This window comes from Anastrepha obliqua, chromosome 3 (assembly GCF_027943255.1).
Source record: "Anastrepha obliqua isolate idAnaObli1 chromosome 3, idAnaObli1_1.0, whole genome shotgun sequence".
In the NCBI taxonomy this organism is placed as follows: domain Eukaryota; kingdom Metazoa; phylum Arthropoda; class Insecta; order Diptera; family Tephritidae; genus Anastrepha; species Anastrepha obliqua.
The window spans coordinates 42,682,484-42,754,572 of record NC_072894.1 but is presented as its reverse complement, the minus strand read 5'-3'; the positions used below and the strand labels follow the sequence as shown (position 1 = coordinate 42,754,572).

At 36.1% G+C, this 72,089-nt stretch overlaps 1 protein-coding gene and 1 long non-coding RNA gene across 2 annotated transcripts; one reads left to right on the top strand and one right to left on the bottom strand.

The window, feature by feature from the left end:
• The first annotated feature begins 26,659 nt into the window (after nucleotides 1–26,659).
• On the top strand, nucleotides 26,660–55,003 carry LOC129241410 (titin-like). Its single transcript, XM_054877706.1, has 10 exons — nucleotides 26,660–26,758; nucleotides 31,262–31,413; nucleotides 31,483–31,758; nucleotides 31,826–32,075; nucleotides 32,136–32,787; nucleotides 32,846–33,030; nucleotides 37,363–37,580; nucleotides 44,573–44,611; nucleotides 54,447–54,680; nucleotides 54,765–55,003. The coding sequence occupies exons 1-9, from the start codon at nucleotides 26,660–26,662 to the stop codon at nucleotides 54,613–54,615; spliced, it is 2,040 nt and encodes a 679-aa protein (XP_054733681.1). The 3' UTR covers nucleotides 54,616–54,680; nucleotides 54,765–55,003.
• On the bottom strand, nucleotides 40,314–45,007 carry LOC129241412 (uncharacterized). The gene is made up of 3 exons (XR_008582136.1): nucleotides 44,708–45,007; nucleotides 44,505–44,599; nucleotides 40,314–40,448 (listed from the first exon to the last, which is right to left on the bottom strand). It is a non-coding gene; the product is annotated as an uncharacterized LOC129241412 (long non-coding RNA).
• Nucleotides 55,004–72,089: the final 17,086 nt, after the last annotated feature.

The following is a 72,089-nucleotide window of genomic DNA, read 5'->3' as shown; positions in this document are numbered from 1 at the left end:
TTTATTTTTTTATTTGTTTGAGTGGGAAAGTACAACAGATGTACACATATTTAACGTCATTAGAGAGCTCACTGAACACTTAATAGTCAAGAAGGACCATCGGAAGAAAACTTTAATCAGAGATTAATAAAACAGGGTCCCCACGTCTACAGTTTTTTTTCCTAATTTAGCAGCATGTCTTCAAATAAAAGTTTTACATGCAGCGTTTATTTAACGCATAAAAGCAAAATAGCCAGCATTCCCATTGATCTTGCGACTCTTGCGATGAAAGTCTTTAATGAAGGAATAGCAAAAATATTTTTTTCTATAAAGAATTCATTTATTTTCATTAAATGACATTTATAAATCTGTATAAGGTGAACTGATATAATTCAAAATCAATTAAACAAATTGTAAGCTGTAACTTTGTCATAACATTGGAACCCATGGCCCTTTTTTTAATATGAACTTTCCTCACTTTCTGGGTGAATGTAAGCAAGCATTTAACTGCTTTGCAAGAGATACTTTCATATAAAGAGTAGCTAGCCTTGAAACATACTTGTCCTTGTTTAGATAAAAAATATCTTCAGTTTGGCACGGTTGGCAAAAAATTGTCATTGTTGGGTTTTGCAACCAGAGCACTTTAATCTCTTCAAATCTTCCTTCAGCAAGAATAAAACGAATGCCCAAAACTCCGTGTGAAATTTCTTCGTACTCTTTCTGTACTCCGGTGTGTCAATTTAAGTATATTTTTGTACCCAAACTCGTAATTATCGGCAATTAGTGTAAGACAGACTATTTTCGTATGCTGGAAGATTGTCATCATGAGATAAAAAAAATAGCAAACAATTTCGGATGACCACTGAAACTATTTCATTGACGAACTACATCGCGCTACAAAAACTCGGCTTTAATGTTGTCAGTATCACTCGTCAAAATACTTATAACCGCCAAAAGTAATAATCTTATACCGATTGTCATACTCCAGTTTGTATGTTGAATATTGTGCCAATACGAGTACAAATTTGGTTTTTGATATTGTATTCCGAACTTTTCCCAATATTAAGAGCTTTCTGTGGCATTTGGTTTTCCCATGAACGGCCGGGCGCATCATCTGAAGAATCGGAGCTTCAAAGCTTCTTCCTTGCATGGCCTCCTAAAAGCCGGTTATTGTTGACGCAATTGTAAATATACCGGCTCGTGATTAATTGGTTAAAATTGGACCAAGTTTGTTTAGTTATTATAATTTGCCATTTTTGTCAACGGCCGGTTTCTGGAATAGCGAGAAGATCTCTCTTTTGCCCACGCCTTGGGGATAGCCTATTGCTAACGCTATAGATTCGTTGTAGGATGCCCCCAGTCTTGCCAGTTCATCAGCTTTCTCGTTTCCTTCTATGTTCCTATGATACCCAGATGAGAGTAATGTCTGTCGTGCGCGCTAGACGATTAAGTTCTTCTTTGCATTGCCTGACATTTTGGCAATTGGTAATAGATGACTTTAAAGCTAAGATGGCTGCTTGACTATCTGCAAACAATACATACTTCCGATAGTTGTAGTGGATGGTTTTAAATTGTCCTGCATTCGTCCCTTATCGGGAAAACCCCTGCTCGAAAAATTATATTCCAATCCTCCAGTCGAAAAAACTTGGAAGTTTCGAAGGCTTTCGAATATACAGTTCGTAAGTGCAGTTGTATTATCGTTAACCCATTAAATCCCAACCTTATATAAAACAATTTGTTTTTAAATGCGTTTATAAAACGTTTATTGAAATAGTGTAATTAAGCTCCTTAAAAAAGAAAAACACGAAAAAAAATCAAAGAAATGCATTTTTTGGGCTGTACCCAATCGAGTACAATGGGATAATATGTATATACATTGCCTGTATATGAAAATATGGAGTATTAAATAAAAAGACTCTTTCAAAGACTTCCTTGGTTATTAGTTCGGTTAACAGTATGGAAGTTTTTGAAACATTCTCTCTCCACGCAAAGGGCTACATTGCATAACTCGCAAATCCATCGAATTCTTTGGTGACACTCCCTGCACCTCAGCTGATTCGATATCCTTTTGGGAAAATTGTTATTTGAGGAACCATCTATTGATGCCGTTGTCGAAGATATGTCCCGGATATTATAATTGCGTAAATAAAATCGCACAATTTCACGTTGGTATTGCAACAAGTCGCATTGACTCTTACTTGCCATTTTATAAAGCTTCCATGCGTTTACTACGCACGAGCTTATCATTGTGGTGAAAAGAGGCCACCATCATTTCTTTCCTCTAAACTTTATATAGTAAGTATTCAAAGCTTGGTCGTGGAGGTCAACTCCTCCCATTCCTGAGTTGTATTCCGCTATCAACTTCGGCTGATGGGCATTCACCTTGCGCCTCTCTTGTGTTGACCATCGTTTGACGGTATGTAAAGGTTCAATTCTATCAAAGTTTGTTCCCACTGTCACAACGCTATTGTCATTCCACTTCACAAAAAGTATTCCTGAGTCAGAACACCTACAAAATTTGATACAAAACAACTATTCAAATAAATCATTATGATAAACTTACATAAAATCAAACTCCCCCGTTGCTTCTTTTGTAGTTCTTTGTTCGTTTTCAGAGGACATTTTTTGGAACGCCGTTCACGAACAGTCCCAGTAGCCTTAAATCCTTGTTCTTTCAAAATTCTAAGAATGTCATATGACGTAAAGAAGTTGTCGAAAAATACGATGTGATCGGTCGGATGTGGAATGTTTGCCAAAAGATCAAGGACGACCCTTGAACCTAAGAGACCCTGGGAGACTTTCTTTCTGATCCTCTTAAGATCCTCCTCATTGAAACAAAAATCACGCTTGTTATGCTGCAAGGCATATATGTATTTTCGTTTGATCGATTATTAATTTTACCACCTCATCGTCAAAAACAGTTTCAAAAATTTCAACTGGGTTCTTAGTTACCAATAAAGAACAGGCTTCAAGTTGGGATTGTTCGTAAAAATGCGTTTCTGGAATTTCCGTACATGTTATTCTCTTTCTCCATTTTGGATTTAGATCTTTTGACAACTTTTGCCTTTTTTCTAAGCTTGCAAGTGGAATATCATCATCACTGTCACTGCTCAAAAATAAGTCAACTTTGCCCGGAACATCCCTTGGAATATCATCACGCAATATATTATCCTCTTCAATGTCCTCCTCATCTGTGTCCCAGTGGGTATTTGGCGGTATAATAGCGAAGTCGCTTGAGTCAATATAGTCGGTGGCCGCAGAAAGGTTGTGAAACCTCTTTCCGTAAAATTTTTTTACATGAATTACCAAATCTACATGAAATATGCACACAAAATATATATTAATGTTCCCACTGTACCCATGCGAGTAAACTAGAATTTAAACCTACCGAAATGCACTTTTCCACAACTTTTTTCGTATTTTTGTTATAAAGTATACAAATTATATGTGTTATGAATATTTCAACACTGAACTTTTTCCGTGATAACTTAGATTTTATCAAACAGAGAGCTTATTGCAAACTAAACCATGAAAAGAAGAAAAATAGCAAAGGTGCACGCAAAGACAAGTGAATAACGGATAACTGGACTCAAAAAAAAGAAGGAGAAACATGTGTATTCCTTTTCGACATTGCTCTGTATTATAAAGTGGCGAGTACATTTAAAAATTTGTAAGCATTGGCTTTTGACGTCGTTTCGAAAAAGATGCTTTTTCTGTACTCAAGCGGGTACAATGGGGTCGAATGGGTTAATTACTCAATTCAAATCTCAAAGGCATATTTCAGAAACATTTTTTATGCAGACTCGATTCTATTGATAGCTTGCGCACTCCATAGAGAAACTTGATGGCATAAGGATCATTTTCCTGCTGGAAATCTTGACAGAAAATCAGCAAACATTTCTTTGCGTAACGACTTGAATGGCTTTCCGCTTGAGTAAAGTAGAGAAATATTGCAAACTTATTTCAAAGTCAATGCTGCGTATCCCAAACAGTAATTCACATCACTAGTTTAGCCTTTTCCTACCGGATAATTTACTCGTATATGTCCTTTGCTTGTTGTTTTTGCGTATGTTAGTATTAGTGTCACACAATCCTAATGATAATTCATTCGCACTATGAGCTTATACGAGCACTCGTACATTCACAATCCAGCTTAGTTATGTTTGCTGTGTTCTTTTACGTTTCTTGGCAAATGATTGCGAAATAAAAATTTATAGCTTAGTATATTTATATTCTACACCGTTATAACAGTTCATTTAATTTGAAGTTTGTTCCATGTCGCAATGTGCTGAAACTCTGCTGTTGGAATATAGAACATACATATGTGTGGGCTTAGTTGCCGACTATAAAACTGCTTATTTATCTAAGTACATAACAGTATGTATATATTGTACATATATACACATAAATATATGTAAGTGCACACCTGTTCGGATTTTACTTGACAATCGTAATGATTTAAACAAGATTACAACATTCCTAAAAAGACTATAAAATATTTAGTATTACATGTTGGCCGATTTAATAGATATAAAATAAAAAAATTTATGTTCAAACTGTAACGAACTAATGGCTGCATATAGTAAATATGTAGAATATTATTTATATAATTGGCCCGTACACCCTTTTTGGGTGTTTGGCCGAGCTCCTCCTCCTATTTGTGGCGTGCGGAATCGGGATTACCGATGGTTATTGGACAGATGGTTATTACGCGGCTTAGTGAACAGCTGATTTACTTATTGGATATTTTTCTGAGTAAAAGACGACAAATGCAGGTATCCGCTGCCCTGATACTAAAAAAAATATTTCCATTAAAAAATTGGAATTTCTCAAACTACTCCGAAATATCAAAACATTTAATGCAAATAATTTGCGCGTGCTCCACATTTGGTTATGAGCGCCTGCTCGTTCCTCTCCGCCCAGGTTGAACGTTTCTTTCTACTTGCTATCCAAAATTGGAAAAACGCATTTTTAAACTTATAAATAAAACGAAAATGTCTTTCTTGTTCTTATCTTTAAAAGTTTAATTATTTTTCATTCACAATAGATATTAACTGTCACTTTTCAGCAATGTTGCCATTCCCTAATCCCATTAAATAATGAGTATTAAGTTTAGTTGTAAATCCACATTATTTGCACTTAATTCCAGAGCAAATTCCGAATTCAGTCGTTAATCCGTATTAACATCACGGTCTGTCTAGACTATAAGCAATTTGGAATGTTTAGATAAGCTCATATAATTACGAAAAACCTTCAAAAATTTAGTCTGCAATTAGCGTTGTCAGATGGGCGACGGTATTTCATCGCGTCATTTTGGCGATTTTTTTCTTCGGTAGCGATTAGATGGTAGTTCTCATCCGAGGCTTTGTAAGTATTTTCATCGGAAGCGATCCAGAGGATGCGTGGGCTAATCCCGGACATTGTGAGCTGCTTGAACCATATGCAGAAGAATCGTTCTGGCCACTGCCAAGTGAATGGGGAGAGTACTCCCCAACAAACCGGCATGCACGAGCAATGGAGCAACATTTCTCGTTCCCTACGTACCGCCGCCGAGGAAGAATCCGGATTCTGGATTCATGCTGCCGCCGAAAGAAAAGATGCTGCGATCGGGCGCAACGCAAGCCATGTGGGATCTCTACAGAGAGCTAAGAAAGGAAGAGAGACGTATTATCCGACAGAAGAAACGAGAGACCGAAATACGTGAGTGCGAGGAGCTTGAGATGCTAGCCAATAGGAACACCGCCCGAAAATTCTACCAGAAAGTTCGGTGGCTTGCAGAAGGTTTCAAAGCCGGGGCGTTTTCCTGTAAGAACAAAGACGGCGATCTGGTGACTGACGTCCAGAGCATGCTTAAATTATGGAGGGAACACTTCTCTAACCTATTAAACAGTGACAACTGCGCATGTCACCTAGAAAGTGAAGATCCCGATACCCCAATCGTTGACGACGGAATTGTCGTTCTGCTACCCGATCATGACGAGGTGAGAATAGCGATAACGCGGCTAAAGAACAACAAAGCCGCGGGCGCCGACGGACTGCCGGCTAAGCTATTCAAACATGGTGGCGAGGAGCTGGTAAGGTGCATGCATCAGCTTCTATGCAAAATATGGTCGGATGAAAGCATGCCTGCCGATTGGAATTTAAGTGTGCTCTGCCCAATCCATAAGAAGAGTGATCCTGCAATCTCTGCTAACTACCGCAAAATTAGTCATCTAAATATCGCCTATAAGGTTCAAGATAGCGTATTGTGTGAAAGGCTGAAGCCCACCATCAACCAACTGATTGGACCTTATCAGCGTGGCTTTAGACCTGGAAAGTCTACCATCGACCAAATATTTACAATACGCCAAATCTTGGAAAAGACCCACGAAAGGAGAATTGACACATATCATCTGTTCGTCGATTTCAAAGCTGCGTTCGACAGTACAAAAAGGAGTCATCTGTATGCCGCGATGTCTGAATTTGGTATCCCCACAAAACTAATACGGCTTTCCCACATGACGTTGCTCAACACTAGCAGCGCCGTCAGAATTGGGAGGACCTCGCAGAAGCTTGGACGATAACAACATCCGATGAAGCGACGCTTGGAGTGTTTGAGAGAAAGATTCTGCGTAAGATTTTTGGACCTTTGCACGTTGGCAACGGCGAATATCGCAGGCGATGGAACGATGAGCTGTATGAGCTTTACGACGACATAGACATAGCGCAGCGAATAAAGATCCAGCGGCTACGTTGGCTGGGTCATGTCGTCCGAATGCATCCAAACTCTCCGGCTCGGAAAGTATTCGATGCTGTACCAGAGGAAGAGGAAGGCCACCTTTGCGTTGGAAAGATCAGGTGGAGAAGAGAATACCACTTATTACTTTACGCGCCTTCATAACTGTATTCAATGCTACATCAATATTTAAGTATAATTTCTATATAATTTTTGTAGGTTGGAGCGCTTCAACTTAATCACTTGATATCACGCGACATATTGAATGAAAGTTCTCAAAATAAAGAGTGTTGTGATTGCATTTATTCTGTAGGAAGCTGAATTGTTTTTTGTGTAGACAAGACGGTTATCTTAGGTTCAAAATTTCATTTATTTCTGCTATAAATAAGCGACGGATAAATATTTTTTAAAGTATTCCTTTGTATTAGGACTATGGTGCAAACTGAGAGGAACTGCGTCATATAATAAAATAGAAGTATTTATGTGGATATTTTTTGTACCTTAGATCTTTATGTAACTAATTTTGAGGGCGTCAGAGCACTCATTAAGCAATTTTTTTGTTTTTAATTTTTACAGGGGCATATTTAGTTTTCTATTTTAAAGGGTCTTTCAAAACTCTGCCAAACAGTCGATGCATGAATGTCTAATTGTTAAGAACGTCGAGTTATCAATGTTGAAGGTTGTTCAGCAACACTTTGCGCTACGGCAGCAATATTCTGAACATAACGTCAAATTTTTGGTCTACCAGTTCTTTTTCTATCCTCGACAGAATTAGGCTCTTGAAATTTTTTCACCAAAGCTAGAATTATCGACTCATTCAGATGATTATTTCTACCAAACAACTCACGAGTTTTGCAATATTTTGTTCTTAAGGATCGACTAATTCCATAGTAAGTTTCAAAAACTTCAACGCGTTGCTCTATTGTGTGAAATTGTACATCTGTCAACTTGACGTGAATATTTTGACACTTTCAAAAGCCGCAATACATTTCTGGTGTATCGTAAACATTTGCGCATATCACTTTCCCTCCGCTTTTCGAAATTTTAATATAATTTTGTTAATAAATATTTATTTTATTAATAATAATATTTAAACTTTTCTCGAACTCTTCCAAAAACAGCAACTGTGATAATTTTGGTGTATAAAACAGTATTTTTGGTTGGACGGAATGACAATCCCTAATTAGTATGCATTGAAATTATTGCAAATACATCGAAATCAATAATTGTGCATTCCAAAAGACAATTAACCACAAATTGTAGTATATTTCATTTAAATTGAATAAAAGGAATACGCTTAAGTGGGAGCTTAATTGTTTGGGAGTGGCGTATGTATGTGCTGGTAAATAAATTTACATAAAACTATTAGAAATGTAAATGCGAAATTTTAATTGATACTTGTATGTAAAGTACCAACCAAACAATTCCGGAAACCCCCACACACAAGTGCAGGCACGTTTTAAATTAAATGCATACGCATGGGTACTGTACTCCTATATGCCGTATGCTTAGTTCCGTAAACGATTTAAGTGAGCTTACATAAATGAATATACAGGATGTTGGAGAGAGCGCGTAAAATATTTAAGGAGATAGTACTTGTAGTATGGACGAAAAGTAGCAAAAAATTTTTCATTTTTTGGCATTTTTCTTTAGATAATTTGGATGAGCAGATGCTGCTTTCCTAAACTTTCTGTGGAATGCAGTGGTTAATATGTAAATTGGATTACAGCCTTTTGGACCAAAGACATCATATATAGTTCTGGCTGCAGCTAATTTTTCGATTGCCTTTAGAGAGCTTTTACAACAAACTTTTCCACGTAGATGGGTGGGAAGAGTCGAACCTGAATTAGAGATTGATTTAAACACTCTTGGTTTCCTGTTTTTGTATATTTAAATACTTTAGGATATGCTTATCCTGTCAATAGTCTTAAAGAAATGTACCTACCCATTAATTTTGCTTAAAAATGAAACGAGGGCTTTTTGTAACTTTTTTTTGGTTTAGGGTATTGGAACAAAATTGTTTCAAAAAAGAAAAATTGCCATACCTTCAAAACCGTTAGTTTCTGATCACATGTTTACTAAGAGTTTTTTTTTATCCCTTGCTGCTACCTACATTCTGTTTTAACGCCCTGTATCTACAATACATAAGTGTGTGATTGTGTGTGCTTAGCTTCAAAGGCTGCCACAAAATTCGACAGCCCAAATGCAAGGTAACTTCATTCCCCGAACATTCCGGTTAGTCATGTTGCAAAGCCATAACTATAACGTCAATCGTAACAACCACTTGAATAACCACTACAAGTACTCTTACCATCAGCTCTGCCATAACTGGACTTTGTGTGCAACGAAGTGGGTTTAACACAACTTGGCAGCTGATATGAAATGAAACACAATTTAAGTTTTCGTAACTGTTTGTAAATGCATAGAATAAACCAGCTTTGGCCAAAAATAGTGAACAACTTTATTGTTTTCGCATTCGTATGCATATGTAAGCAATAGCACACATACGCACCCACACAAAAACTATTATATAATAGTACCCTGTTGACAGAGCCTGAACTATTAGTGAAACAAAATACTAGTTTAGAACTAATGAGATAATCGTCCCTTTGGCATACAGAATACTTGTACAGAAGTTAAGAGCTCGATGAGTTTCAGGTTTCTGACGGCATATAGCTTTTAGAACTGTAGGTATTCTTATACTATATAAAGAGGGTCATCTGCAAATTTAAAGTTTCGGTTTTCGACCATTAGAATTTCTTGCATTCATTACTTTTAAATAATTGGAACTTTCAAATAACTGGAACTTTCAATTTATTCCCTGGAGTATTTTTGGTAAACAAAATTTTAGTCCCTCTCATTTGTTTTATTATTACTCCGCCTGCGCCTGAAAGTATTTTGTAAAAATTACAATGTTGATGTTAGATTCCATGCACAAGTTCGAATCTGGGCGCATCTAACATTAAATTATATAAAAACTTTTTTGTAATAAACCCTTCAAGAGCAATAACAAAACATTCGAACGTTTTGCTGCCATGAAAAAGCTCTTCATAAAAAACCATTTGTCGTTTGGAGTCGGCTGAAAACTGTGCAAGACTAGAATAAACACAAGAAATGTTGTATAGTTTTCTCGCAAGCGTCCAAACAACAGCTGTGTCCAGTTTTATTATAGGGAAAGAGCATCCAGGTTCCACTGCTACATATTGCATTCCTATTTACCACTTTGAACCAATCCGTGTGCTCTCTCATTCCCGATAATACTTGTATGACCGGAAATCATTGAGCTAATTTCATTTGCAATATAATTGACTACCGATATAAAGTCCTGCAATGCTTCTACTCCTAGTCCCAATTCTTTTGCTCTTAAATTGCGCGACCAGTATCCCAGCCATAACACAAAATCTCTTAGAATAAGGACCTCATAGGTAAAGAGCAAAATTAATCAATTCTGAATGAAATAATAAATGAAAAAAAATGTTTTGAGTAACGAAAAAAATTATTTTGGCTACCAATCAATCGTTTATGAATGACTTTTCACTAAATGAAGATACAAGGTGGTGCAAAATTAATCATTTCTGAATGGTTTTATACTAAATGAAAAAAAAAATGTTTTGAGTAATAGAAATATTGACTTCCAAGCGCTTCATTGCTTATCTGTTTGTATTACACTGCAGCTGTCTTGACATACGCTGACGTCACAAAATGTATAAATCTTCCGATAAGATGGTTCATTTTGCACTGCCTTACATATTGAAACCTTGAGTTTCGAGCGGTAATATCAAAATCCGTATAAAGAAAGCTGTGGCATTTGGCTCTCTGCAAGCAATTTGGAACGCATCACACATTTCATGGCGAATTTTCAATTCCAATGCAAAGTCGACTTTACTTTATGGTGGGGAAACGTGGAATGCGACACCAGCTGACACAAGCACATTACAAGTTTTTGTAAAAAGAGACCTTAGAAAAATTCTCAAAATATTCTGGCCAAATATTATCTAGAATGCTGACGTATTTTCCAAAACATAGCAGAATCCAATACGATTGGTGATCCGAAAGAGAAAATGGGGCTGGATTGGCCATGTTCTAAGCAGAGGAATTGATGACTTAACAATGAAGGAAGCCCCAGATGTGAAAGACCAGCGAATACCTGAAGACGCCTGCTGGAGTCGAAAACACGCGCGACACAGCTTAGCTGGAATGACGTTAAGAGATTGGCGCAAAACAGACCCGAATGGAAGAAATTAGTTGTCGATTTTTCGCACTGGAACTCTAGGAATTTATGATGATGACTATTGAAACCTGATGTTGACGACGATTAAAATCTAAAACAGTTATTATTTAGACTGAGGCCATTTTTCCTCTCAATATATTATGAACGAGCGATCCACGGTGCTCTACTTCTTTATTCATGTGAATGTAGATGAATATTAGTCACCAAGTGTTGCCACGAGGTGGCTTTGTTGGGCAAGATCTTATTGCAATGATCATAGCGATCATACTGGACGTAATTGCTATATACGTCTGCTGTACTTTAGGTGCTTTGTTCACAAATTTACATAAAAATAGGGGATGTATTGGCCAGATATTTTTTCTTAAAAAAAATTTAGCTATTGTATTTTATTTATTTTCGTACCTGCTGTGATGACTCTATATTAAATATTCACTTTTAATTATGATATGTCCATTTCAAGGGAAAGGGGAACAATTTTAAGTAGACTGTGTTTCCTACTATTTCCTAACAGTACTCTTTCATAGTTAGCGATGGAAATGAGGAGGACATCAAATTGACTTTTACTATAGATGCTTTCCATTTCAATTCAACCGGGCTATTCGGGTCATGTTCTTCGATTTCGATGTAAGTGAAATATGTTACTCTCTGGTCAAAATAATGAGACACGTATTTTTTTGTTCGCCCGAAAAAATTTTTTTTCAAGAGTTATCGGCAATTTTGTTTTTCGGCTCAAACTCGATTTTTTTTAATTATATAAGAAAAAAATTTTTTTAAATGCCCATAACTTAGTCAAAAATGAACCGATTTTAATAACTCTGGTTTCAAAATGATCGTAATTACTTACACGACTTCAGAAAATTTTGTTTAATTACTCATAACTTAGTCAAAAATAAGCCGATTTGAATGATTCTGGGTTCAAAATAATCGTAATTACTTACACGAGCGACTTCATGCAGAAACAATTTCAAAAAAGAAGTTGAAAATGTTTTATTTTGCAAAAAACAAAAAGTGCGAAACAGGGTTTTTACTCAAAAATTCATTACTCAAAAACAACTCATTTTAGCTACTGGGCAATCAGCTTGATTGAAGTTTAAGGTGTCTTCTTGATTTGTAAAAAGTTATAAAAAAAAAAAATACACTTTTTGAAATATTGAATTTCGAAAAAATTTCAATTTTTTTTCTTTTTTGCTAAATAAAAAAATTTCAACTACTTTTTTGCAATTGTTTCTACATGAAGTCGCTCGTGTAAGTAATTACGATCATTTTGAAACCAGAGTTATTAAAATCGGTTCATTTTTGACTAAGTTATGGGCATTTAAAAAAATTGTTTTCTTATATAATTAAAAAAAATCGAGTTTGAGCCGAAAAACAAAATTGCCGATAACTCTTGAAAAAAAATTTTTTCGGGCGAACAAAAAAATACGTGTCTCATTATTTTGACCAGGGAGCAACATATTTCAGTTACATCGAAATCGAAGAACATGACCCGAATAGCCCGGTTGAATTGAAATGGAAAGCATCTATAAACATTGCGCAGATACTCAGAAATCGACCAGCAACTATTTTTTAAGTGCCGAAACCTCAGAATTGGACACAAGGTGCAGCTGATCAGTTCGGTAGCAACAGAAATAGTGGAAATTGCAGCTGTTAAAGTTCAGTAGGAATTAAATATAATTATTTCCTTGCCAACTTTGTCATTTTGTGTGTTAAAAAATGATAATTCTACAAACATCCCAAAACAAAAAACAAAAAGGGAAATTATAATTCGTGTTGCCATAATGCAACTCTGCCATGACGCTACTGAACTATCACGCTTTCAAGTGTTACAAAATGTTCAGTTGACCTCGTGGTATAGTATTACCATGTTTTTCAGGAAGCAACAGTTGCCTTGTCTCGCTCATAGAATGAATGCTAATCAGGCGGACGATAAGCGCAGAATTAGGCGAAACATCAATTAATCCCCTTCTGTGAAATCTGACCCTCAATATTCTTCTTCAGGAACTTGAAAGGATGGGAGGTAAGATGATATTGTAATAGTAATCTCCGGTAAATACCTTCCAAAGATCTCTCATCAGAGTTTCACTTTGGTACAAAAGTCGAGGACTAGAAGTAAATCCAAAAAACCCGGAACTGATATTTTTCAGCAGGGAACATAAACTGCTCTTAAACAATTATTCCTAAGGAGAAAACCTCTTAGAGTAACAGGAAGAGCTAAATAGCTCGGGCTTGTACTGGGTACGAAGCTAAATCGCGGGCTGACAGTCGCAGATAAAGTACGTAAAGTTACGACGGCGTTGTACTCCTGCGGAAGGCTGATTGGGAAAAAATGGGGGTTGAAACCCAGACTGATGCACTGGCCAATTCTGTATTATGGTATTGCAATACGGTGGAATGTTCTAAGGACAAGGACATTAAAAGAGTTGGCAAGGTGAAAAACTTGCATCTGTTATAAGAAGGTCAACCAACCAAGGTCAACCACTCCAGGTTGTGTACTGTATGCGACATTGAACTTCCTTCCGGTAGACCTGCAGGCAAGATAAATTGCGCGTAGTGCGGCAATAAGGCTGAGCCCTCTGAGTAAGGGGTCAAACACAGACTAGAGCTAAGGTAAACTCCTGGATGGCAAGGTGGAGCTTCCCGGACAGGTGGACTATGCAGTCCTTTTCCGAGGGAAGAGTGGGAACGAGACGAGGTAAGGCAGAACGAGTCTATCCATGTATACACAGATGGCTCAAAGCTCGAGGTCAGGGTGTTCGGTGGTGTATATTTCGAGCATCTGGGGATCTCCTTCAGTTTTCCGCTTCCCGACTACTATAGTGTCTTTCAGGCTGAACTTATAGCAATAATGAAAGCCGTGTCACTGATACAGTGTAATGCGATGCCTAAAAATGATATCTACATTTTCACTGATAGTCAAGTGGCGATAAATCCCTCATAAATCAGTTGACAGCCTCCAAGGTAGTCATGAAATGCCGCACATCTCTTAACGAGATGGCTGAGTCATTTCATCTAATGATAGCATGGGTTCCTGGCCATTGCGAGATTGAGAGTAACTGCAGAGCAGATGAACTAGAAAAAATCGGCACCAAATTGACCGATGAATACATAGACAATGATAATAGGCGTACCCCTGCAAGCATGTAAACTGCTTATCTTTGAGGAAATTGTAAGAGTAGAGTCAAACCACGTCAAGTGGGCCCCGAATTTTCCATCAAATTCCCGATTTTAAAATCAAATGCATTTTTGGATAGAGAATTTGTCACATAATAATTGCTGTGAATAGTTTTTTTTTTTATTTCGCTTTTTGTTTATGTTATTAACAATTGAATTTTTTTGCATGATATTCTTGTAAAATCAATATCTCAGAAACTACAATTGATAATTTGATGAAATTTATTTCGGTTACCGAAAAATGTTTACTCTACCGATTTAACGTCCAAAGACTGTGTATTTGTTAAAACAATAATTTTTAACAATAATTTTTAACAATAATTTTTATGAAAAAATCGCAATTATTTTTGCGTTCTTCACGCTCTAAATGGACAATATTACAGTCAGATTAAGCGCACAATGGTCACCTTTAGTAATCTGTAAAAAAAACTTTGTTCATCCAATCCGTTCTGAAGATATAGAATTTTTTATCAAACTATGTAAAGTTTTGATGCGCAGTATAGTCTGGTGCAACGCGCCGCGCTTCGCAGATGGTCTTGCATTGTCCCATGGGATCATACGCTAAAACGTGTAGCACTTAAAAATGACATACAAAAGGATTAAGGATTCAAAAATGAGGGGTTTCATTACTTGAATTTTTATTACATGCATACATCCATATCTACATAAAAACATACAAAATTTAATTAGTAATAATAGTCTCGAAACAAGATGTGTCCTCGGAGAAGATTTTACTTCGAATCTTTTTGTTACTTGCAGGTTCGAAGTGATAAAATTTCCGCGTTTTTTTATAGCTATTGCCTCATTGAAGCGTTTGGAAATTTTTTTTTCATGTGCATCATGATCTTTTTGCGAACAAAAAACAAAATCTATCGATTTAAACGCACCTTTTTTTTCGTTGATGATTTCTGCTATTATCTCTTTGACATTCATATCACTTAATTTTGAAAAACGTCGTTTTTTTACTGGCGGTTCACCGAGTTCCTGTAAAATATTGTTCACCTTTCCTAAATTTAGGTCATTCTGAATTTCCTGGTTTTCAAAATTAGCTTCACTATCCGAACATTCTTCTGCATCAGAAGAAACTTCAGACTCATCGTTTTCTGCTCCTTGGTCAGCACTAGAATAAATTAATCAAAATTTTCTGTCACAAATTTTGAAAACTAATTGACTTTATTTGCCGAAATAATAACTATTCAATGCACTTGGACGTATATACGCTGCACTTTCAGTAACACTTCCATCTCTATATATCTTCATACGACATGATTTGCACACGTATTTACCGATATATTGTTTGAATTTTACATCCCAGTGAGCGGTTATTTGGAATAAATTATGACGTACGCAATTATGAACTTTTTTCCCCAACGGACTGCAACACTCATCAGGTCGAACCATTTTCATAACAATACATAATCATTTTTTTCTAACCTGAAAGCATTTGTCTATGCTAGGAATCACTGCACACTGACACTAGAAGTTGCGGCGACTGTATGACTCTGCAAAGCCATGTTCATGCAAGTTCGTTTTCGTGCGTAGTGCCTCGACTGACGAAAAATTCGATATATTCAGAACGGATTGGATGAACAAAGTTTTTTTTACAGATTACTAAAGGTGAGCATTGTACGCTTAATCTGACTGTAATATTGTCCATTTAGAGCGTGAAGAACGCAAAAATAATTGCGATTTTTCATAAAAATTATTGTTAAAAATTATTGTTTCAACAAATACACAGTCTTTGGACGTTAAATCGGTAGAGTAAACATTTTTCGGTAACCGAAATAAATTTCATCAAATTATCAATTGTAGTTTCTGAGATATTGATTTTACAAGAACATCATGCAAAAAAATTCAATTGTTAATAACATAAACAAAAAGCGAAATAAAAAAAAAAACTATTCACAGCAATTATTATGTGACAGATTCTCTACCCAAAAATGCATTTGATTTTAAAATCGGGAATTTGATGGAAAATTCGGGGCCCACTTGAAGTGGTTTGACTCAGTAGCGAATGAAAGATGGCGTAATGAAACCACTTGTAGTATCATACGACAGCGGTGACCGACCATCAATGCTAAACGCACGGAACTTCTGGTAAGACGAGATAAGCACAGTCTAGCACACTGATTTTAGTTATAATGGTACACTGCCTAATCGGCAGCCGCGATCAGACGGCAGATGCAAAAATTGTCTGGAGGAAGAGATGGTCCCGCAACTTTTGTGTCATTGCCCTGCTCTATCTAGACGTAGACGGACCATATTAGGTAGACAATTCGTTAGTGAATTGGAAGGTCTTCATTCTGTCGAAATCATGGATCTTCAAACATTTTTCTAAAGAGTACACTGGTTTTGGGAGAGAAAGGGGCTGGTTCCCCATGCGGCATTACACTGGGCTAATAGCCCGAGTGTGTCCCATAGTGGACAACCGCTTCAGCCTAAACTAACCTAACAACGCCACAGAATTTTGAAATTTAAAAAATTTCAATAAAATTGTATGCTAATTTTCATTTTCTAATTCAGAATCTTTACAGAACTTCTAGATATGTAGTTTTGCTGCTCATTCAATTTTAATGTAATTTGATACTGTTTTTTTTTGTTTTTGCATGCGGTGTAACATATCAATGAAAATGTTCAAGCAGAAAAGTGAAAAACAAACTTTATATTGTGTAAAGAGAATTGCACACGAAACACGTCCGGTTATATGAGTGTATATGAGAGTATGTGTGTGTTCATTTTGATACACTTAATTTATAAGCCATGGCATACATTAATTATTTAAGTAAATAATTGCGTAAAAGTCTCTAACTTTCAGCAACAATGTACGTAATTGAAAAATTGTGATAGCAGCCGTAAAACACATACTTTGTCGTTGTCGTTTCGCATGACAAAATAATCCAACTGCACATCGATGGCAAAGTATGAATTCTCTTCCATATATATAATACATACATACATGTGTACAACAGATGCAGAAATAAGAATTATTAAAAATTATGCAGACGCAAATTGCCAACGCTTAGATTTTTTTTGTATTACATACCACCATCTAAAAAGTTTCCGGAATATATTCAGCAAGTTCAAAATACACGTTTATTCCTCAAAAGTGATATTATCGCTTTCAAAGTATTGCCCATCAAATGCAATACACTTATGCCAGCGTTTGATCCAGCTCTCGAAACATTTCTGGAGCTCTTTTCGGTATAGCCATTTGAACCGTTTTCCATTTTTCCATTACTTCTCCTCGGCTGTTAACGCGCGCTCCCATAGTAGTTTTTTGACTCGATCAAACGAAGTGGTTCTATGGTCTTGGTACATTCGGAGCTCTCCACTTACTCGCCTGAGGTCTGGATTGCATGTCGTACTTATAAACTCACCTCAAGTAATGTTGCTTTTGATGAATCTTGTGTCGCCTTGGAAATAATGTCTTCAGCGATATTAACGCGGTATCTTTTTTGCTTGAAATTTAGGTCCTTTGGTACCGACGACCAACTTTACAGCAATTCGGCACAAACCCAAATCATTAGCTACAATGACCTGAACGGATCCATAACCAATATTCAAGCCCTCTGCCAGCTCTCTCATGGTTAATTTGCGGTTATTGATCAACTTTTTTGTTTATGTTTTAATTAGTTGTCGATGTTGACGGTTTGCCACTACGTTCGTCATCCTCGATGGGCTCAAGATATCTTATGAAGCGTTCATGCCACTCGTAAATAGTTGCCTTCTTTAGAGTATCAATTTAATACAATCTTGTTCTTGCAACATCAAATCCATTTTCAAAATTGTAAAAAATCGAAATCACGTGCAGAGGTAGATTTACTCAAGACAACGTAACTTTAACAAATCCCAAGCAGTGAACGTTAAATGATGATTTTTCACAGATAACAAAAAAAACTCATTTCAGTTGACTTAGAACATCACTTGGCAGTTGTTCCGTGAGCTTTATGGTATGCCAAATGAACTCGAGGCATTCTTTCGCACTCGAAAAGAAGAGGGAAATGTTCAAGTAAAGGAGATATAGTTTTCTGTCAGCATTCGAAACGATTATATTAATGATAAGTTCTCATTTTTGCAGGTTCAGAAGTAGTTATCATTCGTTACTGCTAACCATTGGATACAAAATTTGAAAAATGCCCAATTTCATAACGTACTTTCACATTTCAGAAATATAATAACCGAAACCGCAACAATGCTTACACAAACTTTTCGAGCGTAAAAGCGAGATCAATATTTTCTAGTGTAAAATGGAGGAAAAAAAAAGCGAATGGCTCAAAAATAATTTCGTGTTTGAATTGTACACTGCTTCTTAATGTGGAAAAATCCGTCCAATGCCGCCGCGAAGCAATGGCTTGAAAATTGTTATGGGGGCTTACCTCCATAATAAAACAACAATAAAACAATGGCTTGACGTGACGTCCTCGTAGAGACACCGATGATGCACAACGCAGTGGACGTCCAAATGAGGCGGTAACACCAGAAAACATCAAAAAAATCCGCAAAGTCCTCTTCAACGATCTACAAGTGAAGATATGTGAGTTAGCTGACGGCGTAATTATATCCAAAGGAGCCAACACGTTATTCTATGAGTATTTGACTATGAGCTTACGACTGTTGACAAACAACAAGAACGTGTTGATGATTCAAAAAACAAACCAACATTAATTTAATAACATTAATTTAATAACATTGCTTCCACATCCACCGTTTTCACCAAATTTGGCTCTCAACGACAACTGGCTGTTTGCAGTCCTAAAAACACTCTCGCCGGTAAGAAATTTCGCTCGAGTGAAACTGAGGTCGATTTTGAGACAAATGATAAATGGTTCTACAAAAGTGGTATTGAAATGATAGAGCTATAGGCTTTAAAAATAAGTTGTAATCAGTTGTAAGTACGCCTAAGTTTTAAAAATGAAGTCCGCAACTCAATAATTTAAACTACATCTAACTATGAGTGTATATACATATAAGTAAGCAAGGTATATGTATGCAGATACATACATACACAGATAGTGCTTGTTAAACATATGTTGCACATACCATATGTACTTACATGTGCTCACTAATAAACCCATGCATATGCATGCCCACACACAATCAACTCCTACAAAAGTCGTTAAATTTTAAAAGTTGACAAAGTGCCAATGGCTTAGTGTTACACAAATCCAACAAAAAACAAACAAAAAAAAACACATCACATGTATTACAACGGCAACCACAACTTTCTCTGCTTTGCATACCTACTACAACAATATGGTATTTACTCAGCTGTTTATGTAGGCTTATGTATGTGTGTTTATTCCTGTCCTAGTTTTAGTTCGAGTATCCTCCCAGTTGGAAATGATCATTTATAGAATGTGTCAGACTTAGGCACTATACACGACAGGATGCAAATTTTTCTCACGTTAATGCTCTTGGAAAGTCTGTATTAATTTGTATATACCAGGGTAAAGCAGCAAATTACATTTAAATGCATATTACAAAGATGGAAAGAATAATGAGATGGCGCCTATCGCGGTACCGCTACTTGGCTCTTAGCAAATTTGACAATGAGTGACGTCGTAGTAGCACCAATTTGGCCGGATTACCATTTCTGTAACTTGATTTTGCATTTTTTGTTGTTAAGTCTCGGAGTTTTATTTCTTTTTTCATAAAATTTTTCTAGCCTGTTCAATTAATTTTGTAAAATATATATTTTTTTGTATTAGTTCAATAATTCACTCAGTTTTATTTAGCTTTACTTTTTTCACATCTGGTCGCATTGCCCGCGATTGCGGTTATTGTTGGTATTCTTATCCTTTCAGCGGTAAAATCTCTCCATCGTTACTGCAGTGTTGCCTAGCTTTGGATATAAAAATGCACTAAAATGTCCATTTAAAGAAAATACAATACCCACTTTTATATTAAATTTCTTAAATAACTTCGCATGCGTGACAAATCATCTTTAAAATGTGCGAATTTTTTAATTAAAGGTGTAATGGTTATGTACAATTTCATTGATGAGTTTTTTGTTAAGAAAAACTCTTCTGTTAAGAGAACGACTTTTTTGCAGCGTTTGAGGTTATGTAACAATATGAGGTAATCTTTTTGTATGGTTATGGTTTCTTCAGTATTTTCTGGTATTTTTTTTTACACCTTTTTTTTGAATACACATATATCCCACTAAAGATTGAGGACCGGAAGAAACGGTTACACCTCTATGGTTTTAATTCGCATTTAGTAAATTCAAACGGTTTTTAATATGTCTAAACATATTGTCAATGCTAAGAAGAGTTGAGAGAAGAAGATTTTATATTCGAACATAACCTTAAAATGAGCAAAAAATTTAATATTCTCTTTTAAAATTTCAAACTTTATAAGAACTAACAAATTTGCATTAGCACTAAAATCTTCTCAGAGTGACTTTTTTTAACATTCTTTTGTTTAATAATACAGTTTTTTTTAACTTACAGTTTCGGTAGCTTTAAATAAAACAAAAAACCCAATTAATTTTAGCAAATGGTTGGCAACACTGCCCAACTCAGCTAATGCGACGTCACGCATTCTCTTATGAGCGCAATCTTGTTTCTATCATTCTTGGATATTACCTTCCCTACTCATTGGTAATGTCATTGGCCTCTCTCTCTTCTATCTCTCCTTCTGTCATTTTCTCGTGCTCTCTCTAATAAATTTTTTTACACGAGATTTTCGTTCAAGCACGAATCGCGAAACAAAAAAATGGTTTTCTAAATAAAAATTAATTCCTAAAAGAATACCTTATTAAGTAGAAATGTAAAGATACATACATACATATGCTCCTTCGGAAACGATGCAATAAATACTTTTTAGAACGAACCAAGTCGACAATGCATTCAAAATTCCACATAATAGGTGGCGCAAAATTAATCATCCAATTTAGTTTTTGAATCATTTTTTTAGTGAATAAAAAATAGCTTTGAGCGATGGCAGTTTGTATTTCGACCTTTAGGCGCTCCATTGCTGTCAAATATAGTGAGTGTAAGTGTCAAATATAACTGCCGTATGACGTCATTTGCAAAAATTATAAGTTTTCTGATAGAGTGATTAATTTTGCGCCAAACGTACAAACAGCTTGAGAAAGCAAAAAATGGCTAATAACCGGTTTTGTTACAACGAAAAAACTAACAGAAGATGTTAATAATTTAAATGAAGCCCGATAGATGGGCTGGACATATCTACTGATAATAGTATTTTTGGTCCAGTCTGTAATAAACGTGCACGCCTGTTATCAAGTAGCGGGGAGAAGTAGCTAAATTGATTTTTTTCCTGATTTTTTATATGCTTTGTACTTATGGATTGAACTTTCACTGTGCACAAATTTTAATTTTTTTTGTATATTAAAAGAAATGAATTGTTTTTGCTTTATGAATACTTACGTAATATGATTTCATTATTAGTTCTTTTGCGGGATTTTTTGGGAAGATATTTAAAGCTTTTTCATCTTACACGATTTTTGAAAGTTGTGGAACATATCTCGAAATGTATCCTATGTCGCATGTATTTTTTAAACTATTTTTTGCGCGCTTTTGTAAGGAACTGTAAATCCCTCTTTTTAAAGCCATTCTGCAAAGTTGTATAAAGGTATACTCTCAGTTGCGTGCTTGAGTACAAACGGTTGAATGTGTCTATAAATAAATCCTAACAGTTATGACAATATTTCCGAGTGGGCCCCTCAACACTTGCACATACACCTTATGGCCGAATGTAGTTAAAATGCAAATAGTTGCATATTGTTAGGAGCAAGTTCGAAGCATAAAGCTTATGTTTTGTATTTGAAAACAATTTGCTTGAATTTTGTAGTGAAAAAAGGTTAAACTTCTTGTTTACAACAGAACAAAATGATTTTTTTTCGAATGCGAAAATTCACATACAGCACACACATACACATACTAATTTATATACATAAATATTTGTTTATGCGAATGCCACAAACTTTAGGTCGGCTTTGGGGGTGAGAGTCACACACAAATACGCGTTTCGGTTGCGGTAATATCTACAGTGGCTTGCAATGAGTTCAACTCACAGAATTTGTTTTAGTATTAGTACTAAATTGAATAGTAAATGTCAACCTATAGGTAACCTTTACTCTGCTTAAAGGACTTCTGTATCACAATACTCAAGATCTGCACAGCCAATATTAGTTCTAGTTGCCAGATAATCATTACCTGAGTGGTGCAATAAATTATTATTTTTCAACATAGTTTTAGTGCAAAACATACTCCTCATTCAACATTCCTTTATACTTTTGATTATACACTGCCTCAAAGTAATGATTCTGGAATTAGATGAATTTATGTTTTATCCATGGTTACGCGGCTTCAGTTTTAATGCACTTATAGATCTTCTTAATGCAAATGAACATCACCCAACAACACTCTTTTTAAGGTGTCAAATGGTTGTGTTTGTAGTCATTTAAGTGAGCAGGTGGGCTACTTATATTGCAAATATCTTTTTCATAGTCAAAAATTCTTGTAAAACTGAAATTATTAATCTGTGTGACAGCCTATAGTGTCTTCATGTTCGTTTACCATCACTCGCAGATCGTCTACATAGTATGTCCAATATGTCCATGAATTTTACCGACCAGAACGTTTAGAGTCACTTGTGTTGGAACCATAGCACCAAAATTGAGTAAAATAGTGATAGAGGATTCGAACTGAAGGTGAAGAGTACAAGTAATTTTTTTCCATTTTGCTTGTATTTCGTGATTGAGTTTTAGTACAGAAAATAGTGTTTATTGAGCACACAAAATTCATTTATTTCTATTTGCAGGAATCTGTTTAAAATGGTTGTCATAAAAAGTGTTTGACAGATCAGTCAGGGAATTAGGTGCATTTTCTTTAATAAAGGGTTTTTCAGTAAGAGCGCTTCAACTTTTGAACTTTTTTGAATAAAACACAAACGGTTTGACTTTTTTAACTAATTTTTTTTTTATTATCGAGTCTGAACATATACATTTCAGTATTAAATTCGATCTCTTTTGCATGACCACCGCGTGCACGTTTTACGAAATCCAATCGTTGAACCCAATTTTGGACCACTCTTTTGCATAAATCGGCCGAAATTCCAGCAATTTCGCGTTCAATATTGGCTCTGAGCTCACAAATCGTCGCCGGCTTGTTACTGTAGACCAATGACTTCACATAACCCCAAAGAAAATAGTCTAGAGGTGTCAAATCACACGAGCGCGGCGGCCATTCGACCGGTCCATTTCTGGAAATAATGCGCTCATCAAACTTACTCTTCAACAAATCAATTGTAGCGTGTGCTGTGTGGCTTGTGGCCCCGTCCTGTTGAAACCACATGTCGTCTAAGTCCATACCATTCAATTGCGGCCAAAAATAATCGTTTATTATGTCGCGGTATCGATTTCCATTCACAGTAACGTGGCGATCGTTTTCGTCAACGAAAAAATATGGGCCAATTATCCCGCCGGCATGTAAACCGCACCAAACAGTGATTTTTTCGGGATGCAATGGTGCCTCATGAATCACGTGTGGATTGCTTTCTGCCCAGTAGCGCATATTTTGCTTGTTGACAAAGCCATTGAGCCAAAAGTGAGCTTCATCACTGAAGATGATTTTTTGGAAAATTTATAAATTTTCATAAAAATTTTGCACGATTATTTTCATAAAAAATTTGCACGATTTGCAATCGTTGCTCAAGTGTGTAGCGTTCCATGATGAAATGCATACTATTGAAGTTTACAAATGACAAGCGAAAAATAAAAAATATTGCGTCGTTCGCCCTCTCTATCGGAAAAAAGTTGAAGCGCACCTATTGAAAAACCCTTTAGATATTTTCTGCCACGAAAAATGTAGTTATAAGTTGACAATATCATCGGTTTTAATTTTCCAGGGCGTGTTAACCTACTCTCATATATAAAAAGTCATTCATAAGAGAACTGAGTCTGTATGAGGTACTGTGATGAGCAGAGGGCACAAAGGACCATGATGTCGAAGTGCAAACCTCAAAGTAATCTAATTTAATCTAATATAATCTAATCTAATCTAATCTAATCTAATCTAATCTAAACTAATCTAATCTAATCTAATCTAATCTAATCTAATCTAATCTAATCTAATCTAATCTAATCTAATCTAATCTAATCTAATCTAATCTAATCTAATCTAATCTAATCTAATCTAATCTAATCTAATCTAATCTAATCTAATCTAATCTAATCTAATCTAATCTAATCTAATCTAATCTAATCTAATCTAATCTAATCTAATCTAATCTAATCTAATCTAATCTAATCTAATCTAATCTAATCTAATCTAATCTAATCTAATCTAATCTAATCTAATCTAATCTAATCTAATCTAATCTAATCTAATCTAATCTAATCTAATCGAATCGAATCGAATCGAATCGAATCTAATCGAATCTAATCGAATCTAATCTAATCTAATCTAATCTAATCTAATCTAATCTAATCTAATCTAATCTAATGCAAAAGACAAGGCTTTTCTTGCAGTTGAAGAGAAGAAAGTCCCATCGCAAGATCTGATCTCGTTGTCTCATGGAAAATTGCATCCTGGGACGTTTATGTTGTTGTTGCTGTTGTTGTTGTAGCAATGTAGCAGCAACATGTACAGGGAATGCTGCTGGAGTGACAGTCCTTGGACGGATATAAGTCCTGGTCGTTCCGATAAGTAGAACCTGTCTTTGAAATGCTGTTGCCACTGTGTGTGGAAAGTTGCACTGTTCTGTTCAAACTACATATCATCCAAGTCTATGTCATCTAGTTTAGGCCATAAAAAGTTTGTTAACATGTCATGGTAACGTTTACCGTTCACTAATGATGCGCTGCCGATATCATTTTCGAAGTAGTGCAGCCCGATGACTACGGTAGCCCAAGCACCACACCGAAGGGTGACTCCTTGTGGGTGCACTTAGATTTTTACTGCCCAATTGCTACAGGTTCACTTATTAATGACTGATTATTGACTCAGATCGTCGGTTACGTTGATCGAAAAAATCACGCATTGTGAGAAAGACTTGCACTTAGGGCAAAGACAAAGAAATATTGCTAGTGGTACTTAAAGCAATTAGCTGGGCAATACTAGGTTACGGTACGCCCGTCTGGTTGCCTCGTACTAGTGATTCGCAGTGACCAGACCTTCCAAAATATTACTATCAGAAAAGTCACGGGGTGCCTTCTGATGCCTCTGAAACACTTTCACTATAGCGGCCGCCTCGATTGTCAGGTAGAATTTTCGATAATCGGATGTGCATTACTTTTCTGACTAAGTCGCATATGAGATATCCTAGAATTTGTATCACACCCTCTATTTACATTAGCTATCCCGGGTTTCAAGTCCCTTTATCAATTCCTAAGATTTCCATTACTTATAATAGTTAAAAAAAGTTCCGAAAGCATTACTCTACACTCTGAGTATTCACCGTTATATTAAAAGCCACCTTCGTTTTCCATTTTCTTCAAATCAGTGTCACTTGTGCAGAAGCACCTTTTTCTTAATTCATGACGACTACGAAAAGCAGATTTTCGTAGTTTTGATACGCAACCAAAATTTCGATAATTGACGATACCAATACTTAAACAATAAACTCGAAAACCAATCGAGTCAAATTGCATCACAACAAATCGAATTGGGTTTAATAAAAACCGGCAGTGAATTCGTGCTGCCAGAGCGTGCAGATGAAGCAACAATTTGGCTGTGAGCTAACAAAACAATAGCAAATAAATAAAAATAATAAATAAACGAATGAATAGAGAAATGGGAGGCACATAGCTTGTGTCAACGCCAACACCAACACCAACGGCAGCAAAAGCCAAAGCGAATGAACAAAAACAAATTATCGCCAACATCTTAGTGTCCATTCAACGAGAAATTGCTGTCAGCCGGTCACGTCGACACGGCAAATTCTATTGATTGCCCGACTGACAAGCTGAGCGAGCAGTTAGCAAGCAAGTAGAAAGTTTATTGGCTAGCAGGTCACACTCAACAGCATAAATTTCATTATCAGCCAACTACGAGCTAACGAAGTTGCATCAATGAACGCTCAAAGAAAGTATATGCACACATACAAACATACAAGTTCGTACATGCGTAACATGTAGGAGGTAAGGGAAAATGAGGAAGCGCATGACGAGCGAGAGGCTGTTGGCTTTACCAGTAGGAGAAATAATTCAACAAGTAGCGACGCCAGCAGCAATCAGCAAAGCAGCAACGCAATAACTCAACGCTACCTACATACATATTTACACTTACATAGGTACCACGTACATACACATGTAGGTGCGTCGTAAACTCGTAGCAGCAATCTAAGAACAGCGATAAGAGCCAACAACAAGCCGACTTAATACTCGTCCGATGGTCATCGTCGCTGTCGCTTCATTTGCCAACTTGCAACATACTTATATTTATTTACCACAAGCAGTGCAGCACGTTTGCTAGCCAAACGATTGCCAATAGTAGCAAAACCACCAATCTAATTGCACGGAAAATTGATTAATTATCGAAAATATATTAACAAGCTTGAGGAAAAGATCGAAGCTATAAATTTAAACTTATAAAATGGTGATCGATATTAAAATGTGCCGTTTCGAGAATGTGCCTTGGGGGTTTCGTTTAGTGGGCGGTGCAGATTTCGAATTTCCGCTGACTGTCGTTAAGGTTAGTAAACGCAAACGCACGTGTACATGCCAGATTTATACGTGGAAAATGTAATTTATGATGTGCATTTTGTTGCCGAGGCGCTTTAGCCTTAGCGCGTTCATTTCGTATAAGGCGATTTTCCGCAAAAAGCCTGCCTTAAAACGTGTAGTGCAGAAACAAAAAATGTGTAAAATGAAAAATTTTTGTGGTCAAATTAAATTACGTAACTTCGAATTAGTTCGTCGATGCGTTAAAGCATAAAAGTGTTCTACAAAAATAAATATGTATGTATTGTATGTGCATGTACAAGTAAACATTTGCTTTGTGTTTGTGTTGATGGTGGAAAATCAAAGTACCGACTTTTCGCAATTTTCGCAATTACAGCTTTAACAGCTTTAACAACTTTAATGTGAATTTTGCCATAAAAGTAAAAGTTTAAGGGTAAGCCATTTGCTAGCTGCCGGCTGCTATTTGCCGCTTGCACGGCGACAAATGAAATAATAATTAAAATGGCTTTTCGTTAACATTAACAGGCCATAAATTTTTTTATTATTATTGACAATCAACACGCAAGAGTGCGGCGAGCATACACATCCAAGCTCGAATGCGCCCATTATAGCCTGTGTACATTAGGATGGACCAAAAAAAAATTGTTTTCTCACTTAATTTGTTCAATGGCCAAAAAATTAATTGAAATGAGTAAATTGAGGAAAATAAATTATTATTTTTTTTTTTTGATAAAGCACAGGATATTATTTTTTGCATACTTATGAAAGAATGTTCATAAGATTAAGGCTCTTGCCTCATTTGAAAGAAAAATTTGATTTTTTTGTTTTGCTTGTTTATGTAGATTAAATATTGAAAAATTGCGTCCCCAAACAAAATACCGAAAACAACAATAAATAATCTTTTTTTCGGTTTACACGATTTTAAAGAAACTCCTAAAGATCATTTCAAATGAAGTGCGGGCCTTAAAACCTATCATTAAAAAAAATTAAAAATAATATCAAATTAAATTATGTTAAAATTTTGTACTAAATTTCAGGAAAATTATGTTTTTCCATGGTACTATTCAATCGTAATTTTCATAGTGTTTGCGGTAAATATTAAATAAAAAAAGAATTTAAAAATATGGGAGTCTAATTGTTTTGATCATAGAATAAATCCAGGGCGTAGCATCAAGAAAAATTTAATTCTTTCTCTTTCGGGTCATAATAATATGCATAAATACATATTCGTAGCGGCCGCCGTAGCCGAATGGGTAGGTGCGCGACTACCATTCGGAATTCACAGAGAGAACGTAGGTTCGAGTCTCGGTGAAACAACAAAATTAAGAAAAACATTTTTCTAATAGCGGTCGCCCCTCGGCAGGCAATGGCAAACCTCAGAGTGTATTTCTGCCATGAAAAAGCTCCTCATAAAAATATCTGCCGTTTGGAGTCGGCTAGGTCCCTCCATTTGTATACACTTACCTCTTATCATTATTATCGGGCAATAAAGCACTGCGATCTCTAATGTAATCCATTGTGCTTGCCGGCGAACCTTTAATTGGAGGTTTCTAATGAATTTGAGCACCTTCTATGTCGCCCACGCATTTAGACTCGCACCACCAAACATAGGTGGGAAGCTTCACATTAGGAGAGTACTGGTCCATTGTCCAACTGTCAAAAAGATAGACGCTTATTTCAACTAATCTCGATTTCTAAAATGACAACGAAGCCTAGAATATCCCATTTAGTAGAGCCTTTTTTTCGCTAGCCTCTGTCCTGAATCCAATATCTAATGTCGTATGATTTCCGTGCCTTTTCCGTCGTTCACAATTTCCCTTGCATTGGCTTTGGTAAGCACACAAAAGTGTGCTTGATACATACGTGCGTATATACGCGTGTATATACTCGTACGTGGATAAACTGTGCGTTGAGAAACTGTGCAAAGGATTCGCCCTACATTTTGCGTTGATTTATATGTATTTAATTAGAAAGTCGGTCAACTATATACCTGCCTTTCTTTCCTTCAATCTGTCATGCAATCCATCATTACATCGCCATTACTGTCAGCTAACTGGCAAATTGATGTCCACACTTCTTGCTTTTTTACATTACTCACTCATTCGTTTTGCCATTCTTCGGTTTGTTTGTATTTTTAATTACCTCCTACCTATTGTTTATCGTTGCACATTGCCAAGTGTTTTGGGGGAAAAAACAATGCATTGGAAAAGAAATTGAAGACATAAAGCATTTGAAGCCAGGGGATCGAAAAACCGATTTTTCAAGCATTTTTCAAGCGAAGACATTTGGATTATTAAAGAGATAACTTTATTATTTAAGAGTTCATTTTATTATTTAAGTTTATTTTAATATTTTGTTAATTTGGAATAGTTCATTTAAGGCTGCGACGGGCGCCGTCCGGCATTATCGATCTTTCCAAATTAGGAAGGAGCTGCCTTTACGGTAAATGTCGAGCGCTATTAAACCATGCTGACTGATTTTTTTATCAGATTTTTAATCACAAATTAACATCGACGGCATTTGGCTCCAACAAGATGGCGCAACTTTTCATATAGTGCGCTTAACAATCGATTCATTGGACTTATCGAAGGAACACCGCAACTCGTATACGCGGAGGACATATATAATTGGCGCATATACCCCTTTTGGGTTTTTGGCCGAGCTCCTATCCTCCTATTTGTGACGTGCGTCTTGGTGTTGTTCCACAAATGGAGAGAAATACAGTTTCAAGCCGACTCCGAACGGTAGATATTTTTTATGAGGAGCTTTTTCATGGCAGAAATACACTCGGAGATTTGCCATTGCCTGCCGAGGGGCGACCACTATTAGAAACAACCTTTTCTTAACTTTGGTATTTCACCGAGATTCGAACCTACGTTCGTTCTGTGAATTCCGAATGGTAGTCACGCACCAACCCATTCGGCTACGGCGGCCGACGGACAAAGTTATTATTATTATATTATATATACATATATATTAAGACATACAGTCACTTACAGTGAGTTTAATAACTTTAGCACAGGGAAATATTGACAAGCCGCGACTATTTATTTTTTTCTCATTTAACTATAATAATTTGCTTATGAAAATATAAACCATTCTGTTAGACAATTTTCATCAAAGCTTAGAACTTTTAAATAAGAATTTTTAGCTAAATTTCAAGTATGCATTTTAATACAATTGTGCATTTTCTTTATATAACGAAGGCCCAAATAAATTGTCACAACTCGTCAATAAGTCCTCATGCAGTTCTTATTAAACGCACTGCGTGTGCTGTATGTAGGTTTGATTCATGACTAGCATTCATTAGTGCCTGGTGTCGAAACACCGAGCTTGAAATATCAAATGATAGTTGTTTTCTATTAGACCGACCACGGCAGGCAATGGAGAATCACAGAGTATGCTTCTGCCATGAAGAAAAGTCTCATAAAAAACCATTTGCCTTTCGGAGTCGGAGAGCTACAAAATAGGAGGGGAGCTCAGCCAAACACCTAATAGAAGTGTATGCGCCAATTATTATTATTTTTTAATTGGTCATAATATAATATGAATTTTATAAGTTTTTCTGATGTGTATTAATAACTAAAAGTTTAACAAAGTAATTAAATGCATTATATATTTATGATATATAAGTATTTTTCGACATTTTCGCTAAAATCTGCTTCTTTATTATAAGCTTTTAACACAAATTTATCCCGATTATTATCACCTCTATAAATTTATTAAATAAATCATGCCTGCAAAAATTTTATTTGATCAAATCCTCCTAATTTAATTAAATTTATGTATGGCGAAACGTATTTTTTTAGTCCCGACTCTGTGTATCCAAAATGATTAATTCCTCTGAAAACTAATTTGTGTATAAATTTGCTACTTCATCGCTTGTTGTTTTGCATCCAATTTTTGAATTACATTTGTTTCGTTGCGTATTTACGTTTTCTGCTTCTTATTGTCGCACTGCGCACACATACATAACTACAATGTATTCTTAGCCCCATTCTCTCCCGCTTTCTCCCTCTCCTATTCTCTCTCTCTCCTCTTTTCTCTCATTCTCATACAATCATGGGCACCAATCATTGTCGGCAGCGAAGTCGATATTAACACATCCGCTTGCCCGCCCAGCTTAAATACTGGACGGACAATTGTCAATCGAGAAACACTCAATACTTCAATGTCTAGACAGACAGGTAAATAAACCAAACGGACATTTAAATACCAAAAGGGAAGAAGAAACGTTACTCAATGCCGCAGCAGTAGGCGCACGCTAAGAGCGCAAACAAATTAATCTGTCGCATTCGCTGTCACGTATCACGCAAATAGCCACGGGTGGGGGGTGTCTAAACAGATCACTGCCAAAATTAACTCACTGACCCAGCAAATAGTATGCCACCTAAGTTGTTGTGGAGCTCGAGAAAAATATATTTAAATGCTTTCTTTTTTTAGTAAACAATCCTTTGTTGGTATTTGATTAGCTGATAATTTGTTTTAATTACTTTTGTTGTTCCAAATTTAGGTCAACGAGGGCAGCATTGCTGAGGAGGCTGGAATGCGTGAAGGTGACGTTATTGTGCGCATTAATGACACCGCCACTTCTCCACTCTCGCACGATGAGGCAGACAAAGTTATAAGGCATTGTGGAAATGTATTCTACATCGGTGTGCAACGGTAAATGAAAAGTTGTATACAACTTAGTTAGCCCATTATATTTTATTTCGTATGACTTTCGCATTGCAGTGAAGGCGAGGATGAATTGGTGCCGAAGATGTTTCCAGTTTTGGGTCTCGAACGTTCTCCTACCCCCCAAGATTTTCTCGATGTGAGTGGACGTAAAAGTCCTTTACCCCGTCAGTTAGAGGATTCCGCAGAATCACCAACCGAATATTTATCCGATTTGCCGGAACGCCCATCTTCGGTACTCTCAGAACAAACGGAAATTAAGTTGGTAGAAGAAGAAATTGCAGCAGTGCTTTCTGGTGAATCAGAGGTTCTTAAGGAGCACAACGTAATTGGGTTCGTTTTGTGAAACAAATGTGCATGAAGTGCTGTTGACTTTGGTTGTTAACTTATATTATATTAGCGTAAATTTCTATAGAATATTTCCCAAGCCGGGTGTATGTATGACAAGCGATGTATTGCGGACTCTCAATGCGGACGCCACGAAAACTAAAGCAGAAAAGGATAAAGAAAATAAAAAGTGGTCGACTTTTCTAGTGAAACCTGATCGTCCCGTACCGAAAAGTAAGGAACAAATCGAAGCAGAGCGTAGAGCGGCTAATGCATACAAAGTGAAGATTGTCGTGTCAAGATCACGTTCGCCATCGCCGATGGTAAGTAGATTAAATGCATTAAGCAAAAACTTAAAGAATTACAATATCGTCATATACTAGCCGCAGCCGCCAGAGGCAATACATCCAGTAGAAACAAAGCCCTCGACAGTCATAGAAAAGCAACCGTCACCGCCAAAATTTGAGGAAGTTGAAGAACCGCCACCAAAGGACAGTGAGTTGCCCAATTTGGAAGAAGTCAAAATTGTAGTAGAGCCACCAGCTGAGGAGAACGAGCAACCACAAGTAGAGGTAGAAAATCAGCTAAAAACGATGGAGGATAGCATTGTGGAAAGCAAGGAGGAAGTGCAGGAAACTAAGAGAGAACTTTCCCCACCAAACGAAACGACAGCACCGCCACCATCAGCAGTCGAACAGAGCGCTGAGGAGTCTGCCACCACTAAAACAACAAATGCATCCGCTGAACCCAACGTCCCAGAGTTACAACAACGCGAAAAAACCGAAGAAGAGCTTGCACTCGAACGGCAACTTGCCGATGTGCAACGTCAACTGGCTGCACTCTCCTCACTGCCATCCACCATACAAGCCACACTCGATTCAGTTACAAAGCAGTTGGCGACACTGTTGCCAGCTTTCCAATTGCAGACAGTGACGACTCAAGCGCAGCGGGTAGACACTTCAGTTGCAGCCGAGACTCGATCCATAAGTTTGGAAAAGATTGAGGAAATCACTGAAGTGACAAAAACACAAGAAGGTAGGTTGAGCTCACCAAGCGCATAGTGAAGAGTTTTATAAGGAAACAATATTTTTAGCACCCAATCCGGACTCTACCTGCACTAAGGGCGATATCGTAACTACTGAACCGGTTACTGTTGAAGCAAAAGAAAATGCCAATACTGCAGTTTCTGCTTTGGATGATGTGAAGAAACAGGAGGCAAGGCAAAATAAAGAGGATATGCAAATAATGGAAGAGGAGCAGAATGCGAAAAAACAAAAGGTGAGTTAGCATAGTTCGCAAGCAAATACCACACACCTATTTATAAATAAAAATGGTTGCTTATTTACACAAAATACTTTTTCTAATTAAAGTTTGCTAAGTATAGTAAATATTATTATATATAATTTTTTTTATACTGACTTAGGCTTAGATATACGATAAGTACACACGAGTAAGTTTTTACTATACAAAACTTAGTTTTCTTTCTTTCGTTAATTGGAATCTAAAAGTTCAGTTTTTGGTCTTTATAGCATGGAAACGTAGAAATCAAGCTTAGCCAAAAATTAAAACTTCCTAGTTTATATATCCGCGGATTTTTTCCTGAAAAGTATGCCATTAATTATACTTTTATTCTATGCTTGACCATCTCCAGCTGGCTTTGCTTTTCCACAAAACGCATTTTCACGATCAGGAAGTCAATCGTTAAACAAACATTTGACTCTTAAAGTAAGGTTAGCCGAAGGTGCTAATAAACATTAATATCAGCAAAGCAGTAAAACAGTCAAATAAGTGGAGTTTGCGTCAAGAAACAGCAGCTTTTTCTTGCACACTAAATTCGGTGCTGGTTCCCAAATATTGCAAGCATGACTAGACAAATGAATGCTAATAAGCACCATACCAATAAAATATGATTGATAAGCCTCATTTAATACTCGGGTATTTAAAATAATATCTTGAACTAGTTATAGAATTAACAAGATACACGCAAAGACAACTCAAATTGGCTCGAAATACTCTCGAATAACAAAATTGCATGCATGAAATAAGTTCTGCGAGAAAGTAGCGATTTTCTAAGCGCTCAGGCCCAATGTACTTAGTGTCTAGGAAAGGTCTTCAAACAGTAAGGAATGAGATTTTGTTTAATTAATTTTTTTGACTCTCTAATAAACATGAAAAATTTTAATAAAAATATTTTACCGAAATGAGCCGCCTTAGAAAAAGTGTACCAACATAGAAAAAACTTTGTTCCTATTCCAGACAAGAGACACATATTTGGGTACCGATGATACCTACGGTGACCCTCTATTGTTGCCTTAAATTTTGAACCTTGATTACCTCTACCAGAGTTCGCAACCACTTTGTGGTCAGTTTGGTGAGGGATTCCGGTACCTCTGTGATCGACAAGTTTCCTTTTGCACAGTGTCTATTAAAGTTTAATTGGGCAAAAGTGGGACGTTTAATTGGCCCTGCATCAACGGGGTGAGCCAATTCGTCAGTCACTTTATTTCCCTAAATAACCTAGTGTTGTGGTACACACAACAGCTCATACTGCCAAAATGATACAGGGTCTTTTAAATTGAGTCGATTTTCTATATGCAAGTTAAATGAGAATTTATTACTATTTATTAACATACATACAGGTACTAAATATAATAGTAGAGAGATTGCAATTTAAGAATGTAAATATCCCTCGCGTGCACCCTTACAAATGCCAATTCTTTTCATAATATATTTGATGATATTTGGGCAGAATTAAAGCTCTATGTCTAGGAATTTTGTGCAGAATGTTTTCTTTTGGAACTTCAATGATTTCTGGCTTACTCCTAAGAATTATATTTCTGATATAAGCCCAAATCCAATAGTTCAAGGGCGCTAAGTCGTTCAATCTTCGTTGTCTTGGCGATCAAGGTCCATATCATCAACAATAGGTGAAATTGAATAAAATTTGAATTGGTCGAGCCCAGGGGCACCAAAAGATTTGGTGGCTCCTAAATCACTCAGGCTGAAAAGCCCATCGTATTTAGAGCTCTGGAAAGAGGGTAGGTAGACAGGGAGGAAAGGAGAAAAGTAGAGACAGAGACAGGGGTAGTTTTTCCGGTGAGAATTTTCCAGATTATTTGATAAATCTGTAGATATCCTCCAGTTTTAGAGAACCAATATTACTCATTCTCACGACATCAGGACCCAAAACACGTAGTTTTGCTTTAGCAAAGGCAGGACACTCACAGCAAAAGTGTTCAAGGCTATCCGCCTCCTCCAAGCAAGACAGGCACATTGGGTCCTCAATGATTCCAATGATGGTCATATGATGACGCCACCAGTTGAGTCCTGTAATAACACCGACCATCAACCGAACGTCTTTCCTTCCAAGTTTTAGTAGAAAGTTTGATAGTTTTCTGTTCGGATTTGTCACAAAACGCTTTGCAGTTCTGCAGCGTTCTAGACCGGACCATAGCTCTTCATGTAAATTGCATACATAATCGCTGATCCAATTCATAATTCCTGCGGAACTGTTTCCGATTATTGATTCATCGGAAATTTCGTTTCCTTGAACACTTGAGTGTCCTGGGACCCATATAAGTACAGGCCTGTTTTGTCTTGCGACAGAATTAAGCTTCCTCTTACATTCTTGAACAATCGTTGAGGTTTGCTTCGTTTTCTCCAGGGCCCTCAGTGCAGCCTGACTGTCTCTGAAAATTCCAATCAGTTTCCCACTGCATCTCCTCTCGATTATCCATTCGACTACTTTCAGGGACGCAAAAATTTTCGGTTGGAAAACAGTTGCCATTTCCCCCATAGCATAGTGATACTTATTACTATCGTTTAACAATAGGTACAGTAACTCGATTTCCTCATTCGTTGACGGCACTTCCAGCTACATTTTAATCTTCTTCAATGCTTCCCCTTACACTAGCCATCTTTCCAACTGCACGATCTGGATGAGCATCCAATAGTATTGTTATGTTTCATATCTGGCGAAGGCGCCGAATGTGTCTGTGCCTAAGTACGAAAGATTTTTCTAATAGCCATTGGATGTCAGCTGACAATGCCTTATTTTTGACATGAAAAAGCTACTCATAGAAGTTATCTGCCGTTTTTAAGCGGCATAAAACTATAGGTATCTCCTTTGCATGTAGGATAACATGCAATGCAGTGGGCACTGAGCATTTCACTATCGCAATTCATTTAGTGGTAGCGGCTCAAAGAACTAAAGTTAAATATTAAATGAAAATTTTGACTTAGCTCTATTTCCAAGCCCGATGAAGAAGCACTCAACAAATTGGAGGAGAAAAAACATCTCGGTGAAGTATCTATATTCGCTATGCAGATATTACTAGATTTTTTCGGTATTATTTTTCCGGACTCCATTGATGACATGATGACATGAATGCCCAAAAATATCCACCAGTTCTGGGTTCACCATTTTCCAGATGGACTTCATTTATTTTAATTGTAAAGATAACTCGCTTTAGTGATTTGTAAACTTTCTATTTAACATCTGGGTCATTTCCAGGCAAACTATATGTGGCGTATAATTTTTTTTTAAGTAAGATTGTTAAAAGTACCCCCTAAAATCTTTCACTTTTGCAATATTACGAAATTGTTCGCAGGCTTTCCAAACTATCACTTTTTATAAGAATAAGAAAAATTAAAACTAGCAAGAAAATTTTGGTCAAAGTCTAATATCCTATTTCTGAACTTATTACTTAACAGCTTTGTTGGTCTTCCTAAATAAAATGATTTACTTATAACAGCAAATATGTTTTCTATAATAATTTCCGTATTAAAAAACAATTTTTTTGTTCTTAAAAATTATACAATATAAGAAAAAATAAGATTAACTACTTCATTCACACGAAAGTAGTCTTACTTTAACGAAGCAACAGCAATCAAATACATTTTTTAATGCTTTGAAAGTAATTTTATCTGAGTTTTGCAATAAATTCTGGTTTGTTAAAAATTAAGTAGTACGAGACTTTTAATTAATTTGCTCACTTTTCGAATACATTTCCCAATTCAACCACCCAAATTATTTACCTACAAAAGTTTTAAACATGCGATTATCCACTAAATAATAGCCCTATTTAAAGCTTTTGGTCTTTTACAGCGGCAAACAGTACGCTTTGAATTATGAAGATGAAAATTTAAGCCAGAGCGTGCTTTAACAAAATCGGCAGCTTCTGTAAATTAAAAAAAAAACACTCAAAATATCAAAAAAAAAACAAAGTTCGTAATACCAAAAAAAATATATATATATTTAAAAAAAAACTGAGACAACTCCTTAATAAATTACTAAAATTATAGCCATTTCTTGCAATTCTAAAATTACATACATAAAAAGTAGTGAATTTAATTTAAAATACTACTCTATTTATAACATCAAAGCATATAGAAAAGCTAAAAGTTTATAGCCAACGCACAAAATAATGTTTTCTCCAAACAGACATACAAACCTAATTAAATACATTCAAAAGCTACCACCTACACTATTATAGCCGCACACTTCTTCTACATACATTCTCAAATATGCGCAATACCAATCCATTTACATGTATTTGTTTGTGAATGAAATGACCGAAAATTACATAAAACTGGCCCTAAAACTGGCAGCGTAACGATGTCATTGAGGAGCTCGAAGAGCAGTTGGAACGTAAAAACAATCCACGTCGTTCGAAACGTGCCTTTGGGCCATTAACACCATCCTCGGAACGGCCACTAGTATTGCCCGGTGGTAGGCGTTGGTATCGGCCCAAAGATGCTTACAATGATGAATTTATAGCGGAAACATTAAGTGCACAAGCGGAACTCATAACTGGCACAACATTGGGGTAATTTACAACGCATTTTCTTTTTAATTTAAGTGCCTGTTTATGTAATTATATGCACACATACATATATACCTGCACATGTTCGTGTACACTTTATTCATTCGTTTATAAGTTATGAATAATTTAATAGAATATCAGTTCAAGGGGATGGCATTTAAATTTATTTCTCACATACCGGAAATACACTATTATTTTAGTCATGCAACTCAAAAAATTACGCCTGCCTAGAAAATATTTATATATTTTATCAGAAAAGGAACGGGAATTATCCATTAGAAAGCCCGGTTAAAATCAAATCAATCATCATCAATCCAGTGTCAAAATTAAACCAAAAATATTACCTTGAGATTTGTGGAAAATAGCTCTTGGATTTTGTAGTTCGATTTTACACCATCTCACTAAGTCAACGCACAGTACTATTACTGTGAATGAATTTCTGGCTTTAGAACTCATTAAATAATTGAACAATCACCCTAAGGCCTTCAATGTGACTTCAGTCGGGCTTTTTTACTTTAAAAAAATCTCATTAGGGCTAGTATTCATTGATTTTGAAAGTATCATTTGAGATTTTATGTTAGAGACTATTTTCGTGACTTAGGACGATAGGCCAATCAGTAACTATGCGTGGAGAAAGACAGTCCGCTGATAGAGTCTTCCAGTTAGATATGTATTGGTATTGAAAATAACTTTATTAACCGATTCCTTCAAATATTTTTTTAATGGTAAATTATTCATTCAAAACTTTTAAATGAAACCACCAAAACTTAATTATCTGCCCAAGGCCAGAAAAATAGAAGCAACCCTGTAATTGCCACATATGTATATTCAGCTTAGCATAGCAAATTCAACCCATATATCATTTTTTTTTTTGTCGGGACAACTAGCAAGTGCAGCACTTAGACATTAGTTAAGTCCATTGCACTACACTTGGATTCCCTTTTAATTTTCCTTAAATCTACCCGATCTCCGAAGAAATCCAAGTAGATCTTGTGGTGCCAAGGAGCCAAGGTGGTCGCTTCTTAACACATAAGTGCCAAAGACCTCAAACCTGATTCGAGCGAAGGCGGGGCAGATGCACAGGAAGTGGCCCTCCTCTTCACAGCTGGGCAGAGTATACTGTCTGATATGCCCACCCTTTCCATGCACTTCTGCCTGTTATCAGTTCAACCAGCTGTCTGCACTCCTTTCTGCTTAATGACAGGAGGGTTTGCGACAGTCAATCGGGCATGGCAGGTAACATCAGTTTAGTCCATCTGCAGCCTCTCTCAGCCTGCCAAGCTCGCTTGTGGGTTAGAGTTACCCCTTTGCTAACCGTGGATTTGATGGCTGCAGAAGGAAGTGACAGAACGGGCTCCGAGCCAAGAAAGTTGATCTCAGAGCCCATTCTGGCTAAAGAGTCAGAGATCTCGTTACCCGCGATACCCACGTGTCCCGGGACCAATGTTAACATCAGGCTATTGTATCTACCGACATAATTCAGCCTAGATTTACAGGACTCGACTATCACTGATGTGGTTGGAAGGCTGTCTCAGGCCATGAGCGCAGCATGACTGTCGCTGCAGACACATACAGATCTGCCTCACCATCGGTTTTTCACAACAAAGTTCGCCGCTTTTGAACTGCATACTCTTCCGGTTGAAACATAGATGCATGCATTCCAAGAGCAAAGTGCAGTTTTGTCCCGCTGGATTCCACGTAGACCCCAGAGCCGGAGCAATGTTCGATCCTGGAGGCATCCGTGGAAATGCGAAAACAGTGTTTGCCGGGCTCATTTCAGAGTTTGACCACAACTGAGCCTCTGGCAGCACTACACTGTATCTCTTTTCAAGTACGACTTTTGATGGCATGGAGTCAAGGGGCATGGAGAGAATCGTTGGATTGAAGTTCATGCCTTCTCTGTTTTCCAATGCCAGACAGGGGCCGTACCAGTTCCCATTGTGTTTCAGGCTGCAGATGGCCTTCAAGGCCTCTCCTTGGATGAAAACATCAAGTGGTGGCAAACCAATCAGAGCATCTAATGCCGAGCCTAAATTAATCGGAAAAAATCCGGTGCAACAGATGGCCACAGTGCGTTGTAGTCTCGATAAGGTCCTCTTCACTCCCACGAGAGAGAATCTATTCATCCAGATCCCTGATGCATAGGTGATAATAGGTCTTATCATAGCCATATAGATTCATAAGACCTTGCTAGGAGAAAGACTCCACGTTTTCCCAAAGACACCTTTGTACTGCCAGAAGGTTGTCAGTGCTTTGGATGTTTTTGTTTCAACGCGTGACTTCCAAAGAAGTTTACTATCGAGAATTCCTCCAAGATATTTGATTTCTTTGGATAGCTTGATTGTGACTCCTGTTAGCTTAGGCACAACGAGTCCATCAAGTTTCCCCCTTCTGGTAAAGAGAACAATATTAGTTTTGGTAGGGTTTGCCGATAGCCCATTCGCACAGCACCAAGTGTCAATCATATTCAGAGTTTTCTGCACTTTTTTACAGATGTTCATAAGCGAAGAGCTCGTTGTCAAACAGGCAACGTCGTTCCATATATCATAATAATAGCATTTATGTTACTATAACAAATTTATTAATTCGAAGTAAAAAGCATACCATGCACAGAGAAATATTTAAAATTCACAGTGGGTTTAATTGAGTCCTAAATATGCTAGTATTTTATTGTAAAAAGTTCACAAAATTTTGCAACATCTCACATTAATCATGATTTGTTTATTGTATTGTGTAAAAGTTTCGCATTCTCTACGACCATAAATTGCATGAAAAATTATATGTGTCTGTACTGTATGTCACATAAACATACATACAAATGGTATATTACCTGTTCAATCGAAAAAATTGTGGATACATTCAATGCGAAATCTGAAAAAGATAGAAGCAAAAATTTCAGTAATTGAGCTTTATGTTTGTGATTAAATATTAATAAAAAGTGGTTTTGAATTGTGAATTAAAAATGTGAATGTATGTAATATATGTATATGTGCATAAATTTATGAAAATGTGTGTATGCATAGAAGTACCAAGCAGTTCCAGTCAAAACTACATTTTTTTAATATGATATTTTTCTAAAATAAAACTAAAATATATGACCTGCAGGCTTCACAAGCCTAAAATGATTTGTGCATTTTTTTAATAATTTTTGACACATTTACCAAACGTCATTATTTATCAGATAAAAATTCAAACAAAATTTTCGGGCAACGAAAAGCCAAATTAAAATACAAAATGTATGATATCAATTTGGTGATGAAAGTTATTCCATTTATTTTACATCATTTGATAAAATTGTTGACATTTTACTTTCAGGCTGAATGAAAGCATTTACGGTTCGATTTCAAATGCAGCAAAATAGATGTGAATAACTTTCGCCATGAAATCGAACCATAATGTGATCATTTGTTGCCACTAAATTTTTCCTTGAAAAGGTTGGTGCATTGATCTTTTGTAAAAAAAGTAAGCTTAAGTTTAAGCTTTCGTAACACTACAGTGTTTGCCAAGCGGATGTAGCTACCATCAAAGATTAAAACCCGCTTTAAAAAGAGAATCATTTATTCCGATAGCCAATAGGCTATGAAGGCCCTCGGCTCACTGATAATGCGTTCGAAATTAATCTCGCAAAACCTTTTCGGTCACATCTGAATAAGAGTACTATGCAATCAGGTTTCCAAATACTTTATTTATATCACGGAAGCCACATTGCATAAAACTGTAAGGAGGATGATAAAAGTGCACGGGTAGACCCCAGGTCAGTGAGAAAACAAATATGCCAGGGAGCTGCTAAGGCTAACCAATTGAAAACTCTCGACAGTGATGGGTAGCTTAACCGGCAATTGCCTATTGAATGACCAAGTGGTTAAACGCAAAATAACTTCGAGTCTTTTCAGCGGCACTTTATGGAGGTTGGTTGGTTGGTTGGTTAGAGTGGTGATTCATCCAGAATCCAACTAGCACCTCCGCACCATTTTGTTGCCACATCCTTGTTACCAACTTGTTTACCAGTTATTTACGGCATGACTATATTCAGTCTGTGCGATTTAAGAACCTTATTGGGTTGTTTACATCTAAGCCAGACAGTTGTACGAGACCTTGTTCCTTGTTTATACTTGGATGTTAGCCTTCTGTGGCACTTTTTAATTGGCTCTTAGTATATTTCATATCCGTAATTCCTATTTATGCTGTTCTTTCACTCTGGCCTTACTTTACTGCTTCACTTCATGTTACTCTAATTAACGATGTTAATGAAGAAGATCGGGTCTAAAAATTCAAACTCTGCTACAAACTTAAGTATTCGCGTACTTCTTCTCCTTGATTTCTGCGATAATCGCTTAGTTAATATGGCCGAGCTTAACAAAGATGGAAATACCTAGTGAAGCCAAGTCCTTCTCCACCTCATCATTCCAACGCAGAGGAGGCCTTCCTCTTCCTCTGCTACTGGTACTTTCAGAGCCGGAGCGTTAGTTTTCTTTCGGACGGCATGACCTAGCCAAGGTAACCGTTAAATCTTTATTCGCTGCGCTAAGTCTATGTTGAAAAGCTCATTGTTCCATTACTCGCCGTCACTATCGTCCAAAGGTCCAAAAATCGTCCACAGAGTCTTTCTCTCAAACACTCCAATGGACGCCTTATCGGATGTTGTCTTCGTCCAAGCGTACGCCAAGCGCCATATGTTAGGGCGGGCATGATGATAGCCTTATAAAATATTATTTTTGTTCGTGGAAGGAGGACTTCACTACTCAATACTACCAACTTAGTCCAAAGTACTATTCGTTGGCAAGAGAAATTCTCCCTTGAATTTCAAAGCTGATATTGTGTTCGATGTTAATGCTGGTTTCTAAATAAACGAAGTTTCTTACAACCTAACTGTCAAAAGTGACGAGGATGCCGGCAAGCGAGTGCGGCGACTATTTGTTTGGTGACAGGAGGTACTTCGTTTTATCCTCGTTCACCACCAGGCCCACAAGCTTTGCTTCTTTATCCTGTTTGGAAAGGCCTACCTAACAAGGTTTAGAGGAGTTACCACATAAAATAAATTCGGTGGATCATTTTTAAAAGTTCTATATTTACTAAATATACTTTTCAAGGGTTTTCTAATGATACTGTACTGGATGTATACCTAGTTAAAAGTCTCAAATTTGGGGACAAACACTTCTTTATGAGCGATCGCGGCACCCATTTTACGGAAATCTTTGCCATATCCAAATATTAATAAAACCACTAATTCATGTGCTAATCCTACAGTCTTTTCAAGTTCGCTCATAATCACAAACCGATTGTCCCATATCTTGCCCAACATTTTAGGTGATCTCAATCGGCAGGTCAGCACATGCGGTGGCAGCAGCGCTGCTACGGTCGCACTGAAATTGAATAAACCTGTGGTGGGTGGTAAGTGAAGTTTTTTTTTTGCGGGAAAAATTTGGTTTAATAAACGTACGAAACTCACGTATTTTCATTTTCAAGAGAATGCTCGTAAGCATCTGCATCGCATGGCTTTCATATGAGAACTATAACTACATAACGATCGCAAAACTAGGGTACGTTCTTTTGAAATATTATTTTCGACAAGCAAATCGTTTAATTTGGGATAGCCACGGCAGGGGTATTGAATTTTAAATTGAAATAAAATAACAAAAATTCAAATTGATTGGACAATTTTTATTATTCAGTACATTTCTTTTTTAAAGATAATCGCTTTTTTAACGTTGGCCGCAACTACGCCGTATTCCGGCCATCGAAAAATACGAAAAACACCAATTTTGAGGACTTCGGTCGGTATCGTGTCAATAACTTCTGTACTGTTGGCTTCCAATGCCTCAATCGAGACTAGTTTATCCACAAAGCTTTTAGACTTTACAAACCTCCACAAATAAAAGTCAAAAGGGCCGAGATGAGAGATAACTTGCTCACTGAAACGAGACACAGTAAATCCATTGTTTCACGGGCTATATGCCAAGTGGCGCCGTCTTGTTAGAACCACTTGTTATGGAGATCACAGGCTTCAATTTTCGGCATAAAAAAGTCGATTATAAAGTTTAGTAGATAGTGTTCACTGTTACATTGGCGCCAGTCTCATCTTTGAAGAATTATGGGTGGATGTTTCTTCCCGCCCCTAGGCCGCACCAATGGTTGTTTTCAAGCCGGGTGTTTTCAATGGATACAATGACTGTTCTTGAGCGGCTTCGGGTAGCTCTGCAGCCCAATTGAGGCAATTTGGCGTATGACAGGTTGACGTTGCCATCAAGCCAAAAATGGGCCTCATCACCATACACCATAAGTTGGTCTGAGCGTGTGATGAGGACTTCTCACAGAGCGTCGATTATCGTAATACAATTACACGTTTTACAAACTGTTGAGGCGTAAGTCTTTCCATGAGGAAATGTCAATGAATACTGAAAAATTATGTATTTAGTTCGACAGTAGTCGCGCGTGGTATGTCTAAAAAACCCCATTGAAGAAAGTACCTCCAATCTGCTCACCCTTTATATATGTACAAATATGATACGAGTTAGAAGCCCTTTTGCTATCGAAAGACCGCACTAGTAGGCCTCACTTATTTTCTGTTTCCATCCATATGGCTACTTGTGAGCTTATCTACACCTACATATAAGCAAATCACTATTTTATAAGTTTGATCTATATTTACTCCGCATTCAACATAACGTAACGCATGTATTCACACTCCTATATACTTATGTATGCATTATTTAACATTTAATTATTTTTTGTGCCTTTTGAGCCATTGGGTAATAAAGCCATTTTTGCAATTGTATATACTTATGTACATATAAGCACTGTATATTGGTAATAATTCATAAATATTTCATACTTTTTCATTTTCCACTTCATTTCATCAACTTGTGTTCTCGCATTCGACAACAACAATAAATACAACTACAAACGAAAAAATGTAAACATACATACGAACAAACGTAAACGCCCACTTTCATCACATCTATTCACCGGCATATATTTGCATTTTCACATCGAAGTTGTACTTTTGAAAGTCCATTGCTCGGCTACGATCCAAGGTATGTATGAAGTAAATATACAATAATAAATAAATACTACTTTCATTTCATTTCTCATATTTTCTATTTATCCATAGTTTTGAAAATATTTTTTACCTTCCAATGACCACTAGGCTCTAAGTTTACACTTGCATAAGTATCCTTAGGATAGCACGATGCTTCTGAGTTTGGGATGCCAATTTTCATTACAATTAATTTTATATCCTTTTTATTGATTCCACTGCAAACGAGTTTGAGCAACCAGATATGTGTATATTATTGTTCATACTTTTATGTACGCTGTAGAAAATGTGCTAGTTGTAAACTACCATCTCACAACTAAATATTGTAGTATTAGTTGCATACTCAACTAGTCAGGCAACTGCCTTTTTCTTATGAGATGTTAGTTTTCAGATTTCGATCAGAAATATACCAATCGTAATAGATAAATATAATATATGCTATAAAATTTATACAATAAATAAAATGCCATAAAATTGTGTTACATTGAAAATTAGGATTACTTGCATTTAGAGAATTTGAATTCATGTATAGTTTTCCAATAACAGGTGTTATGAATGAATGGATTGCGCTATCGACAGATTAATAACGATTTTTTATGGCCGGAATTGGGTGGCATTGATCTGGACAACGTTTATTTTCAACAAGACGGTGCTACGGCCACACAAGCAACGAAACCATTGATCTTTTACGGGAAAAGTTTCCGGACCGTGTTATCTCTCAAAGAGGTGATCACAATTGGCTACCGAAATCTTATGATCTTACACCTTGTAACTTTTTCTTTGGGGCCACGTGAAAGAGAAGGTCTACGCCAACAGCCCAGGGTCGATTCAAGACCTCAAAAATGGAATTCGTATGGCTATCGAGGACATAGGGCAGCCACTTTGCAATTCGGTTATGGAAAATTTCATGAAAAGGATATTGTCCTGTAAGCGTGGTCGTGGTGGTCGTTTGCCTGATGTTAGTGGCAAACGGCACACCTCCCTCTTTATAATGAAATAAATATCCGATCATTTATATATATATCTGTACTTGCTCTGCAGGGAAAAGCCGAACCAGTATGGAAACGTTCTAGTTCAGATACATACTCTCTATACCCTCTATATACCTCTATACCTCTATACCCTATACTTTCTTCTCTTAAATACCAGTAGGTATCTGAACTAGAACGTTTCCATACTGGTTCGGCTTTTCCCTGCAGAGCAAGTACAGAGATGCAAAACTAATTGAATCTGAAAAACAAAACAAACTAGTCAGAAAAAATCTTGTTTACAACTAGAATTTTGTGACAGCAATCGAACTAGCCCGAAAATTCCCAGATTTCCATCGATTACAAAACGGTTTATTCATGCCCCTTTCAACTTGAACCACATTGAACAAGTGCATATTCATACTTATCTATTTGAATTTTATATGTGTGGATTTTTTTTTTATGTTTCATAAAATATAAAAAAAAATTTCAATTTTTCGAATATTACTTATTCATTCGATTCCTCCATTCATCCTGGCTTGGTACTTGTGCAGGTTATTTAGTAACTTCAAATAATCTTATTTTTTACTGAATTTCACTTGCTTCATGCATAATTATTTATCTTGAGGTTAAATTTGGATCTTCTATTGAAGTAGTTGATTTATGGAAAGCTAATTTTTCTAAGGAGATGAAAGTTTAAGCTTTTAATTGGCGAAAAAGCGCAAAATAACAGAGCTTACTGCAAAATGTGTGCATGCCAAGGACAGTAGTCACTGTTAGTTTTATGGAAAAAAATGTATATTTAATCGTTATAATGGAATAAACAAATATTTATTTAGTTAAGTACAAAGTTCGCGTTTCACGTGAAATGCCTGTCAACATCCATACAAATTGCATTGCCATTAAATAAACGTGAAATTTTGTATGTACAATACATATAGGGTTTTTCAGTAAGAGCGCTTCAACTTTTGAACTTTTTTGAATAAAACACAAACGGTTTGACTTTTTTAACTAATTTTCTTTGTATTATCGAGCTTGAACATATACATTTAAGTATGAAATTCGATTTCTTTTGCATGACCACCGCGTGCACGTTTTACGAAGTCCAATCGTTGAACCCAATTTTGGACCACTCTTTTGCATAAATCGGCCGAAATTCCAGCAATTTCGCGTTCAATATTGGCTCTGAGCTCACAAATCGTCGCCGGCTTGTTACTGTAGACCAATGACTTCACATAACCCCAAAACGGGACGGCTTGTTAAATGACCGTAATGCTCTTAAAGTAGCAGCAACAGAACGATTATTTTTATAAAAAATTTGCACGATTTGCAATCGTTGCTCAAGTGTGTAGCGTTCCATGATGAAATGTATACTAATGAAGCTTACAAATGACAAGCGAAAAATAAAAAATATTGCGTCGTTCGCCCTCCCTATCGGAAAAAAGTTGAAGCGCACCTATTGAATAACCCTATATCTAACGGGAACTTTCTCGACACCAGTGGATGTTAGCTAAAATCTCCCCATAAATGGGTGAAAAATATAAGAACGATTACTGGTCTGAAAAAGATAAATCACCGTGCATGAACATCAAATATGACAATAGAAAACGTTTTCTTCTAAAGCGGTAGCACCTACGCAGACAAGAAAGAGCTCCTAAAAAACTAAAAAAAAATGCAAATAAAAATTTTTTGCCGTTCGTGGCTCCCGCCATTTGTGGAACAACATCAAGACGCACGCCACAAATAGGAGGAGGACCTCGGTCAAACACCAAATAGAAGTGTACGTAAAAATGTTAAGGAAAAAATTAAAAACACTTTTAAAATACTTCATATATGTAAATCGGGGCTTTTTATAAAAAATTTTGTAGATAAGGAGACGATTTCAATTCTTTCTAATTAAAAAAAAACAGGTGCCAATGCTATAGAAAAAGTTGTGTTTTTATTACTGCGCAGACTTTTGAAGTGATGTACCCATTCTAAAAATTGTCCACGTTTTGAGCTTTTAAAAAGGGTAAGGCTACTAAATTTTCAATTTACATATTTGCTCATAGTGAACCGAACTTATAGTTAATTTTTTAGGAATTTTTCACCCTATTGTGATTTGTTTCTTTTGCAGAGGTAAATGTGTTTTTAAACATTCACTTCTTATATGACTTTGCATTTGGATTTCCTCCCGGAGAATCTTTTTTTATACTAATATTCAATTTCTGAGTTTATTTGTATTGCCATATTTTTTGATGGAAAATAAAACAAATTTTTCGACTTTTTTTTGCTCTAAATTTAATGAGTTTAATTTTCTTGTTAAAAGCACAAATGAATTCCTAGAAGCACAAGTCATAAGTTCTCCACGTAGCCAATACATGGGCTCATTTCTAATTGTCTGCCAAGAGGTTCCTATCTAAGAACTGCATCAGTCAAGATGATTGAAGAATGAAAGATATTAGAAAGAGGCACACGTGCTCAATGAGTTGACCTGAGAAGATACCTGGTACTGTTTCGAATAAAAGAAAAATAATATAGTCTAAGTGTAAAGGGTTTGCACTGAAGTTGTTAATTAAAAACCAACAAGAAAACATAACGGCGGCTCTATCATTATTTCGCGCTGCATCTACAAGGTTGCCCATATTCGAAGGACCCATATGGCAACCCTGTTGCGACCCAAATTGTTGAAATTTACATTCAACAAAAGAAGTCAAAAGGAGAAGAAGAAGAACAAAATCATCATGTCCGATGAGGCTCATTTCTTATTGAATGGGACAGTAAACAAGCAAAATTGCCATATTTACGCCACTGAAAATCCTCACGAAATTCAGGAGGTACCTCTTTACGACGAAAAAGTCACTGTTTGGTGCGGCGTTAGTGTGGAAACGATTATTGGGCCGTTTTTCTTCTAAAATGAAGATGGTCAAGCTGTTACCGTCAATCAGGAGCGTTATCGCGATATGATAACCGGCCGAAATGTTAGTTAAAACTATGGAAAATTCTGCAAAACAGGCACAATACGCCGTACAGGCTCAAGGCGGCCATTTGAGAGATATCATATTCAAAAAGTGAATTCGACAAATCTACTTTAACCAAACAAAATGATTATTATCGTCAACATAAAAAAAAAAACATCAAATTGTGTTTTTCTTTGAATTAAAAAAAACACATGTGTCCGTCGAATATGGGCAACCCAGCAGCAGAAAGTCTGTTTAGAGGGAGCATGCCCCATATATCATTGGCGCGTCGGCATCAATCGAATGTTTTTGACATTTCTATCGTCCCCTTCCCAAAAAAATCTAAAAAAAGGCATAAATGGGTCTAATATTTAAAAGAAAGAGCAAAATATGTGCAGCTGACTATGCCAATACATGAGAAGCTATTTATAATGGTTCCTTATGCAAAAGGTGTTTTTAGGGAATAACTTAAATGCTTTTTTTAAATATTTTTATTCCACAACTTTATTTAAAAAAAATACCTTTTGGTTACTATCAATAATTCCTAGACCAAATTTAAAAAAATAGCATAAATTTAGCTTTTTCTTATAAAAATTTAAAGTTATTTGATATTTTATGAATATTTATAAAGCTTGTGCATTGTGATTGCACAAATATTTCACTTATCAGTAAATTATAATTACACTAGAAATTTAACGAGAAGGCCCATTTCCTTTATTTTTTTAAGCAAACTTACATAGTTTCAGTTTTTAAAAGTTTTCTCAAGGCATATTTTTTTAGTTTTGTTGGGATTTCGTATTTGGGATATGTACGGAAAGTGTGTATATGCTGGTATATGTATATATGTATGTATGTACTGCTTTATCCGTAACCACCTCATCACAATTCTCTTTTACATATTTGTGTATTTATATTAATATGGCAAAGTAAACAGAACTTTAATTGGTAAGTCGCAGTCAGAATTGAAGTACCCTGTAGGGAAAACATTAATTAGGAAATCAAATTCTAATTTAGGGCAAGTGGCAAGTCCCGCAATATCAATGAAATTGAGTTTTAAAGCAAAAAATTAATAAAAAAAATGTAGTTCTTGGTCAGAAGAACATTTTATAAACAAAAAATTCATTACATATTAATTTAAAAATATGAGATTTTTTAGAAATTCTGGGATCCCACTTTTAGCTCCTGCAAAGACTTGATATTTTTCCCTCGCTTGTAAGACTAAAAACAATAAAAAAATATATCTCTTCGCTCCTTTAAGAAACAAGAACAAAACAGTGCGTGGAACATAATTTACACCTTTGTGGATACACTGGAAGCCTTCAGAAACAATAAAATGAGAAATTTAGTCACAAAATTTCACAAGATCATTTTTAGTAATTTCCCTTTAAGGGGAACCGGTTGTCTAAAAATTTCAAAAAATCGGTTTTTTGTTTTTTCGATATTTCGAAAGTATAGTATTTTAAGAATATACTGTGAAATTTTCATGCAGCTTCTACAGCCCACTAACTAGGTGGAGAGCGGTCCGCGCGCTTTTGTACCTCAAACTTTAAACTCATTTATATCGAAACGGCCTGATGTTGTGAAAAAAAACCTCGTCTGAAATCTTAATAGGTTATTCACATCATCAGTGGCTATCACCCGTAGGTAGGTAGGTTAGATGGCACGAGGAGCCCAGGTACACTACAAGTAGCACTTACGTGCCGTTTTGATACCACAATGTGAACCATTACCTATGCAAACAAAAATTATTGGAAAGAGAAAACCTTCTACAGCCATCCAGTACTGTTGATGTAGTGGAGGAGAGAAAAGCGATCTAGGCTGGATAATTTCTTTAAGGGCACGCTAAGGAATCTCAAGCACATAACCGCCACAGCCGCAAATGTCCGAACACCAAATGACGTTTGCTCTTGAATGGCGGGGGATTCCATTACCTTAAGCGTTCTGTGTATATCGTATTGTGGCTATAGTGTTTTCGAAATAGCACACGAGGAGACAGCTTCCATCTGTCTTGCGCTTTTTTTTAGAAAGAAATTGTGTAGTTTCCCTTTAACAACAGTCAAGGGGACACCAATGTCAGGGAAAGGGACAACTGTAACCGGTTCTTTTGACCCTTTCCTGGTAAGCTCATCGGCAATTTAATTTCCCTGTGCCCAAGAACGAAGATAAGGGAAATGTTTCCTACACGTTCGAGACGTTTGAATTCCTCCTTACAGGAGTTTACGAGACGGGAGCTGCAATACGGCGACGACAGGGCCTTGATCGCAGCTTGACTATCGAAAAAAATATTTATGTCACCCTCCCATCAACGATCCATAAGCATTGCTTGCAGGATCGCGAAGGCCTCTGCTTGAAAAACGCTCGTTTCCGGCAGTTTAAAGCCCATCTAGAGTCATATCATTGTATCAATTATTTCGTTTTTTTTTTTATTAAAAACTGAAAAACCCCGGTTTTTAGAGTGTTAAATTTAAAACCGCGCCATTTTGTAAATTTTTGTTTTTTTATTCTAGTGCGGGACATAGCTACAGTCCTACTGATAAATATTTTTTTTTGGTTTTCGTGTTTCAGATAATGGACAACACCATCGAGGTCCAATTTTTCGGGAGGTTAAACTTCAGCGCCATTTTTTAAATTATTAAAATTAAGGAAAAAAAATGTTCTTTCATTAAAGAAGAAAAAATGTTGTATGTAAAAGAAGTTAAAAAAGCCTAAAAAATGTAAATATTCTTTTTAATTTTTTTATTGTAAAAAAATTGCTGAAAATACCCTAAGGTTTTGAGCTATAGACCACCGGGACCCCTTAAGCTGTCGTTCTTACGGTATATACTTTAGTGAAATATGTCAGAACACGTTCCTCTTAATCCACACTCTACAAATGAAGTAAATATTTAGGTTGTAGTTGTAGTTCCAAATTCACTACAAAGGCGCCACCTACTTAGAAACTAGTACATTTTCTTGCAAGGCATCCAAGTATACATGAATACATATGCATTTATATTCATATGTATGTATATGTATGCGTAGTAGTTTCAAAGAAATTGGAACTTTATATTGCTTCGAAAACTTTAACTTGCAAATAGTTGTTGAAAAGCAAACGAATGTAAAATGTTAGTGCTGGTAAATTAATAACTGCATATTTAACGTTATTTAATCCAGATTTGCCATTGCTTGGATTATTTTATAGTTTGTAAATGGCTAATGAGTGTAACAAGTAAGTTAAATTATAATCGTCCTAGAAATAATCTTCATCTAACCCATCTACAGCAGAAGTTATTCAATACGATAGTAATAATTTTAATTTTTAAGAATTTATTAATAATAACATTTCTCAATTTTAGTAAAGGTTATGCCAGTTAGTAATTCTTCTGAATTACATATTCTGAATATTGAATTTTGTATTGGAAATTAAATTTACACTAAACAAGTATTAAATTCTATTCGGACCGAACTTTAGCGAGATTGAATTGAATTGAATTGATTTAACAAAATTGTATTTGGAAGCAAATAAACTGATAGACAATGCAGGTAATGGTTTATCAGACAGACGAATGAAAATTGAGTCCTAACACATGAAAGTTGGGTGTGTCTTTTATCCGATCTCAATAATATTGAAGACGAATCTGAATGAGCGAGTTTTATTAAGTCGTTATCGAAAAATCGGTGGTTCAGTATTTCATTATTTATACCAAATGCAACTAATTATGTCTCATTTATAATAAAGATGTCACGTGTTTTTTTTTTTTTTTGTTTCTTTTTCGAAAATTTCCTCAATATGCGAGGTGGGTGTGGGGGGTGTGGTTATTAGCCGATTTTATTCATTTTTAAAAAGCAATGTGTGCACTAAGTTTCGTTGACAAACGGATGGACAGACATACATGCTTTGAACGTCTTTTTGTAGCATTCTGAACATTCTGGTATGTACGTTACATATATCTAAACCTATCTCGATCCCTTGTTCTTCTACTTACAACCGTTATATGATCAAAATTATAATACCTTTGTACGCGGCTATAAAACTGTAATTCGTGCCCATCAACCGGAAAACATGGATTCGAGAAAAGCGCATCACCAAACACACGGCGAATACAGTATTTGAGGACATATACTTATATATGTGGCTAACTTCCCGAAACCATACCATAAGATATGGAGAACTATAGCTTAACTCAAGAAATAAAGAGACATGCAGTTATCGTCGCTAATGGGCAAATCACACCGATTCAGAAATCTTAAATTTTCTTAAGTGCTCGTGAAGAACGCAAAAAGACACAAGTAACGTTCTGACACAGTCCGATCTGCAGAGATTATACGCGATCAGCGTACAATGCAAACGATCATTTACAAGGACTCTTCAAGGGCCCTTGCGTGAAAGCTTAATGAGGGTCTTATCCGTAGAGTTGTCCATGAAAGAATGTCGAGAATAGTGAGTTATCCGATTAAAACACCTTCTAAACGAAATTACACATCCTGATTCTCCTGAAATGTTACGGTTTTTTTCCTGTGATCAGAATGATAAAGGGCTATGTTCTAATCCTACAGAGATTCCTCTTGTATGCCTTCGATGTTCCCGCCCTTGTTATGGCTTTAAGCAACAAGCCACAATGAACTTTTAATGTCACTACAGTTTTTCCTCTTCTTCTTCTTTTTCTTGATTGTCGTGATAACCGCTTACGCGATTTTGTCTGAGTTCAACATAGTGCACCAGTCATTTCTTTCTCCTGCTAACCGACGCCAGTTGGACCTACCAAGTTCTTCCCCGCCACCAGCTGGTCACCAATGTACAAAGGTCCAAATATCTTCCGCAGAATCTTTATCTCAAACTAGTCACGTGATCTGGGGGACCAGTCGATGTCGCCTTTTTTTACAATAGACGTCAGCGCTTTGTTTCGATGTAAAGCGATCCATAGTTGAAATTGTACTGAATTGACGTATCGAAAACATGTACCTATGTTGAAGTCGATCAGTTGGTAAATGACAAAGTTTTTCAGCGTTTACATACCGATATTAAAGATGGCGCACCCTGTAGTGTGTTAGATTTGTTCAGCGAGAAAGGACTTTACTACTCAATTGCTTACATAAATCAATGTAGTACTTGTTGGCAAGAGCATTCTCCGTTGGACTTCTATACTCAAGGATCGAGTAGGTTATTGCAGCAACTTGAGTTATTAAATTAATACTGTGTAAAAAATTCGTTAAGTTTTTTCGCTAAATTTTGTTCAAATTTTGGATGTCTTTACAATGTTTAAGAAAAAAAAATTTCAGATTAAAAATGTTTGTAGAAGGGTCAAATTTTTTAAGCATATGGATATATTAATAAAATTTTGTATCTTTCAACTTGAAAATAAGTATTTATGTATGTAGATTCTAGTCCTTATGTGTTGTACAGTTGTGTACAAAATGATTATAAGAAAAATGTATTGTATAAACATCACCCTCAATATTGAAGACATTACCTCCTACTTGCATCTGTACACAAACCGCATCATTACGGAAAAAAATATGAACAATCAATAGCACGTCACTCAAATTTCGATTCATTCACTTTAATGTGTGTGTTATTTTTATTAAATTTATTTGCTATTCACTCATTATACATATATATGTACATATATAAATATAATGCATACATTTTTTCAACTGCCAGGTCAGAGTTATATTAGACCAACTGAATGAGTGACTGGCAGTTTGAAGTCCCTGTTCACCAAGCAATTTATTTTATTTAATTCAACATTCAATAGTTTTCCACCGACATGCTTTTCATTTTACTCATTTCCTTTTTCTCATTGCCATTATGTCTGTACAATTGCTTCAACTATTGTATCATTTTGAAAATAATTTTCTTTATGCTTTATTTTACTTTATTCTATTTCGTCCTTTTTTCCATATTTCTTCTTTTTACTATGTACGCCGTCTACCGCAATACACACAGAGTCAACTTCATGAAGTATCAAAAGCCTGAAAAGAAAATCGACTTGAATAGAAGTGAAGTTTACAAAGTAATTCATCACTTGGACCGACAGCCAGTGCGCGGCATTGAAGTTCGGCCACCCGTGGTGCCGGCTGAAGTGGATATAAGAAAGGTGGCATTGCAACCGTAACTTGCCACACCCGGTAGCCTTTACGCGCGGATGGCACACAAGCGTGTTACGCGAGATGTATGTATGTATGTAAAGCTAAACTCCAGCTGGAATGTGTACGCATGCTAATATCAAAACCATGTTTTCGCTAAACTCAACAACTTTGGTAGGTTGAACAAGGGGCAAAAACCGCAAACCACAAGCTGATGCGTACACCAGCAAAACAACCAAACAGCCAGCCATTTTCAAGCGAGTATTCGCGACTAGAAACCTCAAATACCCAGATGCCTTGTGTGTCCTGCGCCAATGCAGAATTCTAATTTAACTTTCATGTAGTTGCAGATTTTTTTTCTTCATGTTGATACATATTATATTTAATGTTTTAATGTAGAAATGTTCCTGATTTTAATTTATTTCGCATTCGTTTGTCAAAACAAAAAATTAATAATATTGCAATAAATCAATTTTGCATGCATACAGACGTAAATAAGTAAAATACAAAAGGGAATATAAGCAGTAGAATGCCGATGTGTGGTAAAGAACTCGCCAGTTGTAGTGGTTTTCTTCTCAAAAGGAGCGCAATGCGAGAACTAAATATCAGTAAGCGAGTAGATGGTGCACCTCTGTTTTGTGTATTAAATGGAAATATTGAAATAAAATAAACTCAAATTTTGAACCAATAAAAATACAATGGCTATTATTGTTTGCTGTTAAGACTGGGCCGCTTCAAAGTGAATATAAGATATTGTGACTCATTAGCCGTGCCAGATCGGAGTAGAATTATAAAATTTTCGCTATATAAACTAACTTTAATTGGAGTAAAATGACCGATGGAAAAACATTAATAAAATAATTAAAAATTAAAAACATAATTTTTCAATACTAAAACGAGTTCAAAAGATAGATAAATGTTTTTGTGACAAACCCAGCTTTTGTTTTGAAAAAAATCGATAAAGAAAATACTTTTTTTAATTAACATCAAAGTATTGAACCAATAAACGCTATTTAGGTAGGAATGGGGAAAATAATGGACGAGTTTGACACATATTGGGGGTGTTTTTTGGCATCTTTAAATGATAATACAAAATACAAAGGTTGTCAGAATGAATTCTTTTATTATAATCTGGTAGAGATTGGTGGAACAACATCAAGACGCACACCACAAATAGGAGGAGGAGCTCGGCCAAACACCCAAAAATGGTGTACGCGCCAATTATATATATATATATATAATCTGGTAGGGAATTCCATGGCATTTATTTTTTAAATATGATTTCCGAAAAATGTTCGTCGCGGCTGCGAGTTGCATGGTCCATTCGATCAGTCCAAGTTTTTACTATTTTTTCCAATAGATCTGGCCGTATGGCGTGAATGGTGGCTTAAATATTGCAATAAATCGATTACTAAACGCGTTGTATGGCAAGTTGCGTCGTCATGTGGATCCAAATATCGTCGAAGTTTAGCCCTTTAATATTTGGAAACATAAAATTCTGTCCGCATGGCTCGATAGGGCTAGCTAATGACCATAACGGCAGCTCATTCCTAATTTTGAAAGAAACAATGACCGATGATGCCGTCGGTGCTCTTTGAACTTCGCGAACAGACTTATTTTTTTGAAAGTAAATTTCCACAATTTAGAAGCATTGTTCTGGCGTTAGACGATTCATTATAACTTGCCAAACCTTACTGAACAGAACTCGTCAACACAGTTTGCCATTCTCAGTTGTTAAATCATAAATATTAATATTTATTATCATGCAGTTACTATGCAGCTAAAAAAAATGCCTTATAAAAACCAATCATGGAAATGGATTACCGTCAAAAAGAAACACTATTTTGTTGAAAAGTATTGAAAGCAAGTACTCAAAGAATACGAATTTATAAATTAAATTGTATTTTTTATTCAGTACTATCAGTACTAAAGAAACACTATTTTGTTGAAAAGTATTGAAAGCAAGTACTCAAAGAATACGAATTTATAAATTAAATTGTATTTTTTATTCAGTACTATCTCATTCAACTTCAATAGATTTATTCAAATTATTAACCAATAATTTTATACTCTGTATGTAATACATTTTCAGGAAACTCTGTGAAATACTGTTCTACAGCCACAATAACTCTTCAGTCGTTGAAAAACGCTTACCACGAAGGAATTGTTTCAAGTTTCTGAAAAGGAAGAGTCGGTGGGAGCCAAATATGATGGATGCGGTTAGTATATTATTAAGACCACGCTCATAGAATTTAATAAAAATACGATAAACAAAGGTGTGTAGATTCTTCTTGGGGTCGTCCTTCTATAAAATATATTAACACAAATAGTACTACGGATAATATATCGCTTTTTTATTTACTAATTTATTAAAATTTTGCTTTGTACTATATGTCTTGTCTGCCAGGTAATATACGACTATTGGCTCAATAAGTTAAAATTGAAAATAAATTCGACTTTTATTCCATTCAATTTAACCATCGGCTAAGTATTTGTGTGAACACGTACATACATATCCTCATAGAAAATTACTATTTTCCTCTCTAAACGATGCTTTTTCTCCCAATATTCTTCATTTAGCTATTCCGAAAGATTGCAGTAACATACAGAGTTCTTTGTTTTATCTTCATTGTGATAACCAATTGAAAAACCCCTCTTCTGGCGCCAAAATCTTTTTTCACCGATCGTTCTGACTTCGCCGGTTTTGCAGCTGAACAGCCAGTTTCTGTCCACGTTTCAGTTCAGAACCGCGGTGATACATCAAAATATTTGTTTTATTTACTTTCATGCTTGTTTGTTGTTAATGAATTGACAAATTTTACTCAAATTTTACAAATTTAAATTCCCCTACTGAATAATAGCTATCACCTTCAATACTATTCAACCAATCTGTACTTTGTCAAAATTCTCTAAATGATTCCGCTAAAGGACACAAATAGTCCCTGAAATCAGTTAATATTATTAACAGTAATTTTATTAAGTATTAAAAAGTACTAGGTGCTCAAAATTAATCACCCTATCGGAAAATTTATAATTATTGCAAATAGCGTCGTACGACAGTCATATTTGACATTTGGGAACTAAACAGCTCCAATATACAAACAGACAATCAATAATGCGCGTAGAGGTCAAATAAAGATTTTCATCACTCAAAATCATTTTTTTTAATTCAATAAAAAACTAGTATGTAACCCCCAAAAATCGGGTGGGCTTTTTTCCCACTTAAAGTAAACAGCATATGTGACACTTTTATATTATATATTAAAAGTTATGATGATTAGAAAAGTGTATATTTTTATTCATATGTAATATGTAAGAAGTTATGCATATAACATTTTTAAAATTTTTTTCAGTTAAATCAGTAATTTTTTTTTTTTAAACTACTTCATTATAAACTACATTCAACGTCAAGTTTTCGTTATTGCCCATTTGAACTCGTATATTTTCCCAGGATCTAACCCGGCTTAACGCAACATAAAGTTGGCCGTGAGCAAAGCAATACTCCTTTAAATGAAGCCCCACCCTTGATAATGTTTGCCCCTGGGCCTTATTTATTGTTATGGCGAAGACTATTATAATGGGATATTGGCGGCGCTTCAACGTAAGATGAAGTGTGGTTTCGCTCGGCTGCAAATTTATACGAGGCAATAGAAATCGCCTTCCCTGAGCCTCTCCGCATAACCCTTCCGCGTGCCAAAAATTCGGATGCATTTGTTTTATGATAAGTCGTGCGCCATTCACCAATCCTTCTGCTGGGCTTAAATTGCGAATCAACATTATCACTGTTCCAATTTTCAATTGAAGCTTATGCGGCCGAGTTCCACAAAAATTGAGGGAGTGTAAAAATTCCACAGGGAATCTTACCTGATCTTGTGAATCTTGTGAAACAATCGTATCAGCGCTGAGACATGTGCGCTCTTGACCAGGTAGCATATTGACTCGGTCTTTTAAATTATCGATTTCTATTATTCCATTATTTGGTTGGAAAATCCAGTCAATGAGGTTTCCGTTTTTTTAAAGAATTTGATCAGGAATTTTTACTCTTGATGCATTGTCTTGCCCTTCGCCGTGTCCTATGCGCAAAAGAAAATTACAATAGTCGGGTTCTAAACTGCGCATATTGATTGCGAGCTTAAATTATTTAAAACATTTCCACAAAGAGCAACGCTTTAAACAATTACCAACTATGCCAGTTCGCGTACTTCTCGGTACCACAGGCAAAACTTGCCTAAAGTCTCCACCCAGAATAATAATTTTCCCACCAAAAGGCGTCTCATTTTGGTGAATATCGCGCAAAAGATTAAAGAGTTCTTTGCCCATACAATGCTGAAAGAGAGCTAAACAAAGCAAACGTACTCATATATATGCGTATATTTGTGTGCCATCCCGATTTGCATAGACATCGCTGCTATCAATATGACAATTTTGATAACTTTAGACGCAAATATTTCATGAACAAATTAACCAATTTTAATTTTTATAATTTTCCGGAAATATGCTCATCAAAACCTTTCTTTTGATATATATTTCATATCTGTACAAATTGTAGTTTAGTCAGAATAAGCGCCATGTTTTAAAATAATACTATAGATCCCTCAAAAACACAATACCCGTACCCGTGTGAGGTATATATCTACATATAATATCTTAAGAGTATATGGGTCAGTAAAGTGCGCTGAGTGACGTCTTACAAAAGCAAGTAAATTGGAATCGGCATAATTTCAGTGCGTAATAAAATTGAGCTTTGAATCAAAATATGTAAATACATAAATTTTCAATCACATCTGACGAAGCAAGATATGTATAATTAATATAATAAGAGGTATTAAGGAGGTTTCAAGCTTATTAAATATGATTTTGTGACATTTTTGTATATAAAGAAATAGACAATTCATGAAGCAACAAGAAAATAAATTATCCATCTCAAAATTTAGAACGGCTGAATCACTAGAATTTCTTATTTCAGCATAAACTTTTAGATCATCAACATTGAGAAAATAAGCAAAGGAAAAACACGAACAAATATCGTAAATAAACAAAACAAATAACAAAGGTTCTAAAATACTACCCCGAAGTACACCAGAGATGTTAATAAACTGCTCCGAAGAAAGCTCAACGAAACTACAGTGCTGCACTTCTTTATTAAGTAGAATCAAATCCAATCAATAGAAGTCGAATGAAACCCGAGAACAAGTGAACCGAAGTCAAATGTAGAAAACAATTTCCTCGAAAAATTTTCGCGAATGGATGCCAAATGTTCTTTCTGAGTATCATCATCAGACACGAAGTTAGATGAAATGAAATAGGCAAATAAATTCGCTGCATTACTGACTTAATATAATTTTTATATAATATAAGTTCAAATTTGTGAATGTAATTCCCTTTGGCTCCAGTTGGAGAGTAGTGCCAGAACAAAAGTAAAGGTAAATACACAATATTTATAAGAAACAAATCATATATCAGTAATCTGGATGCGCAAAAGTAGTTATTAACTTTGCGAACTAACTTGGAAGGCTTCAAGCTGGTACATATGGTAATTTCTTATTAAATATATATGTACTTATAGAATATACCTATATACCTACGGGAGCACGATCAGCGTAAATCCATATGTGTACTACTATGGGCAAAAAGTAAGGTGAATTTATTTGTCAAACTTCGCGGGATTAAAATTTCGTTCTAGTTATTTTTTTCATGAGTTGGCAGCACTGTTAATAACATCTGGGCCAACTTTCATGTGAATGTCATTATCAGTAATATATTTACGCTTGTGTTTACCAAACGACCAAGAGTGCATTATTCGATTTTTACAATGTCTGATTTGATTGAGCAGAGAAGTGCCATCAAATTTTGTTTGCGGAATTAAATTTCGGTTGCGGAAACGTTTAGCATGTTGCAGAAGGCATTTGGTGATTCGAACATGTCGCAGAAATATGTTTATAAATGGTACAAAGTCTTCAAAGAGGGTCGAGAACGTGTTGATGACTTGGAGCGCTCCGGACGACCATCGACGTCAACAGATAACCAACACGTCAATAAAGTGAAGGAGTTAGTGCTCAAAAATCGACGGTTGACTGTTAAAGACCTTACTGATATGATCGGAATATCAGAAGGATCTGTGAAAACCTTTTTGAAAGACCATTTGGGCCTACGAAAGGCAAATCTCGTTTGGTACCGAAAACTCTCAATTTATTGGAAAAAAGTCGTCGCGTTGATGTGTGTGAAACAATGCTTTCAGACTATCAGGACAAGCTCAAATGCATCATTGCGGGAGATGAGACTTGGATTTATGCTTACGGCCCTGAAACAACCGACCAATCAAGGGAATATCGTGCTAAAGGCGAGGCCAGACCGAAAAGAGCACGTCAAAGTCGTTCAAAAATAAAGGTCATGATGACAGTTTTTTCGATTTTCGTGGTGTGGTGCACTATGAATTCCTTCCACCTGGCCAAACTGTTAATAAGATAAGATATAATTAGAGCGTTATGCGTCGTTTACGTGAAGCAATTCGTCTAAAAAGACCAGAATTATGGGCCAACAACTCTTGGTTTTTGCATCACGATCTTCTTCGTGTCCATTTCGCCAAAAATTCCACGCATATCGTTCCGCAACCACCGTATTCGCCTGATTTGGCTCCGTGTGACTTCTGTCTATTCCCAAAACTCAAGAGACCACTCCGGGGAACGCGTTTCGAGTCGATTGAGGAGATAAAAGCTGAATCGAAGAAAGTGCTGAAGGCTATACCTGAAATGGACTATTTGGCATGTTTCGGGGATTGGTCATATGACTGTCTATCCGAGGTGGCGTCCTTGCTAATCGCAAACGAGAAAATCTTAAATTATATTAGTTGTAAGTTTTGCTGTAGTAGTTGAAAAACTGGTATAAGTTTCTTTAAATCATACAATCATCAAGTTTTGTGGTTTTCATATTGGAAATATTAAGTAAGTATGCACAAGTTTTACCAAAATATTTTTACTTTTTTTTCAACTGTTCCGCCATATATGATGTGTTTTCGTATTACACATTTCAGCGTATTTTACAAATAATTACTTTTACCCATAAGCATTCGACATATGACAGCGAATTGCTGTAAAACTGCTGCAAAAAAAGAAATTACGCTAAATATGTCAATAAATTTTGTTCCACATGCAATTGACACACCAATAATTCCACTATAACAAGTTGAAAATGGGCATCCACTAGTTTGCCATCAAAATTATCCAACAATCACTACCATTTTGCTTACCGCAGGCAAGCAAATAACAAATAACCAACAACAGCAAACGATTTTCACTTTCTTCACTTCTTGCAATTGCTCCTCAATATCTGCACCACAATTTTTGATCTTGACATTTGCATTTGTTGGCAGCATCTATTGCGTTGACAATCGAAATTTTTAAATTCGAATGTGACTACGATACGAATGCGATTGTGGCTGTATTACGCAATGTCAATAATAGCAATGCGAGTAGTTATGGCAGAGGCAATGTACTGACATTGATTTACTGCCAACCGCCAAATGTTGCCAAATTCATTGTCAAAATTGTCAAAAATTCTTCTTTACGACAAATACCATATATATCTACGTAGTTATGTATATGTAGATGCTTATAAATACTTGCTTATATGTGTATAATTGTAATCTACATGTCATAAGCGTAATTCTTTGTCAATTACATTTCGTTTATGTGGTGATTGGGTGAGAAAATCTTACAATACAAATACCTATGTATATGTACACACATTCACATTAGGTTATCCCTTAAACGATTAACTTTCCAATTGATATCGGATTTTTTAATTTCGTTTACCTTCAATGTAGGGGTACCTTTGGGGGAAATCATTCAATTTTATTAAAACTTTCTGTTGAAAAAACATATAATTACTTCCTTTACCGTTCAACTTCGTTTAGCCTCTTACTTCTACTAAGTGGTTCAATAAGTTATGCGGTTCGATAATAAAAACACAATTAAAGGCTCTTGTGCATTGACCTGATGAAAAACAATTTTTTTCTTTTGCAAACTCGTTCTTTTTTCACGAATTTTTTACTTCAGTTGGTCTAAAAAGTTACAATAATATTTAGAATTTATTTAAGATTTATTTAACCAATTTCCAAGTCATTCACAAACAAAATTCCTTTCGTATCCAAAATTGATGGTAACACCTTCTTAGCCAAATTCTGCCCGCGAACTTGTTTCAGAGCAGCAGAATCAGGTTGACACCGCACTACATACAATTTTTTTAAGACATTATTGTCATGACTCAATTACGTATGGTCCAAATTTTCGATGACGCGGAGGCATAATTGAGGTTCTATGCCGTTAATATGCCGAATTATCTAATCATTTAGCTCTTGAATTGTTGCTGGCTTATCGACGTATATTTTTTAGTTCAAATAACCCAAAAGAAAGAAGTCCAACGGTGTCAAATCACATGATCTTGGTGGCCAATTGACATCGGCCATCAAATTTTTCGCGCAAAAGAGCCATTGTTTCGTTAGCTGTGTGACAACTGGCACCGCCCTGTTGAAACCACATATCGTCCACATCCATATCTTCCAATTCGGGTCATACAAAGTTCGTTATCATCTCACGGGAGCGAACACTATTCACAGTAACTGCCTGACCGGCCTCATTTTGGAAAAAATACGGCCTAATGATAAACCGCACCAAACAGTCACTCTTTGTGGGTGCGTTGGCTCACTCTTGGATCATCCTTCGCCCAAATGCGGCAATTCTGCTTATTGACGAATCCACTGAGGTGAAAATGTGCCTCATCACTGAAGATGATTTTCTTCGAAGGTGCGCGATATGCATTTTGATTTGAACGTCCGTTTTCATAATAAGCCTGAATAACTTTAACGCGCTGCTTGATTGTGTATCGTTCCAAGGTTCAAATTAAGTTAGTCTGAGATTGAAAAATGTCAAATGAAATGGAAAAAAATTGAAGTTTATGTGTGACTTACATTCAACATCGGCCCTTAAAATGTAACCACTATTTAGAACCATTGGCTTAGAATAAGAACTGAAAGAATCTGTGTAAACTTGCAAGTAAGTCCCATTTGCCGAAATAAACTTGAATTCAACTACGCAAGCAACAGTGCGGTAAAAAATGAGTAGAGAGAGAAGATTGAGACAGATTACTTATTTAATGTATCACACAAAAGATAAACTAAGATTCCCGTCAAGCGTACAAATTTTGAGGTTTCTCTCACAGTAATAGAAATAATTCGAAAATGGGAAAATGGAATCGAGTAGAAAATTGTATTGATAATATCATCAATATATCAGCAGATCATGTGTTAACTGTAGGTAAATGAATAAAGAAAATACTACCATACATACCAATTTAAATGGAACACATATACGTAAGAATTTTTTTTATTTGATTAAATTTTTCCATATAGTTGATGGTCTTAGGGTGTGTGGCCGAGCTCCTTCATTTGTTTGAAGCGCACGTCTTGCTGTTAATCCACAAAAGGAGAGATCTACAGTTTTAAGCCGACTCCCAGCCGCAGATTCTATTATAAAGAGTTTTTTCGCGGCAGACGGAGGTTTGTCATTGTCTGCAGAGGGACGACTGCTATAAGAAAAGTTTTGTTTTCTTCATTTTGGTGTTTGACGGAGATCCGAATCTACGTACTCGGAATTCCGAATGGTAGTCACGCACCAACCTATTTGGCCTCGACGTGTATAATTATAATTAATTCAACACGAAGGTGATAAGGATATGACTATCCAAACGAAAGGGTTTTTCGCAATTTGTAGGGCTTAATCATCGATCTTAGCCTGGTCATATCAAAAGTAAAGAATTTTCCAATGCTTGTATGCATATTTTTTGGTAGCTCCAACTAGACATTAACAATGCTAGGGCCATTGTGTGCTATTTTTGTCTATAGTAGTAATGGTATTTAGTAAGCTTTAATAAAATTTCACAAAAACAATAGTTTGGTGTGTGCTACCTGCGTCAGGGATTATCAATCAAAAGCAAACAAAAAATATACTACGACTGTCACTTCATTAGGCTATTAATGAATGATGAGAAGAGAACCCCATTCCTTGTGGTTATTTTAATATAAATACATTTGCGCGCTCTGTGAAAATATGTACACATATGTATACATATAAATATTAATCTAAATAGAGTCACGCCTGGCCGATGGCTCAGTTAGTTTAACAGTAGGGGTGTGGTACACTTTGGCACTGTGTAAGCCAAAAACTAACATTAGCCAGTCAGTGAGATTGAGGTTATCTTTGCCATGACTCCGTTTATTGCAGCTAAGCAACTTTTGATTATGATTTGTTTTTCTTACATTAGGATTTGTTTTGCCTCTCGTTAAACTGGTTTGTTTCGTTTATGTATACTGCTTCAGTTATACTCACCGTCTTTTATTCCGAATCTAATTTTGTGCCTGAAAATAGTTGCTTAGCGCCGGATATGGACGCTGTCCGTATACTTTCTATACAGTGAGTGAGAAGTCGACCATACTTTGGCATTTATATTTCATAAACGACTTGCAGGTATAATTTCTTCTCGTATAAGATAAGAGCAACAACAAAATGAAAAGCTTTTGCAATGCCAAATTTAGTTGTATATGAGTGTAAATTTTCAATTACACAACGCGAGTGCCTACGAGCACACACACATACTTGTACAATACTCGTATATATGTGCATATTTTGCTAGTCCTTGTTAAACTTCTGACCCTGCAAGGAAAACGATTAGTGCTGAGTTAATTCACTTTCAGGCTCAACCAGTGCGTGTTTTATCTACCAAAAACAAGTTGTGGTCCAATATGCTTTTGAAATAACCAGTTACTAATTGAAATATAAAAACAGAACCTTTCATTCCATTCGGTTCCAATAGTCTTAAATATTACACTTCATATCCAAAATGTAGGTATGGGAACTAGTTTTCGTCCTTTCTTAGCCATAGTTACAAATTAATTAAACAATTAAATAATACACGATATTAGATGAAGTATTTGACATTGCAACAGCTGCAACTTTACTCCATCTCTCAGGTAGCATATGGACTCCTCTGATGAATCATACGACTTCTTTTGACTTCATCCATTCATTGAGCCAGTTTGCGATGCTCTCGTAAGGAGAGAACCACTCTCCAATAAGGGCTAACTGCATTGATGGTACTCCGAAGGTGGAGAATACGAAGCGCTGCGCAAGATTTCCCAATTTAGTCCCTCTACATTTTTCTGGACCGATTTAGCAACGTGTGGCCTGGCGTTGTCATGCAGCAAAATCAGTTTTTCATGTCTACCGTCCCATTCCGGCCGCTTTTCTTTGAGAAATCGATTCAAATGAATTAGCTGCAGTCCGTAACGATATCCAGTGGTTTAAGGAGTTCATAATAGATGACACCCTTCTGATCTCACCAGACTCACAACATACCATAACCTTTGAAGCATGCATTTTTTTTCTCTGTCGATGCACCTGGTTCACCTGGCAGGCTCCAAAATTTTCGACGGGTTAGGGTTATCATAGTACATCCAGTTTTCATCGCCAGTGACGATGCGATGAAGAAAAAAGTTTCTTTTCTGTTATTCAAGAAGCATCTCAAACGTCACCACACGTCTCCCGATATCCCTCTCCTTCAATTGATGTGGCACCCAGTTACCTGCTTTCTGGACCACTCCCATCCCGTGCGAGCGTTTACTGACCATTCATCTGTCCACATCCAACTCTTTATTATTATGTCATTGTAGGGAAACACTATAAGCATGCATGGTGTGAAATAATTATTTCTTTTGACGTTTTAAAACTTAAACTCAGCTAGTGTAACAATATTATAAATCCGTTCTTCATCCATCTTATGAACTTTTGGTGCGAATATTAATTATTTAATGCAGTTATTTGATACATAGTCTGTGTCAGAAAAAAGGAAACCGCGATTATTCATGAAGTATAAAAATATATATTTAAAATTTACATGAAAGTATGTAAAAAACTACGAGTCGCAATTACTCAATAAGCCGTGTAGTCTCCATCGTTCATGCTTTGAACCAGCTTTTCTGCGCAGCTCGTCGACAAACAGGACTAGATTTTCCAAACTTGACGCACGAGTTCATTTCTTGGGACTTGGACAACCAGTCCAATACTGTGACGCCATTATCTTCTTTTGTTGCTTCTCAATGTGTTTTACTGAGAGCAGGGGTTTTGATGATGTGGGAGGGTAGGATATGTTCGCCTCCTTCAGTCGACGTTCGATGGTGTTAATACTCAGTTCTATTCTCTGATGGTGCTTGTCGTAGTCACAAAGAAGGGTCCCGCTTAAAAGGTGGGACGATCACTTTATCCTGCTTTTTAGTCATCACTTGCTTCAAGCTGCGCTCGGAAAAGTCACAACAAACTTCTTTGATTATTTAATCACTTTTGCAGCCGCGGCATAAGATAATTTCGGCGCTTTCGAATGCGTGCATAAAAATATGGCCTCAAAAGGCTTCGCGTACATCTCACTCATTTTTGTTTGGTTCTGTTTACGGGAAAGTTTCGAACAACACTAACCTGAGTTAGCCCTGGTGCCGTAGCTCTTGAGTGGGACTATTATGCAGCAAAAAGCAGAAGGAAATATATCTTGAAGTTACAAGAAAGAAAGAAAAAACGGTTCTTTTCTTCTGACACAGACTGTATTGGAAATTGGGGTTTTGAAATAAATATATCCACCAAATTTTCCCTACATATAAATCTTCAATTATCGTTTCTAAAAAAAGCAACAAATTTTAAATAAAACCACCTTCTGAACTATAAAGCTTCTATGCTTGTTTTTCTTTTCCCTGCAGGGTTATTATATCCTCCCGAATTACACATTATATTTGTGTGTGTATGCATGTGTACGAGTTGGCCAAATAATATACGTCGGCTCATGAATATAATAACAACTTAGGTGTTTGGTTCTTATCGGATTAGGGATCAAAGTAAAAACAAATATATGTTCGTGTGTTTCTTTTAAATTGCCTTCAACTTCAGCGCATTACCGTAAATTTTATGTAAGGCCAACATAAAGGCGCTTGCCAGCAGGAGAAGAGCACATGTGTGTAATTGTATGTTTGTGTTTGTGTTTTTGTTGTGTAATACAATTTTTTTTTTTCTAATTTAAGGTAAGTAAAGTGTAAACTTTGCTCCTCAGTACGATTCCAAGGACACTTGTGCGCACAGTGCAACTCAATTGAAATGTGAATTATTGCATTGGTTTTTATTTGAAATTTAAATTTATTAAATGCACATTTGAACAACTTTTGCTTCTAAACGTGTCCGCAGCACTTGCCAATTCTCGTAATACCGTTGAAGTTTGCTGGAAAGATTACGGCATCCACTCCATAGTTTGTTTTGGAGCCGTCGGTGAAGATAAATCATGCGAAGTACTTGTTAGTATATAATTTCCATTCCGCTTGCGTGAAAAATTTTGTAGTTTTCAAAATTCATCGTTATATAAGAATTATCAATAGTGGCTCAAGCTCCCAGCTACAAGTAGCCTTTGTTGTGAAGATGAAGAGAAGTCAGACTCACCACTTCGTATGTCGATATACAAGGATACGGTCAATACGAAGATAAGGGAAACATATGTACCGTACTTTCAATTTCATCTGGCATAATAGAAGCCCGACGTGTATATCTTCCAAAAGTTTGGTTAACAAACTTCACCTCCAACTTGTGGCGTGCATTTTCATGTTGTCCTCGAATACCTCAAAATGGTTTTACGAGTAATGAGCTTATTTTTCATTTCAGAGTAAAATGAACGACTTGGCTTAGCTGCCAAGAGAATGACGCTGTGAAGTTCCAGGGCTATATAAACCTTGGTCGTATTTAGGGGCTGGCAGTACAACCCAAATACCCAAAATAACTCCATAACAAAAAATAAATAATTGTTCCACAAATCGAAGGACCTACAGTTTCAAGCCGACTCCGAACGGCAGATATTTTTATGAGGAGCTTTTTCATGGCAGAAATATACTCGGAGGTTTGCCATTGCCTGCCGAGGGGCGACCGCTATTAGAAAAATGTTTTTTCTTAATTTTGCTTTCACCGAGATTCGAACCAACGATCTCTCTGTGAATTCCAAATGGTATTCACGCACCAATCCATTCGGCTACGGCGGCCGCCATAACTCCATATTGAGCCAAAAAGGCTTTACCCAGGTTTAGATGTTAAACCAAAACCACCACGCTACTTCCCGAGGAGTCATCCACTCGAACAGGCTGGCGATTTATGTCTCCGGTCAGCCAAAACCAGTTGCATATTCATACAGCTCTGAACTGGTGACCTGGATAAAAAATACCATATGCCACACACAAAAAGTATACAACACTAACTAAATACGACTCCCAGTTGATTAGAACTGAAAGCCCAAAAATCTTCGCTACCTAAGCAATTCACGCGCATGCTAACTTAACATTTCGACGTTCCAACAAGTGGAGACTACACCACAGTAGTCCACATCGTACAGTCCATCGGTTCAACTAATTCCCGCAGAATCCTAATGTCTGAGTACATCGGACGTGCGACCAATCCCTCCTTAGCTACCCAAAAATGTATTCCCTCTCCTACGGATAGTGGTCTATTATGCAAAAACGCACGGAGAGACCTATTTGGATATGAAATAACCCCAGTATGAACACAATAGGTAATGACGATGGAGATTAAAAAAGGTTTACATTGATTTACAACACGAATCTCTGTTAGAGAGATGTGCCACTGCCTATCACTTTAATGTGGCATTCACATTAAGCAACTGAGACTACGGGCTAAATACGAGCTCCAACAGCACATGAAGACTTTTGGAACTTCGCGCACTAACGGCGATAGCTTTTGAAGGCAGTATCCGCTTTACGGCCACTTCCTAATGAATCCAACTCTGTTACTAATCGATTCGGTACTTGCTGTTATTGGCAAAGGAAGAGAAGACTTCATTTGTGTTGAAAAGATCGAATGGATAAAGACTTGGCTTCACTTGGTGCACTCAACTCGCTCCAGCTAGCACGAAGACGAAACGACTGGAGCCATCTGTTTAGCTGAGCCAAAATTGCTTAAACAGTCAAAAGCCCATCAAGTACAGCACGCGTTCTCTGAAACAGCCGACAGAAGAAGACCTTCAGCACTTTTTCGAACAAAGGAAAATTCGAATGCAGCGCTGCGGGGATACGAAGGGCTTTTATATTGAAGGAGTTATTAAGTAAATACAAGTATATGAAATTAAAAAAAAAACAAAGTTCAACTGGGTCAACCTTGTTTTCAGTAGCCACTCTAGTAGTACATATAACTCCTATTAATCTATGTATACATATTAGGGCGGGTCGATTTAAAAATCGCTCATTGCTCTGTAAAAATCGTATTCTAGGGATCAAAATAAGAAACTTTGCTGAAAGAGCCATACCTCTAAAACGAATTCTGGTGTCCCCCAATTTAAAAATATCACCATTTTTGGCCTTTACATGAAAAATTCAGCTAAATGGCTATGTTTTTTTTTTATTTTTATTTATTTATATTATAATAATATTTATTATTTATTTATAATAATATCTATTTTTTCTCTTAAGAAATTTATTTATATAGAAAAGAAACTAAAAAGTTCGACCCAAATTGGGGGACATCAGAATTCGTTTTAGAGGTATGGTTCCTTCGGCAAAGTTTCTTATTTTGATCCCTAGAATATGATTTTCACAGAGCAATGGGCGATTTTTTGCCTCCCCACAAATCGACCCGGCCTAATACACATGCATATAAAAGTATGTATATATGTATTAGTATATGTTTCTAGGAAATTTTGGCGATCAAAACAGCCATATACAACACAACGAAAGCCAGGCTCACAAACACACATACACTTGGAGGCTTTAGAAGCGCCAAACTGATTATTTGTTTATTTTGCCGTTTTTATAGTACGAATTTAGCCAAAGAAAACATGTGCGTTGTTGCAATGTTGCAATGCGTTTTCCACTGCCATGAATTTTCGGTGAATTCTTTGCAATAAGAAGTATACTTTATTTGCTCTTTCACTTTTTTTGCAGCTTTTTTCACTTCGTTTTTAGGCTAACGTTTATTTGTTCAAGTTTTCGTTATCAGAATTTCTGTTTCACTGGCAATATTATGACTTTATACTCGTAAATACACACAAAGAAATATATAAATACGTATAAGTGGTATGTGTTTATTTCTCTGCAGAAAACGTATATTGTTCTGAACCAGCAAATTCACAACTTTGGTAGTCATCACTAGTCCAAATTATTTCAATGGTACCAGCGTACCAGCCACGTAGATGGTGCTGACATACTACTAACTCCATTGTAGCCTTTAGTATGAAAAAAGAAAAGCCTTTAGTATACTTTTAGACTAATAGTGAGATGCCAAACACTTCACTAGTTCGAATAAAATATTTTGATTCTAATTCTATGTTTAATATACATTTCCTAGCTTTTATAATCTAATTCATTTAAATTCATGTTTTATTTTTTGGGTATTTATTTTGAATTTTTGAATTTATTTATTACTAGTATAATAATACATTATAATTTACAATAAACTGTAAGTCCTACAGAGACTATTAAAAGTCTGTTCGTAGGCTAGTAGCATTTATAATGACAATCTTACAAACTAAATATAACATTTAACAAACTAAGTTTTGTATGTAACATACGTAACATACATTTGACTTACTAACTAACTAACAGCAAACTTACTTATATCTAGCGGTTCTATGAAGAACATAAAATAATTTTCTTGTTTTTTTTTTTTTTTTTGTTTTTTTTACAATGAAATAGCGTGATATTAATAAATATCATAGGTGTAAATTAGTTTTTGTTAACCAGATTTTTATATCTTTTTTATTTTTGTCGTTAATTACATCATAGGCTTTTAACCTCTTTGGAAGCTGATTAAATATTTTAATGCTATGGTTTATGTAACATTTTGAACCAATACGTAATTTACATTTTATGTGCTCAATTTGTCTATTTCTAGTATTTATTATCCTTGATAGAAAAGAATTCTTTAAATTATTGTAATTTTGTAGTAAAGCTGTAAAGTAGAACAACTTTTTTATCGAAAGAATGTTGTTAATATTTAAGGAATTATCTGTTATTGAGTTTTGTTTACTCTTAAATATTATTTTTAATATTTTATTTTGTACTAATTCAATCCTATTTAGTTCAGATTTGTACGCACCTCCCCAAGCTACGATACCGTAAGAGGTGACTGACTCAAATAGGGCATAATTGGTGTGTATCTTGATGTTTTCCACAAATGATGGGATCTAAAGCTGGATAGCTGGGTTTTTATGAGGAGCTTTTTCATAGCAGGAATACACACGAAGGTTTCCCATTGCCTGCCGTGGAGCTTCTTCTGTTTGAAAAACTTTTTCTTTAATTTAGTGTTTCATGTCCGAAATTTCGAACCCGTGCGCTTCCAAATGGTAAACACGCATCAACCCATTCTGCTACGGCGACCGAGCCAAGGGTGAGTTAATTCATATGGAATGATTTTTTTAGAATTTC

What these genes read in the sequence shown, in the direction of transcription:
- LOC129241410 (XM_054877706.1), top strand. Translation starts at nt 26,660, where the DNA reads ATGGTGATCGATATTAAAATGTGCCGTTTCGAGAATGTGCCTTGGGGG. An exon ending in CACGTTCGCCATCGCCGATG is followed by an intron (nt 32,076 to 32,135) that starts GTAAGTAGATTA and finishes GTCATATACTAG; the next exon opens with CCGCAGCCGCCAGAGGCAAT. An exon ending in ATAACTGGCACAACATTGGG is followed by an intron (nt 37,581 to 44,572) that starts GTAATTTACAAC and finishes TTCACATCGAAG; the next exon opens with TTGTACTTTTGAAAGTCCAT.